The sequence below is a fragment of the Hibiscus syriacus genome, unplaced genomic scaffold (assembly GCF_006381635.1).
Source record: "Hibiscus syriacus cultivar Baekdansim isolate YM2019G1 unplaced genomic scaffold, ASM638163v2 tig00116997_pilon, whole genome shotgun sequence".
Lineage (NCBI taxonomy): Eukaryota > Viridiplantae > Streptophyta > Magnoliopsida > Malvales > Malvaceae > Hibiscus > Hibiscus syriacus.
Window position 1 is genome coordinate 6,220,812 of NW_024063513.1, and position 54,371 is coordinate 6,275,182.

Genomic DNA, 54,371 nt, shown 5'->3' on the forward strand with positions numbered 1-54,371 from the left:
TTTGTAGTAGGGAATATCTTTTTACCTTTTTCCAATTAGAAGAAGTTGAATTTTCATGTCTTAACAAAGGAATGAAGAAAAGGAAAAGGGAAAGGGAAAGGGGAAGGTAATGGAGGAAAGATCTCTCTCTCCTCCTTTTAATGTAACTATCTTAAAGTGTTTTTTGTTTAAAATGAGCTTTTCTTTTTTAGTGATGAGAAATTACAACAGCCCATGCAAGTCTAAAATTTCGAAATGGAAACCCTCTCTTTTGGACCCACGGCTAAAGGGGGCATTAGTCGTGAAAGAAGCTGCTTTTTTTCTTTAAGATGACCCAAAATAAATACCACTTTTGCATGGGAGCCTAATAAGCCCTCCATTCATCAATCCACGAAAATTACGATAACTTTCTCAGTTTTCACTTCAACCTTTGGTCACTGTCAGGGTACATTCTGGATTCCACAAATGCCATTTGAAACGCATTCAACATGATCAAATAAACATTAAAGCTTCCAAAAATATAAACATTTATCATGAAACTTTATCTTTGGAGAGAACACAAGATAGTTACGTTGTTTGGCGAGTTCTTGTTTTGTGGGAAAACGGAAACCACGATGGACCATCATAAGCACTCGATTTTTTTATTTAAAAAAGCAACATTCTAAGAATTTGGAGAAGATAATTCACTTGAAAGAAACAGAATCATTCAATATAAATTACTAGTATATAGTTGTGCTGCGCATTACCTAAAAGTTTAGAAAAACTAATAATTAAACAGAATACTCTGTCAAACAATAAAAAGTTTATGATAAATATCGGTTTTTAAAACAATAAAATTCTATGAAATAAATTTTTTTTCTTTAAAAAATTCACCTAATACAAACTGTTCAGTAACATTACCTGACCTGTGATAAAAAAAATTAAATACACAACTTTTTTGAGCAACATACTTTATAAATGGCCAAGTTAATGAAAGATGTAGTTCTCTTTCTTTTTCCTCGTAAATTTGGTATCCCAGTAAGAGTATCAAATTGTTGGCCACGCTTGTACAGTAGACAAACACACCTGCCTTCAGGTTTGCACTAACAACACGGTTCCCCATCTTGTTTTCTCTGAATTTATATCTCTCTGCCATTCCCCGTGACATTTCAATCCCTGCCCTCGCCTATTTTACACTTGTACATGTTTTGAGTTCAACATATATTTAAAGATTTGCTACTGTTTTCTTTGAATGTATAAATAAACCATTATAACAATAACAGGTAGTGATATACTTGTACCAGTAAAATTAGAGCATTTATAATTCGAATGTGCAAATTGGCAAATGGGGTTTGTCTTCTACGTCTCTCTCTCTCCCTCGCTTCTGCTGAGGAGAAGAGACAGTGAAAGAGACAAAAGAGAGTACAAGAAGAGACAGAAGAAGAACCTCGTAGCTTGTCCTTGTCGTATAGAATACAGATTTTGATTCTTTTCCTTTTCTTCACTTTTAGAAATAGAAAAACAAGTTTTGGAAGAAGAAGATCAAATATAATAACACCCTCTATCCCCTAAGCTTTATTTATCCCCATAAAATAACAAGAGTTATAGCAGTAGGGTTTGATATCGTATTCGCTCTGTGTTTTAACTGTCCCTCATTGAAATTCCCATATTCATTCAAACCCACTTTTTAAGATCGTAAACCTGCTGTATTATACATATTATTGCAGTATTTGGAAGAGAGAGAGAGAGAGATTTTGGAGGTGATAATGGTGGGCTCGATAGGATCTGTGTCTAAGTTGCTGACAACTTGTATTGAAGAGAAGAAAGTGAAAAAGATGAGCTTTTCCTCTCTACATTTCCCATACTATTCATTTCATGGGACCCTACTCCCACACTTGTCTATGATGAATGTCTTAATGCTAACAAATTTTGATTTCATTCCCAGTTTTCACCTTATTTTACATCATCATTTATTCCCCCCAAAAAAAATTATTTCCTTCGGTCTGTTCCTTGTCCCAAAACACTGCTCATTTTCATCAATGGGAGAGAGGACCCTTTTCTTTTACATCTCACATTCCGGAGTTCCCCACCATGGATTGATTACATGATTAGGTTAATCAAAGGAGATACTTCTTTTACTTAATTTTGAACTAATTATGTCTGCAAACTTTAAAGGATAAGGTGACTGTAGCAGAGAGACCAAAGTCTGTAAACAGTTTCCAGAAATGCGTATGAAATATGAAGAGTGGTGGTATTTTATGATATCTAGGAAAAGAAAAAACAGGAATCACGACAATGGCAACACCATGCAAAGAAGTTCATCAACAACAATAAACCAAACGAAAAACGAAAAAAAGTGTGGGCATGTCAGGAGCAGACAAAGAAAAATGTAGAGGGTTGCAGTTGCAGAAAGCCACCTGGGGTTTGTGAGGGTATGAACAATTGAGGTAAGAATTAAGAAAGTTCAAAGAGAAGGCAATTGCATTAAAAATTGATTATCGGGACTTGAAGCTCACAAATTGATTCTTCCTTCCATTGTTTTTGCAATATATTTCTTATTTAATTTCTTGTCGATATATTTACTTATATTTATTTCGATAATTCTTCTACGTTGGACGAGTATGTTGAACACACTAACGACGAATAATATTAATTTAATTTATAAAGTTTAAAATATTAAAGTGTCAACGTATAATTATAAATTAGTTTAAAAATTAAAGATAAATTATTTAAAATAATGGGTAAACTATACCATTGACCATCAAACTATTACCCTTTTCATTTTGCCCACTATTTTTTAAATTTTATCTACAAGGTCACTAAACTATTTAAATGCATTCAATTAAGCCACTTGTCATTAATATTTAATGGAGAAGTTCATGTGACAGTTAAAATATTTGGTATAATTACATATTTGGTCGTTGTTACTTATATATTATATCAATTTGGTCCTGATTTTAATAAATTAAAATGAAAAATAATTGATTTTATTCTATCATATAATAATGATATTTACATGGAGTATTTAGCCATCAACTCCGCCTTTGCCGTTATCAATTCAAGCATTATATCTTTCAACATATAAATCTGACAACTTTTATTTACGTTAATGTAATGTACATTATATACTTTATTAAATTATTATAAACTATACCATCAAAAACATAAATTATGATGATGATAATAATATAATAATAATAATAATAATAATAATAAATAATAATAATAATAATAATAAATAAAAGAGGAATATATAATAATAATAAAATCATTATAAATCATTTAATTTTCTAGATTCTGGGATGCAGTCAAATGATTGAGAGTTATCTTATAACATATATCATCTTGTAATACTCCAAATTAATATGAATTTTAAAAGTTTTTTTTATCAAATGCAGAGAAAGTTTCTCAACTAAAAAAGATTAATTATGTATTTAATCACTTAACTATCTCTCTGGTTTTATTAAGTTATTTATTATTTGTTATTCAAAATCTTCATTAATGTAAGGTTTCAATTTCATTTTGATCATCTATTGTTAAAAATTAAGAGAACTATTGACTTGATATTTTTTTATTTTTTCAATGATGATGCGACATTACATTGTGGTGACATATTAATATCACCATATTTTTTTTAATGATTGTTGATTAAAATAAAACAAAAAACGTAATGTTAATGATGATTTTGAAAAAAAAAACAAATAGTTTGGTGGCTAAAACAAAACCACACGAATAATTAGTTGACTAAATATCTAATTCCCTATATTTTATTCAACTTAAATTTTTACTGCAATTCTTTTTGTAAATTATATCCTAAAATCATTTCTTTATTTTTTTATGCTTTAATAAATATTTTATTCTCAAAATAATTTTATAAAAAATAAAATTATAAATATATCTAATAATTTTATATCATATTTAATTTTAATAATTAAATTAGGACTAAATTGATAGGATATATAAGTGACAATGACCAAATGTGTAATTATAGAAAATTTTAACTGTCACATCAGTTTTTTCTGTTAAATATTAACGGTAAGTGGCTTAATTAAATGCATTTAAATAGTTGTGACCTGATTGACAACATTTAAAAAATGGTGGTCAAAATGAAAAGGGGCAATAATTAGGTGGTCACTAGTATAATTTACCCTTTATTTTAAATAAATTAAACTAATTTATAATTATTCACTGAGGCATTTAAAATTTATATTTTTATAAATTAAATTAATGATGTTCATTATTAACGTCGTAGATATACTTAGAGTGTTATAGAATTTTCCCATTTATTAAGTGGGAACTGATACTGAGGAGGTAGGAAACAATCCAAAAAAGGGATAAAAATCTAGTCTATAGTACGGGATTTACTTTGCACCGACTAATTATGGTCTTTAGAAAGTAAATTTTAAAAAGAAAAAAATTAAATATCCATAAAAATTATTGAAAAGGGCTTACTTTCTAAATGTTGTTCAAAATTGTTAAAATGTGTTGTTATGGTTTTATACGCATGATATAGCATGAAATTTGTTTTATGTTTTTAAAATTTTCACTTTACCTTTTAAATTGAAAAATATAAATCGATTATAAGAGTAACTCTTCTTAACCTTCATCTTATTTTAAAGCTTGAATATCTCATCTCATTAGATGAATTAGTTGTTAATAAATCATATATTTTAATTAAATTGATTTAAACCATAACTAAACTATAATGTTATAATTAGAACAATCGTGTTTCACCTATGAGATAACTTTCTTTTTATATCAAATTAGGTTGAATCTAATTATCATGGAACCGAATCATTTGACCGTCCGTAGTATTATAAGTTAGGATTAAGTGGAGGGAAAATCTCCTTTATTGAGAGTGGAAAGCAGACTCTTCTTCCATAAAGGAAATGTAAAGAGAGTAGTGGTGGAGGTATGGCAGATTTTTACTGTGTTTTTCCATTAATGAGAATCATTGGCATTATCTACGTGAAATAATTAGTATATTTGTCACTTTGAAGTTGTTACTTTCCTTCACTCTTCACTCATCACAAACTGAATCCATTCCTCACTTTTATAGGACCCCTCACTCTCCACTCATTGCTGATATGGTTTTCATGCAATCTTTGCCCTAGACCACCCTTTTCCTTTTTATTTTTTAATTTTATAAGTAATTTATATTCATCCAAAGAAAACAGCAAAAGCTGCTACAAAACAACAGTAAACACTATATGAGTTCCCAATTCATATACAAGTGTCTATTTACATCATCTCTTTTATGTATTTATACAATTTGTATTGAACAGTTTCTTTGATCAATGTAACAATCGCTTCTACCGAACGCGAGTACCTCCTAACAATCCCTTTTTTTTTCCATTTTTCTACTTTTCCATATGGTAATAAACGAAGTATATTTTATCAGAGAATCAATAAACATTCCACGATACTGAATGTTTCTAAGCATGATGTTTCCAAATGTAAGCATATAAACAAATATTTATTGGAAGATTACAAGGAAGAAAAGGAAAACTGTGATGTTTTCAGTCATTCAATGTAAACGTTTAGAGCCAATAATTCAATCACCTGAAAGAAACATCAGCAAAGAAAGTTGGAGGCTCAATGGGAAGAAACATCAGCCTGGCTGTAGTTTGTACAGTTGAGAGTTAATTGGTCAGTAAAAGTAAAAAAAAGGAAAAGAAAGAATAGTAGCTGGCTAGCGGCTACATCCAGAGGGCATGTTTACCTTTTTGATGTTGAAGTTTGGAATATTAAGAAAGCAGCGAAGAGAAACAAAAGAGCAATGCTAGAGAGCCCTATATCGTATAGGAAAAATCATGGGATTCTAAATACGACTGTGTCTTTTGCTTTGTTGATAATAAACAGCAAACGCAAAGAAACAAAACGGGAAAGAGGACCCTCGTTTTGACATGAGGTGAGACCACCTTTCCCTTGACCATATTACCCAACGCGAAAGACACCAAAGACGATGCTTCTGGGCTATTGAGGACCTGTTGACTATTTCATGATACGGTTATTGCTATTTGCTGCGTTAAAGGGAAGGGTTTCATTGTCAATTCCCAACGACGCAACCATCTTCCCTGTGCCTGATTTTAAGAGAGAAGGAGAGTCACGGGTTTGTCTTGGAAGGCCCTTATTTAATTGTCCTAGACAGACATAAGACACATATTCTCCCTCACTACTACATAACCGAGGAGGGAAACAAAAAAAAAAGAACACACACACATTAAATATTGCAAAGAAAAGATTTTAATACAGCCAAAAAACAACAACCGCTTCTTTACAGTAACCCCCGCTTTTCCAAACATTTTATCCCACCCAAGGATCTACCCTTCCACTATCTGTCCTGACGACTCTCATAATCAGTGCCGGCACCCTTCCTCACTAAACCTACCAACTAGTCGATGATCCCACCACCGACCACATAGTTTCTTGGGTGAAGATGATACTACTTTTGTTGTTTGGAGACCTCCTGAGTTGCTCGTGATCTTCTTCCCAATTACTTCAAGCACAACAATTTCTCTAGCTTTGTCAGACAGCTCAATACTTATGTATAAAAGCTCAATCTTTATCTCTTTTTTTTTTATTTCTAAAATCTTTGGCTTTTTAGTTATTTTACTGATCTGGGTTTTGCTTCTTCTTCTTTTCCCTATCTTTTTTTTGTTAATGAAAACTAGGGTTTTAGGAATTGTACCGGACAGATGGAGTTTGCCAATGAGTTCTTTAAGAAAGGTGAAAAACACTTGCTTTGTGAGATCCATAGAAGAAGACTGCGCAACCGCAAGTGGGGATAAACCATCATCACCATCACCCGCCACATTCTCAATTGCTTAATGCCCCGAGTTTCTTTCCATTTCCTAGCCGAGTCAGCATTCCCCCAGACTCGGATGAACAAGCCAACTGGTGTGACTCGCCCTGGAGGAGGCACTGGAATCTCAGTTTTCGGTGGCGGCGGGGTTGGGCTATAACAGCTGCTCGGTCACAGCTTTATCAGAGGACAATGAAGGCTGAAAAAAAGAAACAGTGTGCTGGTGTCTGAACTTGCCCATATGAAAAAGCTCTATAGTGATATTATCTATTTTGTTCAAAACCATGTTAAGCCGTCACTCCTAGCAATTCATACTCCCTTCCATGCTTCTTTATGGCCCTCCTTCATCCTATCCTCCTCCAGCATTAATACCACAATAATAGTTCATTATTGCAAAAGCTTCGAATCATCATCTTGGCCATTATTATACAAATCGTCCCATGCCCAATGCTTTTGAACTCCAACTGCTACCTCACAAGCTCCTTGACGATTCTTGAAGAGCAATGCAGTAGCAGTTGCAAACCAAGCTCTTTGGTGTACCCTTACAGTCCAGGAAGAGGGTGCACCCGAGTATGGTGCAACTAACATGGAGACTACCAAAGCACGTCTGGTGTCGGAAAAAGATGATTACGGCTGAACCTTATGCCTCCTACATGTTAGTTTCACATATCCATTCAAGAATATTCTAGCTTCCATTTTCCAATTTTTTTTAGTTTTTTATATATTAATTGTCTTTGTTTATCTTTAGAGTCCGATGATTGTTGAAGGCTATTTTGCGTGTGTATGGGTGTTTGTGACGGTGTATATAAATCTAGTGCCGGTAATATGTTGTTCCCCCCCTACATAAATGCAGGAGGGTTATGGTTAGAGTGAAGATGAAAGTTCAAACCTCAACACCAATCTTTTCTCTTTGATGTTTCTTCAGTTTTCCATTGGTGCAATTTATTGCTCATACTCTTTTTCTTCTCCCTTTATTCATGATTCTGACGTCTGTATGTTCCAGTTACATATGTGCTTGCATTAATGCAGGAGAGAGATGGACAGTGTCCTCGTAACTTTCTTTCAGTTCCGATTAGAAGAAAAGAAAACTGAGAGCCTGTGTAAATCCCTGGCTATAGCTGCCTCGTTGCCAACTTCTCAAGGGCTTTCTCTGGTTACTTCATTAATGACTGATACGTACAACCATGCTTTTGGTGCCATTTACTATAAAAATGAGGTGGCGGTAAAAAATGCAACTAACATTGGTTTCGCATCAGTGTAATTATGATTAGTATTATTATTGTCAAAAAAGAAGGTTATCATATCGTTCCATGAAGTTCATAACCATAATCAGCTCCATTATCATTTCTAGTTGTTCCTCTGAACTGTCAGTCAATCGAAGAAAATAAAGAAAACCCGAATTACAGAGCATTAAATTGAGAATCAGATAGGAGCCAAGAGGAAAAAAATCCAAAAGAATGAGTAATTCGATGAAAGCGAAATAATAGAGAAAACACATATAAATGCTGGTTTGAAATGTTTCAATCAAGGCTTCTATACCTCTTCTGAGAACCAGAAAACCTTTGCCTTTTCCTACTTAAAGTATCTGATCAACGTCTATAAAATCCATCTTTGGGTCCCTCTTTCTTTTTCACTAATTCCAATTTTCCTTTCCACTTTTTCCACACCAGAAAAGCCCATAGAAAATATCAGAGAGGAACACATAGAGCTATAGACCTTAAGATATAACCCAAAAATAGTAGCTAAACAACGAAACCCTTCTTCTCTTTAAGTCTTCTAGTTTTTGTCTCTTTGTCTCTATGTCAGCAGGCTCTTCGCTTTTCTTTTCTTTTTCTCCCTTGAATCTGGTTCTTTCTGTACAGTTTTCATGCAGCTATTAATGACCTAAGACAGAGAAAATGTATCAATATTTTAAACAACACCCAAACCCTAATTAATAACCTAGTTTGGCGCTATATATGTCTTTTGAAGTTGTTGGAGGTTTTGCACGTGACCCCAGGAACGAAATGCACATGTGATGTAAAAGAATGGCATGGGAGAAAATAAATACTAGAAAAAATGTATTAACATAGTAATTTATCGTTTATACATACAAATTTGCAAATTAAGATGAAGTTGTGTGTTTGAGGTTTGAATTAATTAATGTGTGTTATATATATTTAAGATAAGTCTAAGGTTAATTAAATTAAAAAGAAGCTGTCGTGTTGAACCAAATAAAAATCTTCTTTGATTTTGTTTCTTTTTCTCGAAAGATCAAAGAAAGGGTGAGGGAAAACGTGATTTACAAAGAGACATAGGTTTCCACTTCTTGTTTGCACTTTCGAAATCCACTTTGTTTTTGCATTTCTTTTGGCTCAACACTTTACGAAAAACGACTACGTATTCATAAAAAGGGGGAAAAATAAATGCAAAAGGCTGCAAATGTCCATTTGTTTGATTTCGATCTTAGCTAACTTTTCTGTTCCGTTCGGTTTGTTGAGCAAAGTACAATAGGATTGGTGATGAATTTGAAGTATCATGTTAATCATTTTTTATAGGATAAATTAGTCACAGAATCATATGTATGATAACAAGATGAATTAATTTATAGTTTTATTTCTAAATTTGAAAATTAAGTTAATCATAAATGTAGAACAAACACCGGCTTGAGGTGGACAAATCTGTAGAGAGACCATTGATAGAACAGTAGCAGCCTTGAACTCAAAAATAGTTTTAGGCATTGCAAATTCTGGGCTGCAGCAGTCAGGAAAAGAGCATTAGAGCTTCCCGGCAGAGTGACATTGGACGATGTACGGGTAATGCATAAGTCAAAGACCCAAAGCTACTAATGCAACGAGTAACCAAAGATGTCCTCAAGTTTAAACGGCGGTTAAAGCGATAATAGTATAGGTTAAAAGACTGGTGAAATAATTTTAGTTAAGAATATAAAAATATAAAATTAAATAGATATTTTGTAAAGCTTATGTATCAAAATAATAATTAGAGAAAATAACTTCAGTGACCAAAAAATCCCAGATAATATACGATTTTGACCAATTTTTTTTGGATTTGCGAAAATGACCAACAAAATCGCAATGCGATCTCTAATTCGCATTGCGATCTCCACTATCGCAAATTCGCGTTGCATTTCGCGTTGCGATAGTTGAAAATCGCGTTGCGATTTTCCATTTCGCGTTGCTATAGTTGAAAATCGCGTTGCGATTTTCCATTTTGCGTTGCGATAGTTGAAAATCGCGTTGCGATAGTTAAAAAAAAGATTTTTTTTCTTAAGAATTTTCTCTAAAAAGATAGTATCCGTGTGGACGTGTCGAAGACACGTACGACCACGACCACAACCCGAGACGAGACGAACGGCGGCTGCGGCGCGCGAGAGTCCCCCTTGTTCTCTATCACTCAACAAGGAAGTGGGAAAGCCAAACCTTAAATACCATTCCCAATAGTATTTCCAATACTATGTGGGATTTGAACATACCAACCTTGTTCTCAATACTATGTGGGATTGAGCCTTAATAGTGATATTTTTGAATGTTTTGCTTAAAATTGCAATAATCGCGATTGATTGTAGATTGACTTTTAATTATGACATATTTAATCGTATAATACTAATGCAATTGGTTGCTGATTCAGTTGTTTTAAGGTGCATGATTGTTAATTGTTTCCCGAATAATCACATTGTATTGGAAACGAGTGTTGATAATGCTCAATCCCACATAGTATTGGAAACACTATTGAGAATGGTATTTAAGGCTTGGCTTTCCCACTTCCTTGTTGAGTGATAGAGAACAAGGGGGACTCTCGCGCGCCGCCGCCGCCGTCCATCTCGTCTCGGGTCGGGTCGGGTCGTGGTCGTGGTCGTGTCGTGGTAATACGTGTCTTCGACACGTCCGCGTGGATATTATTAGATAAAATTCTTAAGAAACAAAATCTTTTTTTTTAACTATCACAATGCGATTTTCGCAACGAATTTGGAAAATCGCAACGACAACTGTAGACTATCGCAACGCGAAATGAAAAATCGCAACGCGAAATGCGAAAATCGCAACGCGAAATGCGTAAATCGCAAAGAATTTGGAAAATCGCAACGACAACTGTAGACTATCGCAACGCGAACTGGAAAATCGCAACGCGTTTTTCAACTATCGCAACGCGATTTTCAACTATCGCAACGCGAACTGGAAAATCGCAACGCGAAACGGAAAATCGCAACGCGAAATACAACGCGAATTTGCGATAGTGGAGATCGCAATGCGATTTTGTTGGTCATTTTCGTAAATCCAAAAAAAGTTGATCAAAATCGTTTATTATCTGGGATTTTTGGTCACTGAGGTTATTTTCTCTAATAATTAACGTTCTATTAAATAATCTTTTTAATCCCTACAATAATTAAACAAGTTTGCCGGGGTGATCATGTATATCGAGAGAGAGAAATCGACATTGAGGCCCGTTTGAAGCCTAACTCACAGTCTCGCACACCTTAACCTTATTATCCAGTAAAGCTCTCGTTCAAAGCCCAGCATTCTCCTGTCCTCTTAAACCCTAACAACCCCCCACCCACCCCAAGTCGATATCATAAAAACCCAATTCGAACAAAAACCAGTCCGACTCGAATAATGTACGTACTAACAGGTGCGGAGCAACTACGTCCACGGCCTCGCCTCCGTAGGATTCCCTTTTTTTTCTTATTCCTTTCAACTTCGCAACCCATCCGCCACCCCCCGATCACGTCCTTTATTGGTCTTAGTCCAACGTTTACTCTAATATCTATCCTAATTCTTCGACTCTTTGCCCGAACTTGTGGTTACATTTTTTTTTGTTCCACAGCCGCGGGAAGAAGTTAAAAGTTTTCCCGCGCATCTCGCTGCTAATATCGAAGTTAAATTTCTTCCCTGCTGTGGTGATACATACCTTTGGGAGGTAAGATTCTATTGCTTTATTCATTTATTTGCCAGTGTTTTTTTGGTTAAAGCCAAGGCTTTTAGGTGTTACTTTTTTTATTATTATTTTTACAATTTAGGTTGCAACGGGAAGATATTAAAGAAATGCCACGCTTATTATATGGCAATTGCATTCATTGTTTTCTCCACTTCTCATTTCTGGATCAGAGGATGGATGTGTTAGAGTTTTGTCGCTTTTCATGTACATGTTCCTTATTCTAACCCTTATTATATTCTGTTAGGATTGCAAAAATTAATTTGATAATTGTGGTCACCGATGGTACCTAGTTTGTGTTTTTGGTTGTTTATTGTGTATAGGATATTTGATGATGTTAGAAGGCAGCAGCTCTATGAGTGCAGTTTTACTCTTTATGAAATGACATCGTTATGGGTTATAGACAATGTAGTTATAGTGTCGGCTTCTGAGGAACGTGCATCTGAGGTTTGTTCTACTTAGGATGGCAACTCAACCCGAATCCGACGGGTTTCGACCCGACCCGATCGGGTCGGATTTTTTTTTAAAAAAATCGGGTTCGGGTCGGGTCGGGTTTTTTTTTAAATGTACTGTTCGGGTCGGGTTTAAGGTGAAAAAAATCCGATCCGACCCGACCCGAAAAATATATATAATTTTATTCTATATATTTAGGGATAATTACAATAATGTCCTTCCATATATAATTTTTTTCAATTAAGTCACTGTTTTCATTGAATAAAATTTTTTTTATTATTATTTCGGGTCGGGTCGGGTTTCTAAGTCATATATTCGGGTCGGGTCGGGTCGGGTGAAACCTTAATTTCGTCGGGTCGGGTCGGGTCACGGGTGAAAAACCCTTTCTTCTCGGGTCGGGTCGGGTGGCCCAAAAACTCGACCCGACCCGACCCATTGCCATCCCTAGTTCTACTTTTACTTAAAGCTCAAATGCATGTAATGTCTATCATGCCGGTTATAGAACCCTATTTCACGGAAGATCTTTCGGTTTCCATCCTGTAATTACCTGTTGCATTTCTGATGCCTATTTTGCTAATATATGACGTTGTCCTTTTTTCCTTTTATTCTTTTTTTAAAGGTTTCTTTATATATTGTGCATTGATGATAGGTATGGAGCTTATCCAGGGGAAGATTAAGAAACATTGTATTTCCTTCCATCATTGATGCGATTGCTTTAGACCCTGGTTAACATGTTCTCTGCTGGTAACCAAGATGGTATTACTTTGTTATTGGTTCACCATCTGATCAAAGGTGTTGTTTTGTTATTTGTTTTTTGTCTTTCCCATCTTTACGATATTAAGTAAGTATGGCAGGGTTAGTCTATGATGTTGGTCTTGTATCATTTTACATTTTAGTTTAGTCCTCAAAATGGCGGCTTCTCATTCTATAACCCACCACCTAGATTGAAGGAGGAGTTTAGAAATACTTCGGATTGTTACGCATCAAGAAGAAAAGTAAAACTAAATTGAAGGTTGCAAACACACCACATGAAGTGGCTTCATGCTTGTATGTCATAATTTTTATCATATATGGACTAATAACATTGGTGAAACAGAGTAAATATTGTCCATCCCTTATTAAAACTTCAGAAGGCTTCTTGTTATATCCCTCTTAATTGCCCTTTTTACTAACAGTTTTTCTATTTACATTGGAACAGTAAGTCTTTCTTGACATATATTGCAGAAGGAATTCTACTACTTCCTGGATCCGAGGATGTCATGGTTTGAGTTTGGAATTATTGAGAATTCATATAAATTATTGTGGTTTCAAATTCAATTATTATCGCCAGCAAGCGAACCTTCTTTGTAGTTTTCTTAGCTTTAATGTCTTCTAAATATTTACCATATGTATTTTATATTTCAACAAATCAACACCTTTGTCTAAACTCTTGTTCCCCCTTTGTTCTCAGCAACAGGCTCTTATTCTGCAACTGAAATAGAAGTGAAGAGGTTGAGGCTTGATGGCAAAAGAACTAAGCAGAGGTTCAGCAATTGAAAAACGTTTATGACAACCTGCATCAATGAGCTCTTAGATGGAGAACAAATGGGAGGGTCTGAAGAGAACCAACTCTGAGACTGTACAAACAACCACCGGTTTTCCTATTATGATCCTAAGAGAGGTATTAACCCCCTTCAAGGCTTTTGTTCTTCGACTTATTTTCCCCACCCTCTTTTCTAATTTTCATTTGAGAATTAGTTTCATCTAGTAACATCTTGCTAGCTTATGATAAACTCGAGTAAAATTTCCATTTGTATCAATTACAAACAAGAAATCCGTGGCAATTTTTTGTGCCATAATTTTGGAACATATTCTAGAAAGATTATGAAGATTCATGAAAGATGTAAATTGTTCACATTAATGAGTGATGTTTCTGCTATGCAATCATATCTGAGGCAACCATGCAGGCCTGCGTCATAAATAATCAAATGCTAGATCTAATAAGATAAACTATAAAAGCATTAATTTATATATCCTGGAATCTATTTTGGGTGTAATATATAATTTTTTTTCCTCAATAATTTTTTGAATTCCATATTCAAGTTCTGTAACGTGTGCATGATGCAAGTTGATAATGTAAATAATGTTATCAAATAAATTTTTTAAAAACTTATAATCAGATGTATATATTCAAATGAAGTTGGATTTCAGCATGGCAAGATTTAGTTAGCCCCTCGAGAATTATTAATTCATGTAACCTGTTCTGAGAAGAAATCCTGTAATTGCAGATTTGCTTGTTCCTATTTGGTTGTATCAGATTCAAGTGGTAGGCCTGTGGGAATCAAACCCAGCATTTTGATGGGTCCGGCAGTGGTGGCATACATCATTAGAAGTTGCCAATATTATACTTAAGATAATTCCATAGCTTTTTGTCCCTTAATAATGGAAGGGTACCATCAACTACTACTCAATAATGTTTTGAGGCTTTCTAGACCCTTTAATTCACTTGTTGAAAACAAATTCTGAAGTGAAATTAAAGCTCACTCTTCTCAGTTCTTCCACTACTGCCTATCTTCCTTTGGCTCCCAAAGGGACAAACTTTTACCCCTATTTCTTTTACAATAAGTTATGAAAAATGGTTGGAACTTGGAACAATAAGTTGGAGAAAAATAGAACAGTCGTATAGATGCTTACTTACCGTCCGTTTTGTGCAATTGGGCAACTAGAAAACGATCCCCAATTGAAAATGTTGAAAATCATGCAGAGAGAGAGAGAGAGAGAAGGGGTGGGACCATTTCCCCCCATTGAATAAAGTAATGCTATATTTTCTTTCATCGGTTATCTCTGAGCCTGCTAACCCCTGCGGTTCCCGAAGAGGGTGAAGGAAGTGGCAAGAAGCAAGAACTGTTACGAATATAATAATAGTCATAATGTTTTTGTTTGTTATATCCGATTGATATATTATATAAACTTTAACTTAAAATTAAGGGTATGAATTATTACATTTAGGGGAGTTTAATTTATGGAAAAGATTATTATTAAGAAAAATATTTTTTCCCGAAATAACATTTTCACGTTTGGTTTATAGATAATCTTTTTCTAATAATAACATTTTTTGGGTTAAAATTGTAAGAATGTCATCATTTTAAATTCTTAGGTATTAGATAATTCTTATCACTTTGGATAAAAATACTTCTAGACTAATAAATTATTTTTATAATGATCCTTCTTAATTTTTTTATGCTTTACTCAAAATTATAAATATAATAATAATAATATACAAAGAGTTTAATTTCATAAAATATTAATGAATTTGAGTATTTAAAATTATTTTTAATATTTAATATTTAATATATTAATTATTTTATAATTTTATGTTGTGAAAAATATATTATTGTAAAAATATAAATATTTAAAATGATATCTAAGTTTTTTTATTAAAAAAATAGATATTGTATATTAAAAATAATATATTTGTCCACTCGAGATCCTAATTTTTTTCATATTATATTATATATATAATATACTTATGAAAATTATTTAAAAATATACGTTCAATATATTAATTATATATTAAATGTATTTTTTCTCAAAAGTTAGATAATATAACGATTAAAATATTTCTATGAATTCTCAATCAAATATTTATAATTTAATATTAAAGTTTAAATTTTAAAAAAACATATATCAAAAGGATAATTTAATAAAATGTGCATCCAAGTAATCTTTAATCTTCCAACCAAATACTGTAATTTACATTACTGCTAAATAAACCAAACAATGTAATACACATTCTCATAATAATGTCACATTCCAATATGTTATTCCTAAATATAATATTACATTCCGTGAACCAAACGTTCCCTTAATTATTTTATTAAAGACAAATTTTCATATTTTATTTTGCTATGATTTTTAAGTTAAATCATCAACTACATTATACGTAAAAGATTATCATCAAAATTATTATTTGATATGTGATTTTTATTTTAATTATTAAAAGAATATAAAAATTATAATTTTTAAAGGAATTAAATCCCTAATTTATCATAAAAATTATTAAAATCGTTATTTTTTTAAAATCCCCTCTTTTGAACCACGTATTCTCCATTTTAAAAAACGCGGCGTTGATAAACTCTTTTTACACCCCATCATTTGCGAACCCCTCTTCCGTCGAACCGCTACGCTAACCCATGTTTGTATAATCCCTTGCACCCCAGGATCAGTCGGTCCTCCCTAAATCAAAGTCAGCCATTGTCGTCCTTTTCTTTTCTTTGCACTACCGATTGTCATTCGGCTTCACAGAAAGGATAACAGTGTACGGTGGTTGATTTCTATGACGATAAATGGGATTTGAATGTTTGAAAATTAGAGATTTAAAAGATTTTAGAGACTGTGATAAAGCATTAACATAAATGGGACGTGGGGATGAGAAGATAAGGTGGTGCAGCTGTGATAATACAAAGTAAAAGAAACCAACCCAACAAACAACAATATCTTGCTTCTTTGTATCCTATCGATCCTCTTCTTGCAGGGAACGTCTCTTTGCTCTCACATCCTTCTCAATTATAACAATATTTCAACAAACACATCCTTCTATAATCATTACAATAAAGTTTACTAACAGAGAGAAACTTGTGCTTTTTACTTTCTCTTCCTTCTGGTTAATCTGTCAATCTCCACAGTTGCTTTGGAATCAGGATGATCGAAGGGCCTTTTCTGTGTTGCACCAGGCAAAAGAACAATAGGCAAAACCTCGCTTTTCTCTTTTTCTCTTCACATGAGGCTGTCTCAAACCTCAATTCTGGGATTTTGAAATCATCAATGTATTGAACTGTCTAAGGCAAAGCTAAATCCTAAGAATGTAATGCTGAGAGAGATATAATCACAGCAAAAAGCGCTTAGCTCTGAAAATATCAAATATTTTTTCAGTATCTGCACAGTACGTGCATGGGATAGCTGTCAATGACCACTGTTCAGAATTTATGTCCTTTGCCATGCAGAAAATTAACTAAGCTGCGCAATTAATGTACTGTGTTCGTCTCTTGCAAAAATGGCAAAATCAAAGCTTCGTCGTTTGTTGGAGGGCTAATCACTCCTTATCGATGTCTATATCATGTTTGTGTGTTCGCTGATCAGAATTTGAAAACTAAAATACAATAAAAAAATGAAATTCTCCCTATGTTAAATTTGAAAAGAATTTTACACTAGTCCGTAGCCTGTAAGCAGCCAGAAGCCCTGCAACATTAAATTCAAGAGGGTGTAAACTTAAATTTTCTTGTCTGCAATTTCCACATCATTGTCTTTCCATTTATTTCAAATAACTATATTAGATCTCTTTATTGTATCGTTTCGGTAGAATAAAAACCAACTTTCGGAGATATGATCGAGTGGTTGATATTAACACAAAGAATTCATCATCAACTAAAATATCTCGTAATCATATATTACAACTCTTGGTCCAAGTAGTTCAGATTTGGTGGTGCTTCACAAGATGTAACCTGAAATTTCTGAATTGAAAAATATTGCGACTGTTTCACGATTAGTCACGCAAAGAAATGTTGGAAATAAAACACTCACACAAACAACTTTTATTGAAACTCAAACAAATATTACAAGAGTACTCTCACTCAAAAACAAGAACTACAACTCACTCTTATAAGACTTTGCTTCTTCACTCTTAGCTCTTAATTTTTCTTGATTAAACTAAAACTAAGGGAAGGGGTATTTATACTACTCAAGAACAATCCTACACACACACAAATAAACTAAAAACCATTACAAATTCAACAAATATCTAACTCTCACCTAACTAAATGATTAAGCAATGACATCATTAATTAAATGATGTAAGCAATGACATCTTTAATTAAATGATGTAAGTAATGACATCAATTTAGTTTGGGTTTGGGTTTAGGCTCCCATAATGGACAAGTTTATGATCCAACACCCTCCCTTAAACTTGATCTCGTGACCCCTAGTAGGTTCCTTAATCTTAAGAAGTCTTCGCTGGTCAGTGGCTTGGTAAAAATATCTTGCAACATATTCACTCCCTTTCTTGCATATATAGTGGTAGCGAATATCAATGTGCTTGCTTCGATCATGGAATACTGGATTCTTTGCTAAGGCAATGGATGACTTGTTGTCGACACAAACCTTGGTAGGCTCTTCTTGTATCAAACCAATCTCCTTCAATAGATTTCTAAGCCAAATTGCATGACAAACACATGAGGTAGCAGCAACATATTCCGCTTCACAAGTGGATAATGTGACAATCGGTTGTTTTTGACATCCATGTGAATGCAATATCCCCATGAAAAATACGAATCCAGTAGTGCTCCTTCGATTATCTATGTCTCCACCCCAATCACTGTCGCTATATCCAACAAGCTTGTAATCATTAGAAACTGAATAGAACAAGCCAAAGTCAATTGTACCTTTCAGATAGCGAAGAATTCTCTTTGCGGCTTTAAAATGGGTGGTTGTTGGGATTCCATGTAGCGACTAACCAATCCAACTGCGTGAAGAATATCGGGTCTCGTGCAAGTTAGATAGCGTAGACTTCCTACCAAACTTTTGAAGAATGTTGGATCTACACTTTCGCCTTCTTCATGTTTGGTCATCTTGATCCCGTATTCTGCCGGTGTGCTTATTGGCTTACAGTTCTCCATCTTGAACTTCTTCAGTATCTCCTTTGCATAGCTTTCCTGTGAAATGAAAATTCCATCATTTTGTTGCTTAACTTCAATGCCAAGGTAGTACGCCATGAGCCCCATGTCTGTCATCTCGAATTCTTTCATCATCACATCCTTGAATTCATTAAACATGCTTGGGTTGCTTCCAGTGAAGATCAAATCGTCCACGTAGAGGCACACGATCAAAATATCTTCATCTTTGATCTTTATATAGAGCATGCTCGTAGGGACATTTGTTGAAGCCATTCTTTGGAAGTACTTGTCGATTCGGCTATTCCATGCCTTGGTGCTTGTTTTAGCCCGTAAAGAGTCTTCTTCAACTTCAACACCTTGTCTTCATGCCCTTTGACTTCATAGCTTGATGGTTGCTGAATGTAAAGTTCTTCTTCAAGAACTCCATTTAGGAAGGCGGACTTTACATCCATCTGTTGTATCTTCCACTTGTTTTGAGCTGCCAAAGAAATGATTAGTCTGATAGTCTCCAATCGAGCAACAGGAGCAAATACCTCATCATAGTCAATTCCAGCCTTTTGACTATAGCCTTTAGCAACTAGCCTCGCCTTGTGCCTTTCAATCTCTCCTTTGGCGTTTTGCTTTGTTTTGTACACCCATTTGACCCTATCGCCTTATGTCCCTTGGGAAGTGAGGTAAGTTCCCATGTGTCATTCTTCTCGATGGCCTTGATTTCTTCGTCCATCGCATCTCTCCATTTTTTCTTGTACCGCTCTTGAAAGCTCACTGGTTCACAATCGGCAAACAGACAAAATAATGTAAGATTATCTTGTCGTTCAGTTACCTCATAGAGATCTCTAAGGCTTCTTGTGCGTTGCACAACTCTTTCACTTTGACTCCCACTTGACGATGATGAAGGTGATGAGTCTCTTGAGTGGTTGATGTTGGTGAAGTGGGTGGAGTTGCAAGCTCTTGTTGAGATTCATCTAGTTGCTCCCTCATTGTCTGCTCATCTTCTTCAAACTGAGGAAAGAAATTGAAGTCATGTATGAGAGTTAAAATCCCATTCTCCTTCTTCGTTGAAGACCACATCTCGACTAATCACAAACTTCTTATTGTCTGGATTGTACAACTTGTAGCCCTTCGAATTAGCATCATAGCCGATGAAGATAAAACTCTCGCTTTTATCATCAAGCTTCGTTCTTCTCTCGTCTGGTACGTGAACATGGGCTATACTTCCAAAGGTTCTCAAGTGGGAAAATGCCAGGCTTTCTTCCACTCCATGCCTCTTGCGGTGTCTTTCCCCATACACTTCTTGTTGGAGATCGATTTGACAAGTAGACTGCACACGATACTGCTTCCGCCCAAAATTCTTTGGGTAGTTTCTTGCTTTTGAGCATGCTTCGTGCCATGTCGAGGATTGTTCTATTCTTTCTTTCTGCCACACCATTTTGCTGGGGGGATCTAGGAACTGTCATTGGTCGACGAATTCCATTTGCTTCACAGAACTCTTGAAACTCCCTGGAAGTAAATTCTCCACCTCGATCGGATCTCATGGCTTTGATCTTTCTACCGCTTTCTCTCTCCACTGCTGCTTTGAACTTCTTGAAGACTTCAAAAACTTCTGACTTCTGTTTTAAGAAATATACCCAGGTTTTTCTTGAAAAATCATCAATGAAGAGAAGAAAATAGTTATTGTTACCGAGAGAGCTTGGCTTGATCGGTCCACACACATCGGTATGGATGAGCTCAAGTGGCTTCTTAGCTCTTGTCTCTGACTCCTTTGGAAAGCTTTTCCTGAATTGTTTCCCGACTAGACACCCTTCACAGAGTTGGTCAGGATGGTTGATGTGAGGTAGTCCTTTCACCATCTCCTTCTTAGATAATAGCTCTAGACCTCCAAATTGAGATGCCCAAATCGAAGATGCCAAAGCCATGATGCATCTTTGTAGCAAGCTTTCAGGCACTTTGCAACATCATTTTGTATGTTGATCAAGAACATTCTATTCTTTGACATCGGCACTTTAGCAATGAAGTTATTCTTATCATCTTTATAGAAAGATTATAATTATTCATATGAATATCATAACCTTTCTCTACAGTTGCCCTAAACTTAAAATGTTACTTTTCATATGGGCACATAGTAGACATTTGAAATAAATTGATGTCTCCCATCTTTCAAACGGATAAGAATGTTACCTCTCCCTTTCACTGCTATTGTGGAATCATCTCCAAACGAAACATTTCCACTTACTGACTCGTCTAGCTCCACAAACATGTCTTTCCTTCCACACATGTGATTGCTTGCACCACTGTCAAGATACCAGGAATTTGCTTGGACACCATCAGTTTCCTTTCGTGCTAGAAGAAGAGTTTCTTTACCATCTGTCTTTTCCTCCACGTAATTGGCCTTCTCCTCAATTTGTTGTTGGGAGCTCTACATTCTGAAGCATAATGCCCAAATTTTTGACAATTATAACATCGAATTTGAGATTTGTCATACTTTGAGTTTGGATTAATTCTTCCACGGCCTCGTGTTGAGCTTTCTCCTTTCTCATAGTTGTTGTTGGAATTGTTATTGTTGTAATTCCAGCCTCGTCCACACCTCGACTTCCACCTCGTCCATGGCCTCTACCTCTGCCTTGGCCACGTTGGTTCTATCATTGCGTTGGCTCTCATGCATATCCTTGAGTTGCAGCTTGAGGAGTTGCTCAGTAAACTCATGCTTCTTTTTATGCTTCTCTTCGTATGCTTGCAACGATCCTTGGAGCTGTTCGATCTTCATTTCTTCCAAGTCTTTAGTTTCTTCAATCGTCACGACGATGTGCTCAAATTTGGGATCCAACGAACGGAGTATCTTCTCTATTATCCTCACATCGTCTAACTTTTCACCATTTCTTTTTAATTGATTAGAAACAGCTACTACTCTTGAGAAATAATCTGAAATAGACTCAGATGCTTTCATGTTTAAGGATTCGAATTCACCTCTTAATGTTTGGAGACGAACCTTCTTCACTTGCTCGGATCCTTTGTAAGAGGTTTGCAGCTTCTCCCACGCTTCCTTGCTAGAGCTTGCACTTGAAATCTTTTCAAAACCATCATCATCTAATGCTTGATAGATGAGGTAGAGAGCCTTCTTGTCTCTCTTTCTTGAATCCTTCAAAGTTGTCTTTTGATCTGGTGTAAGAGTAGCAAAAACATCATCATCCGCAGGCTCATTATAGCCTTTCTCTATGATATCCCACACATCTTGTGATCCAAGAAGTGCCTTCATTTTGATACTCCAATTGTCGTAGTTGTTGTTGTTGAGTGTCGGAACTTGGAATGGTGCCATACCATTTGCCATATCTCTCAATATAATGAGATTTGTAAAATCCGATTGCACGGATGAATCCGAAACGATGAAAAAAAAAACTTTGGAGGGACTTGGACAACTCGGTCAAGGGCTCCAACTCGGCTGAATCGGCTCAACTCGGTGAGTCAACTCGATTTTCTGGCAGCAGTCTTCCGGCGGTGCGTGGCGGTGCGTCAGAACTCAGATTGAGAAAATTCTGGCGGCGTCGTATTCCTCTCGTCGAGACCTTCGATCTTTCCAACTCTCTCTGATACCACTTTGTTGGAAATAAAACACTCACACAAACAACTTTTATTGAAACTCAAATAAATATTACAAGAGTACTTTCACTCAAAAACAAGAACTACAACTCACTCTTATAAGACTTTGCTTCTTCACTCACTTAGAAGCTCTTAATTTTTCTTGATGCTTAAAACTAAAATGGGAAGGGGTATTTATACTACTCAAGAACAATCCTACACCACACAAATAAACTAATTTAAACCATTACAAATTCAACAAATATCTAACTCTCACCTAACTAAATTGATGTAAGCAATGACATCATTAATTAAATGATGTAAGCAATGACATCTTTAATTAAATGATGTAAGTAATGACATCAATTTAGTTTGGGTTTGGGTTTAGGCTCCCATAATGGATCAAGTTTATGATCCAACAAGAAATACATCACAAATTCAAAGTAAGATTTATCAGACCAAGACCTTTTAGCATGCACTGATTATATCCAGATTTTTGCATGAAAATGACAACAAATAGTTTTAAAATGTGCAGATATAAATGCTTCGTGTTCATCAGTAGAAAAGAGCCCTCCATCTCCACCTGCAATCATATTGTTCCAAATTAAATGAAAACAAACAAAAACCCTCCCAGCAACTTTGTGAAATTTCTTTAGAATAAATAACAGATTTTAGAGTAAAAAACTATTTTTATATATAATATTCGACCACTTCATGCTATATATACTCGTCGATCCCAACTATAGATTGATAGCCTGATCCAGATATATTACTATTTTATTATTTATTTTTCCCTTCCATTTCTTCTCTCGTTACTGCAGTTTCACATTCTTCTCATCCCTTCACTGAAGATTCAGATAAACTCCTAGTCTTCTCCATCACTCTGTTAATCAGATTCCACACAGTCACAGCTCTGTAACAACAGCCATAGAAGCTGACCAGTTAAAGCCTGCAACAGAAGATCAGATGGACATGGTGATGATGATGCAGATGGAAAAGTTCCCTCAACTCTACGGGGTCTATAACGACGTCGTTGAATTCCCTCAAACTGAGCTTGCTGATCACTCTAGCAATAGTAGTTGTAGTAATAGCATCACTGGCATGCCGCATTTTGTTGAGAACCCACAGGTCGGTTGTTCACCCGGCCAATTCATAACCCTGCCGACTACAGCCATTATTTCATTCAATGGTCCAACCCCAGGAGGTTCAAGTTTCTCGTTTACCCCAGCAGAGCAACCCTTGTCTGGTTCAGGTGCAAATGCTTATTCCACAATATCTCACCAAAAGAAGAACTCAGTGGCTACAATGAGGGAGATGATATTCCGGATAGCAGCTATGCAACCGATCCATATAGACCCTGAATCAGTGAAGCCACCTAAGAGGAGGAACGTGAAGATATCAAAGGATCCTCAGAGTGTGGCGGCGAGGCACCGACGGGAGAGGATAAGCGAGAGGATAAGGATACTTCAGAGACTTGTCCCCGGAGGAACCAAAATGGACACTGCGTCTATGTTAGATGAGGCTATTCACTATGTCAAGTTTTTGAAGACTCAGGTGCAGTCACTGGAAAGAGCTGGCACTAGCAGGTCAACAGGTTTAGGGTTCCCTGTTGGGAGTTTTCATCCAATGGGAAAACCATATCAGCCCACTGATCAAAACCATCAGCAATTGGGAGAAGCTTGGCTAAGCTAGTAGCTTAACAAAAGAGGATTATAATATTAGACTTAATTGTATGTATAAAAAACAATGGCTAAATGAAACGGAGTGATATTCATGATGATGAGCATGGAGAAGTAATTTAATTGACTCCATGCTGTATTGTTGTATCAGATAGGCCAAGTGTTGAAAGAATTAATCAAAAGTTGGTAATAGATGAATAGAGTTTTCATTTTGCCTTCATGGTCACCCGGTTTTAGCTATAAGCGCATGAGAGGTGTGGATTGAAGGAGGCAGAAATAGGGTGGGAATGAAGGTGAAGTTGGAAGTCATTTTGGGAGAGAGAAATGCATGTGGCAATTCGATGACGTCGTTTTCCTTGAGCAAACTGTTCACGTGAACATGCTCAACTCTCTCTCCCCTTAATTTGCTTACATACTCTGCACAAAGCAAACCTAAAACCAAACAAACAGGATTGAGTAAATAAAGCTAAATGGTTGAACAAAATGAAGGATCAGCTTTTAATTACATGGAGGTTATAAAGTTTCACTGCGACTATTTCGTCGATCTGTCCAAGGATTCTTCTTCCTTGAATATTGGAGATTTCCCACAATTCTCAAAACCTGCCTCTGAATTTAGCATAGTCCAGCCAATACTAATTGTCATTGCAGAAGACGTCATCTTTACTCACCCTTACCAAGCCATAGCATGGCATGGCATCCAAGCTATCATCAGGCTCAGCCGAAACCATACCAGCTTATACCCCTCGGCTTTAGGCCTAATTATAGATCCCAGATCAAATAAAAACAACCACCAAATTGCCAATTAGCACATCACTATTAGTATACTTGAATATAGCTGCATCCAATTACGGCAGCCGTTATTATTGTCATAGTTTTCATCCTCTCATCACCTACTTTTTTTTTTCTCTACATTTCATATTCAGCTGTTGTTTGTAGAATTTATATCTATATTTTTATAATCAATCATATCTAATTTATTAATAAATTAATTTAAATTGAGTATTGTAAATGTAACTCTCTTCATCTATTCTTTTTCTATTCACGATTTTATTATTCAAACCATAATCTTAATTAATAGACTTGATATTTTATCTCACTAAATAAATTGATAATTAATAAAATCTAGTTTCACTTTCAACCATTATTTCTAAAGATAAATTCGTAACTATATTTCAAGGATAAAAGTTTTAGAAAGTGACTATTTATATATTAAAAACCGGGAAAACAAAGCATTTTTATGGTAGGGTAGACATCTTTTCACGTCCATTATGATAGATTGATACAAAATGGAAAGGTTCGAAGGACTAAAACGTCATTTTATTGATGTGAGCCCTTAGTAACAATCAAAGAGAGAGGATGTTAACTCTGTCCTGGATTGGGCTTCTCTTCCCCCCATAAATACAAATATATTTAAGAGCTTAAATGAACATTATCTAGAATTTTGGACCACCAGCCCCTCTCCCATTCTCCACGCACTCACAAATCTTTTATTATTATTTTTTTCAAAAGAGAATTCCATTCAATAACATGAAAAATACCCAAATTCTAAACGACTGAAATGGAGAAATGCATCTCATTCTTACACCCAAAAGTCATTTATTCCTCCTTACCCCAAAAACCAAATAAAAAAATAATAGTAATAAATGGTCAAAGATGTTATCAGAGAACCCATGTGAGGTATCCCACAAAGGGTCCAACATGAGCACACGGGGGGACGAGTGGGTTTGAGCAAAAGGGAGCCCCCTTGTCCTCTCCATTTATGGCGCAACCAATCCATCCCTCGCTGCACACTATTTCTCAAGACATGCTTTTAATATCCTCAAAATCTTATGGTACGACGACTGAACCGATGCATCAAGAAAGGTACTAGCATATGAATGAATTTAAGACTAGTTAAATGGGATATTTTAAATGCGTTAAACATTCAACTCTTCAACGAATTAAGCGAACTATATTCTAAGTTCTAACATGGAGCTCACATTGTTCAAGAATTATTAAAAAAAAAATCTTACAATGAAGCATGTTATGCAATTCGTAGATGTTGCTTATTGTTTTACAAATTTTATTTCAGTTCTTTTAAATAAATCAATCCTTGGGAAAAATATTTAATTAAAAATAGTATTTTCCATGGAAAGAGATTCAGACAAGAGCAATTCAAATTCTTAAAGAAAAGTTTCAAGAATTATCTTCAACACTAGTTTCTTCATGTGAAATATGTATTATCCAACTGATGTCAGTTATAAATATTGAGGAGCGATTCTCTATGAAAAGAAAAGATGGTAAAAGACACTTATGTAGTTATAAAAATGAAAGATTTATTGATGCATAAATTAATTATTATTCCATTTTAAAGGCATCTTAAGAGCTAAGAAGAGAATTTTAAATTCTAAATTTTGTCTTATTGGATATTGTTTTTCAATTCAGATTAATGTTTTCTTTTTCATAAAGTCAAATGTAGTGTTTTATCTAATTCTTTAAATAATCAAAATAATTTTAAAGAGAAAGTTCGGAATGTAAATATGTATTTTAATTAAGTCCGTGTATGAATTATTGACCGGGGGATAGATGCCCCACCGCGTTAGGCTGGCACTTTTAGATGCAAAATCCTAAGTTTGAGTGTGGAGTCCTAAAAACGTTTGAGAAAATGTGATCGGCTAATTTATATGGGATGTGAACATCCAATCACGGACGTACACATTTGATACTAAAGGACATAAATTTCAAGAGATGAAAACAAATTTTTAACAAACAAACAAAAAATACATAATAAAAACGTAAAATTTATGACAAATTTAAAATTTTAAAAGATAACTACCTATTGTCCTATCGATCCATCTCTACTTCCAACAAAGAAAAGTACAATCTCTCGTTATGACCAACTCTATGTTACTAAACTCTGATGCAAAATCACCCGCGTCGGCTTTGTCTCTACATAATTCTTACACCAAACATGAAAACGTGAACATAACTATCTATATAACCTTGATAGAAAATGACACAGAAAATAGAAAACGAGTATGGTTAAATACCCAGGCGCCCAAGGAGATATAAAATGAATTTTGCAAGTGTAATATACCCAAAAAGAGATAATTTGATTGTTGTGCTACAAAAACAAAACATTAAAATATGTTGGTTGGTCGGGTTAGATTTTACTATTTTAGTGGAGAAAGAAAGAGGTCCCCCCGACCCAGTGGAACAAGGACATAAATCTAATCTATTGGGACAGTGTTGTTTTCTCCTGTTTGTCATTTTTTGAGGGGTGGGATGTATTCACGGAAAAATATCGTTCCGATTCTATTTTACAGAAATGTGAAAGCAAAATTCCAATGCTTGGAGGGATTTTATTCAAATGATGCTGAGGCTTTGACACCTTGAAAAATCAAGGACCGACCACCAGAAAAGAACGTGCGTCAACTACACTGGAACACCTACATACTTGGTGTTTATCGACTCCACAATGTGGTCCAAAGATTATACACATCCATTGTATTTAATTCCCATTATATTGATCATTTTGATATATGATAAATAACAAGAAATTAATCTTTTAAGAATTTATATGCGATGCATGTACTGTTATTTGCTAAACTATGTGATCCAGTTTTTCCCACTAGCAGAAGTTACATATGATAAATGTCAGATATTTCTATGCACAGAAAATAGTAGAAAGGGGTACAGAACTTTGTAACTGAAACAGATTCGACTCCCATTTGTCATTTGGGCCCCAAATTACCCATTATGTGAACATGGCCTCTGGCCCAACATCAAGAAACCCAAATCTATAATAACTATCAGTCCATTGCTCCCACAAGATCATGCCATTGTTACTCAACCGGACATTCAGCTTCAAGAGTCAAGACCCAGTACACAGACACGAACTTGAGAGAGACTGGAAAAGATGATCGACACTCGCATAGCAGAAATCAAATCATATAGATCTAAAGAGAATGGTAATTCAGAACTTCTAATGACAAACTTTCAAAGCTTTGAATCTATCTCACCTCGTCAGTACTAGTGAGATAAAAAAGTAAAAACTTAAATGATATCTCCATTTCCATGGCAAACTGTCATATTAAGAAATACAAGATAAACACTTAAACGGTTGATTTACATACACACGTGTATATATGATTTTCTTGGTCAAACGATCAGGAAACCGTGCAAGTCCCAGGACATGGCAATTGGAGTCTTGCACTGATTGGGAGTTCTGAGGGAGGTAGCAGTGCTTCATTCAATCAAAAATGTAGACACACAAAATGGTGTCAGAGTAATAGTTGCTTCCTGTACAATATTCATCATCTCCGGTGAACTTTGTTCATCAAACTGGTAAGAGAAAAGAAACATCCCTTAACCATTCACTGAATCTATTTGTCAGAATCCCATGTTTTTGTTATTATTATTATTTTAAAAAAAAGACGGTGAAAATGAAAACAAATCACACTTGCAAGTAGAAATTACCAGACATTTCCGGTCTGATTGAACCAGTAACAGATAGCTAAGGCATTAAAAGGCATGGCAGGTGAAACAACCACTCAACGAACCCATCCGGTGGGTTCTCCGGAAAGATAAAGCCATATGAGAGGTCTTTGCTTGTTGGGCCTGGTTGGCCAGCATCGAACTTCTCATTTCTTGTGCCCTCTTCTGAGCTGATCTTAGCTTATTCATTATCTTATCCATCGATGACGATCTCTTCTTTTCTAGCTTCATCTGAAATACATTGTCACATCAGTAATAATGAAGAAAATAAAGATTTTGGCCAAGCAAGAGCTTTCATATTTTCACCACAAATTATCAAATTTTAAAATCACGATCGTCTCTTTTTTAACTAGTTTTTTTTTTATATTTTATTAAAGAGAAAAAACCAAAGGTTCTGCCAATGGGAGAACAACACTTTCTACTCGGTTCAAATTCATCAAGATGTCACATGATACCGCTAACATCTAAATAAGCAAGCTAGACAACAAAGGTACGGAAAGAAATATAAAATCGTACAGCTAGAGATGATTTTAGTTTTTCCCTATCAAGGTTAAGCATTTACTTAATATCTATTTATATAACTTCAGTTATTAATGCAGAAGTATTCAGGAGAAAAGAAACCTCTAGTTTCCTTATGGCTGCCTCGGCTTTTGCCTTCTGCAGATTTTCCCAGGTAGTGATTTTGGCTTCTTCTCTTTTGATCCTGCAAAAGAGGAAGAAAGAAATTGACGTGAATATGATTATACTTGTGTTAAAAAAATCAGTGTCCTCTCATATTAATCACTTGAAGACTGAAGATGACATACATTTCAGAAAAACTTTACACCCAACTAGGTTAGTATTTACTTGTTTAAAGTGGCAAGTTCAATGAAGTTTCGTAGGCAAGATCTATCAAATCTATAATCATAGGAAAGAAATAGAAGCAATGCAGTAAATAGACATACTGGGAAATGCTCTGTCCTGTCTCAGTCACATCCCATGTCGATGTACAAGTATCAACAGCTTTCTTTCTCCAATCATCAACAATTTCTGAGCTCTTACTAGTGTTTCGAGCTCCTCTATGCTTCTTTGACCACCTAGTCATGGTGACTCTTTCATCTACCGGCACATCTCTCAGTTCTGATTTAGAGGAATGGACGTTCGGCAGTTCCGTGATAGGCAGAACCGATAGGGAGGAGGTAGAGAAAGGAGGCATTCCTTTGGGAGATGAGTAGGTACTACTCTGTGGGCTCATTTGGGTCGCCATGTCTCTTCTTGAAACAGTTCGAGAAATATCAGTGGCTGCATCCTTGACGACATCAAGATTTTTTTCTGTGTCTTTGGTGGAGAAAAACAATTGGAAAGATGACTTATGAAGTACAAAAGTCATAGTAAACACCATGATGATGAAAACCTATCTCTTGATATTACATCGAGGTTAGATTTAGCAAATGTTAATATTGATATTTCGTGGATTATGATATTAAAAAAAAAATACATCAGTTTCATAAATTTGGCCAATCTAGAGAAATAAAAACCTACTTTGTTCATGTCCACCAGCCTTTACTTCTAAATTAAGTGATATTTAAACAGGTTCCTATACCAAGAAGTGTAGTAAGTAATGATATACAAATTTAAGATGTATTAACAAGGACTTTAAATTGTTGACCAAATGACAATTTCCAATTTATACATGATGCATCAAATATAGTCTTAATATTAATAGTACCAATTTGGAGGACAAGACAATAAAAATGGAGAGAAACATTCATAGTGGATGTCATAAAATTAAAAGGGCACTCGTCATATGGGGATAATTGAAGTAGGCCAAAGCTCATAATAACGTCTAACCCAGAAATTTCACTTGATAACGATCGGGATTTACCTTGAGAAGATAACAATGGTGGGCTTGCTACCTCAGAGCATCCATGCATGCTAACAGAACGGGCCATGCAAGGCTCGGTCCGAGCAGTAAATTCTCCACCATGGTTACGAGAATGTGTTGTCAAATCATCAGCTGCAATTACTCCAGCACAAAAAGGAGAACCACCCATGAAATTTCCCATATGTCCCCCATCAAACATTTGCAACGCAGGAGAGTACAGCGAATAGTAAGCAATCCCTGGAGGACCAAGTGGACCACTCTTTGATTTTGGTCTTCTCTGTGGAGCCACAATAGATTGTCTTGCACCATTTTCCCCAGAAACAGGACTAAAAATCCACCTTTCAGCATCTTCCCATTTTGAAGGCAAAGTTCTCCCATTGTTAAAAGCCAACAACCCGGAAGCATTCCCCTGCCTCCTTCCACCATTGTTGTGCAATGGCACACGCTCAGAACTCCAACCCTTCTGCATCCCAACACTCGAGTAATGATGATAATTGGGTGTCCCAGGACTGGGAAATGCACCCAGTTTCCGTGTCACAACAGATGTTCTCTTCACAGCCCCCAACCGTGGAGACAAACCAGAGACATTATTTAGATCTAATGAAGCTGGCCTTCGCCTATCAGGATTCTTCAGCAAAGCGTCAGATCTAGTCCTCCTATCCTGGCACTCTAATGTATACAATGCCCAATTATTACTTTTCGAAACATAGTAACTTATAACAATCAATACTTTAAAAAATAACTAAAGGCCACCTTTAAGAGCTAGGGAGAAAGAGTTTCTTGTTGAATCTCTGAGTTGAGTTTCGTCCTTTGTATGAGCTGCATCTTTTTCTTCCTGTTTTACTGCGTATTATCGCGTAAGGGAAAAAAGGAAGAGGGGAAAGGGGCGGACAACGACAATGAGTACGAGTGAATTTGAATTTTGTTTTTTAGCTTATTCATTTTTTTTGATGTAATTCCAGTTTTAACTTTTTCAAAAGAACTAATAGCGAAAGAAAACATTGAAAGTACCTTTCACTTTTTCTCCTTTTCTGGAGAGACGAATGTGCTTATTGACTGTTATAGCTTTGTTTGGATCGTGTCCACTCGAACTCTCATTCTGATCTCCACTTTCTTCTCCTGCCAAATGCTGCAAAAGACATTCACATTTCAATTTCAAAAAAATATTTCCTTCTTTCTCCTTTTCAGAAAACTGAAAGAAAAAAAACTTAAATCAGGCTAGGAAAAAAAAAGCATGCAAGTTTATCAACAATGATCGATCACAATTACACTGTTACAGCTTGTCATGCTTATTGCACGGAAAATCAGCGATGATAAAAGTTAAAAAGATAGAGAAGTTACAAAAGATATTTCAGAAGCGCGAGAATCGTGGTCATGAGCATCAGAAGCAAAAGAGCAACGATCGACACTAGCGGAAGCCGAAGAGAAGAGGCTGAAATTCGCTTCCAGGGTGCATATAACAGAGTCAGGGCTTGCAGCTCCGGCTCTGTAACCTGATCTCGCTGAGCTTTGTTCTCGAAACCCTAGCTCCGCCATATTTCTTCAAAGGTCCACTTCTTCTTCTACAAATGTCGGCCGGCCATTTTTCTTTTGTTTATTATTCCATTTTTTTCACTAATTTTTGTTTTCGGTTGTCATACATGGCGGGTTCAAAGACGAAGGCCTTCTTAAAGCCCTTTTCTATTAGTGGTTTTGATGCCTTTGATGTTACGGGTAATAATAACTTTAGACCTGGGATTTTGACCGTTTTGAAATGACTGTAAAACCCTTAGGCGTATGATAATTTAGGTTTAATCATGAGGGTAATTAGGGATTCTTCATAAACAAGATGCTTGATTTTACTATGAATTATTCTTTTCGTGCAAGACAAATTATGGGAACTAAATGATGGTGCCTAGCAGGAGAGAACCATTTTTTTAAAATTTGAATGGAAAAAAACGATGCCGTTACGATAGAATTGGATTTTTAAATATAATATTAATATTATATAATTCAATTTGAATCTTTTATAATTAAATATATATTGTAGGGGGGAAACTCTACGTATGGTCTCCATCGTATTCTAACTTTGTATAATATAATTATATGTATTAATCTAAATTTGTTTTTGGTTAATACCGATTCCTTTTAAAGAAAAATAATAAAAAAGAAGGTTAATGATGACATTTAATAAAATGGGTTGAAATTTACAGTAACATCGAGGAGGAGTTGGCGACTTGGGCAGAAGTAGCTGGTGGCAGATAGCAACTTTGGATAATCTAAACAAAACAAAACACCCAAATTTCAGAAATTAAAAAGTTAGACAAACCAAATTGAATCGTTTTAAGGATAAATAATTATGTTTATCTGAAATTAATGATCATAATGGACATATGGAAATGGAATAGATGAGATCAAGATAAAGTTGAAATTGACCTCTACCAGATTAGATTTCTTGTTGGGTAAGGGTCAATTTCATGATGCTAATAATAATTACACCCCCACAAAGATATAAATTGTTTCCCAAGTTACCTGAATCATCCTAACCATAAAAAAAAGTTCAGCGCAATCAGCTCCTTTGCTCTTTGCTTTTGCTACATAAATGATGTAAATTTGTCAGACAAAATCATGATTTCGCCGGATTAATCGTCCTTAATCTCTAATCTTATCATACACGGTGGCAAATCCACCCTTAGTCTAGGGTGGGCATTGAAATCATAATTTTTTTCAGTTAATTATTTAATTTTAGTGATTGTATCCATCTTAAGATTTTATTTATGTCCACCGTATACGAAAAATTTATGTTATTATTAAAGTTTCTCCACCTTTAAAAGTATTTATAAATTAGCCATTGTAGTATTTATAAATCAGCCACTGCTTATACAGTGTGATAAATAGCTGCCGAATCATTATCGTTTTCCTTTGAGACGCCGCTATTACAAATATGCAGAGGTGTTTTGATAATGATTAAGGCTTAATCTTGGGTATTAAGAGGTGGAGGATGGGGAAATATGTTGCATGATGGAAATGTGTTTTACTTACATCCTCATTCCGCATGCAACAGCAAAGGGACGAATAGGATGTTTATCCCCGCCAGAAGTGCCGCATCACGTGGAGCTACCATTTCCTTTGTTTCCACGATGCTCAACATAATAAATTTTAACGATTTTCTTCATTTGCTTCAGCCTAGACCCTACATTTTATTTTATTTTTTTGGTTCAACGAAGCTTAGCTTCCTCCTGCATGTTACCTTTCATGGGGTATATATATATATATATAGGTCGTGGCTAGGTTGTTGGAGGTCCTATGCAAATTCTTGTAAAGGGGCCCTTAAATCTCGAAATTATTTTTCTAAAATAATAAATGACTAATTTCATTAACTTAAAAAACTTCACTTAAATAGTAATTTCAAATCATCAATTACATCATATCCATAAAAATATACAACTTACAAATTCACTTAAAATGTGATACTCGTGTTACATTCTTTGAAACAAAATCATCTATAAAAGTTTCAATATCAACGTCTTCCAAAATATCACTCTCAATTGTCCTTAAGTATGACTTGAGCAACTTTAACTTTGAAAAACTCCTCTCTGCAGAAACAACAATAACAGGTATAATCAATAAAATTATGTATACAATTGTGACATTTGGAAAGCAATTGAAGTGTTTCAAGAACCTTAATATATCCATTGCTCCATCTTTTCCTTAGGTAACATCTCTTTAAGCAATTTTAACTCAGTAAAAAAATCATTTCCATGACAATAAGAAAACACACCTCTCCTAAGAGAATTTTCAAAGTGACTACAACAAGATTGGAGTTTAATGTCATCCATTGATTGCAAATTTTTAGAAGTGAACAAAAATCTAAAAACACTCTCATATAATTCATATTGTTCAAACCTCTTTTCCAATGATGAAATAGCTTGATCAACAATGTAGATAAAATATTAAATTCTAAATGATTCCTCTGGAGATAATGATGTCTCCTTACTATCAACCTCATCAAATTGTTTTTTTACGTATTATACGCCTTTGAGGAAAGATAGGGTTGACTCCAATTTCAATGGCTAATTTTTTTTGCAAGGTCCATGACATTTGAAAATCCAACATCTCTATAATTTCTGAAAAAATGAAATCAATCCTTTTATCTCACACATAGCAATATCAATCACCATATCTTCTGACTGTAGATATTTGCTAACATTGGTCACAACAGATAAAATATCATACCAAATGATTGTAGGTAGTAAAAACTCAAAACTACCAAACTCATTAGTGGCTAAAGATTTTGCTTCACTCTGAGTTTTAGAATCAATATCAACAGTAGCTACTTCAAGTAAGGAATCCCTTAATTCAACAATTTGAAATCTTATTGTTGTGATATTATCAATTCGACTTTCCCAACGTGTGGCTGACAGTGATTTGGGAGTATACTCTTTCACATAATGTTTTAAAATATCCCGCCTCTTTGTTGAACTAGCAAATATAGTATATATGCGTTGAACTAATCCAAAAAAGTCCCTTGCTTTATTTGAAGTGTTTGCAATGTCACACAAAACCAAATTAAGACTATGACAACCACATGGAGTATAAAAAGCTCTAGGATTCAAATCTAATAGTCTTTTTTGCACACCTTGATATTTACCTTTCATATTAGACCCATTATCATATCCTTGACCTCTGATATTATCTATATCAAAATCATGAGATTTAAGCACATCTTCTAACACTTTAAAAAGTCCTTGGCCAATTGCATCATTAACTTGTAAAAACTCGATAAAAAATTCTTCAATTTTAAAAGTATTAGAAGAGCCATCAACACACCTTATAATTAGAGTCATTTGTTCCTGGTGACTAGCATCTAGTGTGCAATCCAACATCACAGAAAAATATCTAGCTTCTTTTATTCTTTTGATAATAATAGATCTAATCTTGGAGGAAAGCAAAAGTATCAACTCATTTTGAATGTCATTACTCATATAATGGTGATGAATCTTACCACTAGTAATACGTTAAACATGTTCGATCATTACATGATCAAACTCAACCAACATTTCTATCAAACCCAAAAAATTTCCATTGCTCTTTTGATATAATCTTCCATTTTCCCCCGAAATGCTAAGTTATTTTTTACAAGATACTTCACAATAACAATAATTCTAATAATTACATTTTTCAAATACTCTTTTTCTTTTTTGAATTGTTCTTGAGCAACTTTATCAATTGTTTCATTTTGTTGCAGCCTATGCCTAAGTTCACACCAAGTTTCCACGTTTGGTACATGGTCAGTACTTGTTTCATGTTCTTTAAGTATGTACTAAGATGCATCCAATCACTATATCATTCATTTACTAAATGACCTTTCCATGACCCTTTTAAAAAATCTTACAACAAAAACAAAACACTTTGTCGAGCTCTTTCGAATAAACAAGCCATTCCCTATCACAAGTTTCACCATTCGACAAATATCTTGTATAAAAGGTTGAAGAAAATTTATGAGAAAATTTGTCTTTGGGGCCTTTCACAATGCTCAAGTCTCTTTTGAGGCCATTTACAGCCAAAATGTCAATCAATTTATACAAGAGAATCTCATTTTCTTGGATCATATATGTCAACATAAACAGATTCATTTTGTTCAACATTGCGGTTAGTATGATCAAAATTATGGTCCACATTTTGTTCATAATTATGAGAAATATTGGCATTCTCCTTATTAACAACACCATCCACAATTTCCTATTGTTCAACATTCTCACCATCAACATTAGTTCCATTTAATTCCTAAGAATTAACATCATTTTCCTCTACTTAGGTATCCTTTAAAAAAACTTATCCAAATCACATTTTTGAGATTGAATTAATTGTTCTACTCGTTTAGTTTTTTAACGCTTTTCATATCCAGATTGATATTTTCGAATCATATTGAACAAAATCAACACAAAGCAAAAACAAATCAGAGTGAGATAAGATAGCACCAGAGTCCTGAGTTCAACTTTCAATTTGGCATATCATCTACTCCAACTCGGCAACTCTCCTCAAATTAACATAATCAAATCTGCAATTTATATACAATAATAAGAACTAAGAAGTACAAAATTTAATCAGTTACAATTACAAGTACAACTATTCGCATAAAAAAAGGTTGAATCGTTAAATTGAAAAGAAGTAATACCCATCTCTTTAATTTCTCCTGGAAATGAGATATTCAATTTCTCAAAATTTATTTTTGCATAAAAAAAGGTGTAATTGATGGAAAATTGAAATTATTAAAGAGATTGAATTTGGGAAAATGTGTAGGAATTTGGAAAGGTGAATATTAATGCCTATGGAGGAAATTTGGGGATTGATAAGTGAATAAGAAGAATCGAAGTGTGTGGAATAAGAAGGAAACATGTGTATTTTCTGTATTACAGTTGTATTACACTGAGCAGTATTATTGTGTAGCCTATATTAATCATTAATGGTGTGGTTCCCCACTGACTATTAATGAGCAGTATTAATACAAATGTATTACACCAAATCTATTAAAAAGGTTGACGTTTTCGAGTTCCCCAAGGGTCTGGTTCATTTCTAGAAGAACAATGGTTACCAGCCGGCATCAGTCATTGTCGGATTCAATAGTCAGTTGCCTATCATTACAGTTGTAAATAGGGGCCCTGCGTCGTCGTGCACTATGCGTGGGCTCAGCCACACCCCTGTATATATATAAACTATAGGATTATATCACAAATAAGTACGTAAAATATATTATCTTTTTATTTGAATATTTAAAGTGTTTTTATTGTCAAATTAAGTATCTAAAGTTATCTTTTTGGTCACTTAAAATATTTTATGTCAAATTAGGTATCTAAACTATTTAATCTTTTTCATCTAAGTTCTAAACAAGTTGACATGTAACATTAATTAAAGAATACTTTTGATACTTAGATGAAAATTGAATACTTTAAGTTTCTATTTTTACCAAAAATATAACTTTAGATATTTGTTTTGATCAAAATATACATTAAATATTTAAAAGAAAAAGATGAAACATCTTAAGTACTTATTTGTTATACAAGCCAAAACTATAAAGCTTTGTTATTAGACTTATATGTATAGATAAATTTTTAATTTGAGTTATTAAAAATAATGTTTAACTAATTTAATAAAAATTATAAATTATAATAACGGTTGATCAAACACGATATATAATTATGCACTTTATCAAATTATATTCAAATTTAATTATATAATTTGTTGTCTTTGATCTTATCTCACCTTTATTTTGATCAAAATGACTTGTTCTTTTAACTATATATCATAATTTTTTATTAAATTAAAGTGATTATAAAATAATATATATTTTAAATATTCTAAACCATTCAATCATCTTATTACATTGGTTCGTGATCGAACATTGACCTTTAAGAACAATAACAATTAACCACTGAGGTAAGTTGGTTCATGCTAATCAAATATCATATTATATTCTTTACAATATGTTTAAATATATACTTTTTATATTAGCGTCATGTGTAGCTTTCTTTTCTTTTATTATAATGTTATCTATAACAATAATTTGTTGGGTAAACTATACTTTGACCATTTAATTATTTAGTCCTTTTATTTTTATCTCCAGTCTTTCAATTTTGTCAATCATACCACCTAATTATTTAATTGTATTCAATTAAACCACTAGCCGTTAGTATTTGACGGAGATACTGACGTGACAGTTAATAAAATTCACATAATTATACATTCTATCAATTTGATCCTAATTATAATTTAATTTAATAAATTTAATCTTTTAATCGTTTTACAACATAATTGGATGTTGTTTTCTTAAATTTAATTATTTTATTTTTCCTACTAATTAGATGATGACACTTGTAATCATCTGATTGGATAGAAATAAACAAAAACACGTGTAATCATTTGATTGGATAGAAATTAACAAAAGAAGAAGACTTAGGGTGAGGACGGTGATACTTGAACAAGATTCTCTTGGAATATACAAAAGCACTTAAACCACTGAGATAAGCCCATTGATATTGAAACGCCTGATTTAAAATATAACATATTTTAACAAAATGACATAAAATCCTTTTTTTTTAAAAAGAAGAAGAAGAAGAAAATAATCTCTTCAGGGGTAACCATTAAGATGGAACCTAGATTTTGATAACAGAAGGGTCAGCCTCAGCTCCTTTAGCAAACTCAACATTCCCAAGATGTAAAATGGCAGCCACAACACGAAAAATTGCCTCACGAAAGAATCATTCATCGTGAAACTATGAATGCAACTACAAAGTGCCCTGTTTTCTGAAACTAGCAGAATAAATGACTGGCCTGCTCGTCGTCGCTGGTTCCAACTACATCCATGGCCCTTATAGTTGTAATGAACTCCTTTGCACCATCTACTCCATCCAATGCATAGCAGTCCGATTGATTAAGGTAATGGAAAGATCTAGGGTCGCCCAGCTTAAACTTTTCTTTAACCTGAAATTGTCAAGAGAACATTATCTCTCATTGCTTATTATTATCAGCATATATAAGTCTAAAAGCAAGGTCTTATTGCCTCTGGCGGTGCTGCACAAAGAAGGTAAAAGCAGCGGTAATTTCTTTCGGGACTTGAAATTTGGCAAACTCGAGACCGTTCCAGTAAATATGTACGAACAGCCGTCCCAGAAATCCTCCCATTCTTGTCAAATTGAAGCTCAACAAATTTATCAAAACGACTGCATAGCACCAAGAGGCAGGAAAACTTAGAAAAACTCAGACTAATTCAAAGAAATGATAAATCAAACAATTAATTGGAGAAGAATTTTTGTATTAAAATAGTCCAACCAGCTCCAATGGCTGAAACATGAACTGGCCTTTGATATTACAAGCGAGGAGCAGAGTAAGCTATCATGTTTGAAGAAGGTGGTGACTTTTCGGATCCCAAAGCAAACATACACTCACCTTGAGTTGTTATTCCTAACAGTTTTTGCTTTTCCAAAAGCTTCAAGGACAGGATTTCGAAAGCTTCAAGCAATTGATTGGAGTTCTTGATATTTATGGGTTCGAGAGCTTTAAGTTTAATAGGATAAGACATTTTCCTTTACATGCAATTAAATTGAATATTTACTATTGTAACTAACAAGGTTTTGTATGTTTTCTTTCATCAGTTTTACATCAATTTTACAAATGAAAATCTGCAGCAACATTTCAATCAGTTTTGGTAAATTCTATACTATTTTTTTTCCTGCCATTTGTTAAAATATGTTATAGTTTAAATGATGCATTCCAACACCATGTCGTGGGTTTACCTCAGTGACTTAAGTGTTGATATGTATTCCAAGAGACCTTTGTTTCAGTCTTACCGTTCTCACCCGTTTAATATTTTTTCTTCTACTAATTTTCTATCCAATCCGATGGTGACACGTGTCAGTATTTGTTTGAGTAAAAAATAAAATAAAATAATTAAAACTAAGAAAACATCGTCCAATTATGTTGTGACATGTATCGCAATATAATTAGAGGATTAAATTTATTAAATTATATTAAAAATAGGAATAAATTAATAGAATGTATAAATATTAAGAACTAAATATATAATTATACCAATTTATTAACTGTCACTTTAACATCTCCTCAAATACTAATGGCTAGTGACTTGATTGAATACAATTAAATAGTTAAGTGGTCTAATTGATAAAATTGAAAGGTTGATGGTAAAAATAAAAAGACTAAATAGTTAGATGGTCAATAATATAATTTACCTTAAATTTTTTCTTTTGAATAAAATAAATAAGACCTACCCATAAATTATTTAAATGACACTTCAAATAAGATTAGAAGCCTAATTCTTAAGAGTGAATTTACATTAATCTTGCCAGTATAATTGTGGGTTTATGACTTAAAAAATAAATAGTAAAATATAAGTAGAATTTGACCCCATATCATCTACAATTTTATCTTAGAAAATAAGATTAATATAAAAACATTTGTGTAATCTATACTTAAAATTGATTTTTTGGTGCCTAAATAATTTTTTGTTAAAAATAACCTAATGTTTTTCTGTTGTACTTTTAGGTGCATACCATTAAAAAAAATCGTTAAGTGACACGTGTTACGTTTAATTTTTTTTTAAATATTTTATTTTTTAAAAAAAAATAAAAAATATGAATGCAATTAGTGTCACTTAAATTTTTTTAACGGTAAATACCTAAAAATGTAATAAAAAAACATTAAACACCTATTTATAACAAAAATTATTTGAACACCAAAAAATAATTTTAAATATAATTTAAACACTTATCTTTGTATTAAGTATAGAAAATATCATTCGCAGTTTATACTTGGTTAGTTATATATATATGGATATACTGTGAGGTGAAAGCAACCATGTTTGTGGGTTCCATGGTAAGAAGTTAGAGGGCAGGGCTTTGTACCAGTGGTGTTGCTATTATTGCTGTTTAGTGCAGGTTAGGTCTGTTTGACTGGTTGGACTATATCGAATGGCACTTTACCCAATTTTAATTATTTTTCTGATGCACTTCACAGATACTGATATTTTTCTTCTGCATCATCATTGGTTGTATCCCAAGGCATTGACCCCAGTTTGATTTGCCTCTTAAGATGATATTTGTCTTCTTTTCATGATCTGACATTTCGATAAACCAAGCCATGAGCCATCCACGACGACCACCATCTGTTTTTCTATTGGAACCAACCTTCGGATAAACTCAAAAGCCACCATTTTCATATCGTAATTGCTTTCCTCTCATGGCAGAAATAATGCTAATAGTTTCCAGGAAATTGCTAAATTGTTTAATAACGGGATTGTCTAGTAATTGCAAATTCGTTCTCGGATCTCTGTTTTCCTTAAACATTAAATAATGCTCCCCCCACCCCCCTTTTTCGTGGAGATCACTAACATCTTCATACAACTTAATTTACTGCTATCTTTGCTCAATACGTAAACTTGCATATAAAGCACAAAGAGACCGCCATTTAAAAAAAGTAACAATTTAACATTATTTAATTTAGATTTAAAAGCGATTGTACAATAAATTCTATCTATTAATATTTCATAAAAAAGATTGCATGTGAAATGGTCGGAAAGGCAGAATGACGTCGTAGATTTTCATCCACGTTGACGTTGTTTGTTAGTAATTTACACCAAGACTCCATATACCACCTAGATTTCATAGGAGTTAGACTGTCTCAAAAGATAGGTAGTTTATGTGTTATTTTCTAAAATGAGATTTTTAAAATATTTTATAATAAAATAAAATTGTAAAATATTAAAATTTAGTAAAATTAAAACTAAGATGGACATTAAAAAAATTGTCCATCAAAAACCATAAATTTAGTGATTTTTTTTTAGAAATAATTGATTATAATTGAATTCTTGAGATAATAAGGGAGAAAATTAGATTATTTTTTTGTTAAATTTTGTTATGAGAAAATAATTATTTTTGGGTTAAAAGATTATTTTTTAAAGTATGTTCTCAAATTTTGGGTTATGACTACGTTGTCAATAGGTGAGCCGAGTGATCTATGACAAGTTTTTGGAAGACAAGGAGATATTGTGAATCTTTTATTGCTAACAAATTGGATAAAAAAAAAGTTTGATTTTGTTAGATTTACAAACAGACGAGATGCAGATAGAGCCATTCAGAGACTAAACGGATTTTAACTGTACGGATATAGAAATAGAATTAATGTTGGCTTGGCAAGGTTCAATGGGAAAATCATTCAAACTAGAGCAAGGTTAACTAGGCGTTGGAGGAGCCTAAGAAGACACCAGTCGAGTTGAAGGGATCTGGGGAATTGAGGAAGGATGAGAAAGATTCAAGAGAAAATAGTAGTCAGAGAGAACAATACATTAAGAGAGTACAAAGCTTCGTGGAGGACGAATTGCTGTAAAAACTTAAAAAAAGAGTGGTTGACACAATGACAACTGATTGTAGCATTGAAGAGGTGAAGTCAAGGCTTCATAGCTGGGCCTTGAAGGATTTGATATTAAAGGGGTGGGTGGCAGAAGGTTCATTATAGACATTATAGATGATGAACTCGAAGAGATGATGAAGAACCGACAATGGTCCTTGTTGAAAGAAGTATTCCTGGAGATAAGAAATCAAATAGGAGTGAATTCCACTGGGTGTTTACGATATTCCTATTTTTTGTTTTTAGTAAAAAATTCTCTCTGCAACTTCTGTGTTGGAATATATTTGTTTTTTTTCCCTGTTGAATTGCTCTTAGCTTGTTCTGTCTTCAGTATGGTAAGCTTTTTGTTGAAAATCTGGATTTCTTTCATTGAATTACAGGAACAGCTTGATTCACTTATGAAGCTTAAATGGCCTGCTCTGAATTGTAAAAGTGTTCCATGGGCCTTGCATATTTCCTTGTGCAGTTTGCATAGTTGGTCATTTGTAGGATCCAAAGTCAATGAGGATTCATCATCTCAACCTATTAGTGATACAGAACCAGTTCAAGAACCGGTGGGTGACATGGATGGAAGATCTGGTATCACAAAGGGAGAGCTGGAGGGTTTTAGGGAAGATGGGGAGCTTCCATCTTTGCTTTCAGTCCCATCTTCCTCAATTGATGCTGAACTTACTCCCCTAAAGGAATCTAGTCTTAAACATTCCAAGCAGTTGGCTTTGATTTCGTAGAGCATTTTGTCCCCAGATGGTAAGGGAATATTACCGAGTTTCAAAAAACATGAGGATTCTGTCTTAATGCTAGAAACGGATAGTGAACTGGACGAGACTCTAGAGACAGACTGAAAACTCTTCTACTCAATGCTATGAAATAGTTGAAAAATCATGGGTTGACTATGGTAAAAGGAATTTATTCTTCTTTTAACAAGGAAAACGGACAGAAGTGGGCAGAATATGACACGAGAAGCCAAGGTATCGATAATTTATTTTTCTTTTCTTTTTATTATGTTCATTAAAGATGGAAACCTGACGCCAAATCGAACAGTTGCAGATTAAGATCAGTACGGAGTACCCTCTTGGGCCTCCTCGGCTTACAGTGAATCTTTACGCCTCTCCTGGACAAAAATCTTCTGAGAATGACATTACGGATGTCACAATGAAGTCCGTGCTGTGGAAGCCGAGGTAAGGAAGTAGTATTTCTGAATTAGCAATCTCACAATTATGGATGGTGATTTGTTGTATTTTCTCCAGGGATATACATGGTATGACATTACATGAAGCATAGAATAATGGGAAGTGAAAAAAAGTTCAATAAATGTAGAGTATTTTTAGCCCTTTTGTTCTAGTGGTAGAAGTGGTGAGCTTGATGGTCGAGTTCCACCAATTTCTTAGTATTCTCTAAACTTCTTTAAATTGCATATCTGAAGAGCCTACTGTTACTACTATCTTTCCCAATCATGTTCAAACAAATTCTTACTCTGGTTGCATGGTGTAGGTAAATCTTCATATGTTAAAGATGGTACCTCCAGATGATGAAAACTATATCACATCAAGTACACTGTCTTGCTATGTTGTTTGACTATTACATGGACGTAGGGAGTCCATCTTCTGAGAAGAGGAAGACTAGTTCTGTGATTGATGTTGGATTGTGTAAACCTGTTAGAGGTAGACTTCTTGCCAGATAATTCAGGGGGAGAGATCGTCCGAAAATGATATCCTGGAAGGACATGGAATGCTCTACTGGCTACCCTTTCTAAGAATGAAGTTTCTGATATTCTTTTGCTGCACTGCCAGAGAAAGAAAAGGTGGAGGTGAATCTTTGACCATAAAGGGAACCAGAACGTACATTTTCTGTAACTATAACAGTGATTCTACTCATAAAGATAACTAAAGGTTGCCGTAGATCTGATTCCCTATATTGATAAACTAAAAAAGGAAATGAAGAGGCAAGGAGTACAGGTATTGATTCAGTAGTTGCATTGATATCGGGTGACGGCCTTGGGAGCAGAGGCTCCTGCTGTTTTCATTGGTTTCCGTAGACAACAAAAAATTGAACGGGAATGTTACCTAAGCTGTATGCTGATTTGCGTTTTCCTTTTAATTTCGTGGTATGTATCCCTCTTCGTTGAGCCAATCAACGGCTTAACAATGCATTTTGTTGGTTATGTTTACCGAGAGACCGATGGTTGAGTGGGTAAAAGTGCATAAGCATTGCGCTATCTTCTGACTAAAAACATTCAAAATATCATTTTACTTGAGAATCGCATTGTCTGAATGTGTCCATGGTAAAAGAAACACAACAAATAGTTCAATTAATGGTGATGATGGGCAAACTCTTGAGACGCTCGGAAATTTACATATATGGTGCAACTTAATGAGCCATTATCTTCATAAGAAAAACAGAAGCAAATTACAAATATTAGAAGATTCTTATCCTACATCGCGCTAATCCATTTCTCCAAATCTCAAAGAGCAAACAACTGTCATTAACACCTATCTAACCATGTACAAAACCACCTACCACGCATGATTTAAACCACCCTTCCACTTTCACCATGGACCAGTCTGAGTTCTAGGCAAGCATCGTTTCTTAGCTCCTTGTGGCGTTTTCATCGTCTCAATGACCTGCGGCAAACAACCAATTGAAACTTGATTTAGAATATTGAACATTCTAATATAAATAAAGGTTATACTTCACAGCTCATGCCAGCTGAAATTTCTTTCCAATTTTGTTCTAATTTGATTGGATTGTGCACTTAAGAATGCTTGTAAACAAAGTAGTCAACTAGTGAGTACATAGTGTAAGAATATAATGATGTTCCAGGAGGAAAACAGAGACAACTTCTCTTTACCTCCTTTTTCTGCATTTCCATGAGTTCTGCCTGCAGCAACCAAAAGTACAGACAATGAGACTGTAAGCATCTGTTTGCCATAAGCCAACGATAAGTAATATGATGTACAAATGAAGAAGATGCAGAACATACGAGCTTCTTCCTCAATTCTTGGTTTTCCTCTTTTAGGTTTGCCACTACTGCTTCCAATTCCATTGTATAAGCCTAGTGGATAAGCCAAATAAGAAAGATCCAACCCATATTTGGGACCAAACCAACCATAAATTTACTGGTTAGAAGTTACCATGGGATAGAACAGAACTGTTTTAATTGATAATGTTATAACAAACTTAAACAGAATGATGAAGTAAAAGGTATGAAGAAGGAAGATTAAACAAATTTGAGTAAATCAAAAGTTGGTTCATTCACCTGCTTGCGAGCTCGTGACCTGGCAGCTGATTCTCTGTTCTTTATTTTTCTCCTTTGTCTCCTCTCTGCAACCTTTTCCACCCCACTGTATTTCCTACCCCTAAAGTTCCCATTAAACACATAAGGAACTGGGGAAACTGAGGAGGTATCTTCACTGTTCTTTCCAATCCCGTCCGATGAAACCTGGTTCGCAGGCGATCCAGTTGCAACTGCCAGTGGCCCTCCTAAACCGACCAACCCCATCAGGCCGTTACTTATTCCCTGAGGCTGATTCCCAATCCCATGAATTCCGGGACTCCCCAACTGACCACCGCTTTGTAAAGGCAACTGTGCTCCATATCCCACACCAGTTTGCTTAGGAAAAATTGGTTGTTGTTGTTGCTGAGCCAACTGGTGCTGGTTCGATCTAACACCCTTAACGTTGGAAGGCAAATTGGAAGCCTGGATACCAATATGATTACCACCTTCAGGAATCCTATTCCCTATCAAATTTGGACCTTGTTGAAACCCGATTTCAAAACTGGTATTATTCAAACCAAAGAATCCTCCATTGTTAACCTTCCCGGCCAATTGAGTATCTTCTCTTACCACACCAGCCCTCACCAAAAACTCCTCCAAAGTAATCTCTCCTAAGGTCTGCTGCCTTTGTGGCATATTATTAGTGCCTCCGGTTCCAATACCGTCTTTCCCAAAGGAATACTCCCTTGAAATATCTTTCCAGACTTGGTCAACAGTTTTCTGGCTAAGTGTTCTTGGTAAAGTCAAGGACCCTTGCCTTTGTAACCCTCCATTTCCCTCTAGGGCGCCACCAGAAGAAGCCATTGTTTGAGTGTCTTCAGCACTTCAAATGTTCCTCAACAGCTCATCCATGTTCATCGACCCGAAATCTTTTCCTATTCCACCCATAGTGCTTTGAAACTCATCGAAGGTTAGAGAATAGATTGATGACTGTCTAGCTAACGGGTTATTCCCCAGCGGTTTATTCTCCCCGCCGTCACCCGACAGCCGGTGGTTACTTCCAAAGTTCTTGAAGTTCATGTTAGTCCCCATTAAAATACGTATAAGACAGTGTCAAAATTATAATGTGCAGATAGTCCTTTGCTACAACTTCCATGCAAGCAAAACTGATAAAATCCCACAAATTTGAAGTTTATATATTTCTCTATAATTGTGAAGTTCACATTTGCAAAGGAAAAAAAACCCTAAATTCAAGATCTATACAAGAGTTTTTCAACAAAGAAAAACAATAAAAAACATAAACATAGGAGAAAAGAAAAATGGAATGTAAAAATCAACTCTTTTCTGTTTTGCTCTTTTAAGAGTTAGCAACACCTAACGTTTCAATGTGCTCAAGAAAATACAAGTTTTCAATAATCAGAAATTTGAAAATCTGAGCGAAGGAAAACATAAGCTTTTTCTCGTAGGCAAACAATTTAACAGGCCAGATAATTGAAGGGAGAACAAAAAAGTCAAAACAAAAAGAATATTTAAAAAAAACAATTTTTAAACAAATGAAAACCTACAAAAAAAAAATTAAAAAAGTTGATCACAGCAAAGAGAAGAATGGGCTACAGAGGTAAACAAGCAGGGAAAGAGAGATTTTTTTATATATATATATTTTTTTATGTATTTTCACTTTCTATTTTGTTGGTTTAATATTTTTGTGCTTCTGGCTGCGTCTTCGGACAGCGTTTAGTTCCGTCTTCCGTTTCGAGACCAATGGCTTTCGCAGAAGCGCCAGGTGTCCCTTTTACCTCTTTTCTTTTTAAACTTTAAATAATTATTGCAGGCCGGCTGATTTGGGAGACGTGGACCAATAGGAAAGGAGTAGGAGGATTGTGACGTCGATATCTGGCCAGTAAGAAATTGAAAAATGGGACGACATGAACCGTCCACGTTGCTTTTTTTTTTTTATGGTTTTGGATAGCGCCGACAATGGATAAATGCTAATGAAGTTCAATTAGCAGGCTTTGAATTAGGGGTACTTTGGTCTAAACGTGATGTTTATCGATTTTTCACTGGCCTGTCTGATCATTTGTTTTTAAAATTTGAATTTTAAAAAATATAATATACTTTATTATTACTATCATTATCCAGAATGCTTGTTACATATTAGACCTGCAATATATTTCATCACTCCACCTAACCAACATTTCTTTTATCAGTACAGATTTGGCTGCCTTTTTCATACATGTGATAAAGCCTTGAATTTCATGAAGATACAAAGAATTGGTTAAGATTTTATTTAATAAAGTAAAAAAACTATTATTTTTAAAAATGCTTTAAATCAAAACTAATATAAAAAATGATTGAAGTATTATACTATTTAATAAAGTAGAAAATGAAGTTTGATGTGAAATATTAGTTGCTATGGCGGACAATAATCATAATTTTGTTTCTAAAAGTAAAAAAAAAAAAAGTATTAGCTTTGTTTCCTGAGTTGTGTGCCGCCAGCGGAAGATCCATATTGTATTTGATAGATTCAAAGATAAGGCAAACAAACTCGTGTGTGCGTTAATAATGACAACATTAACCTAAAACAGAAAGATTTTGATAGGGAGAAAAACAATGAGAGTACAGTGTGGGCGTTAATTAAGGATGACAATCCATTCAGCAGAAACTACAATATTTTCGGTTTTTGCTTTTCTACAACTTGCATCCACATGTTAATTGCGTTTAAGTTCAAATGTTATCTGAGCTCCACTTTACAAACAGTATGAAGAAAAAACAGTAAAACCATTGTGAAAACAACATGGCATTTACAGATGAAAATACCACGAGCACTTGAAAACGAATGCATAAACTGTTTTATGATTATCCCACAAGAGAAAACAGAAGCCAACATTAAGATTTAGAAAAATCTTAATCTCATTTGATTTAGGAAGTCGGGCTCTTTCTGGAATAAACTCGTGCATTTTATTGGGAATGTGACACAAACCCAAAGATCAAGTTTAAATTGTTATCTTTACTTTCTTCTTCTTTTTCTTCAAGGTTGAACATGTTCGATCCGATAGAAATTTACTTGCCGAGGTTGATAGCCGGTGCATTGTAAAGATGTTCTATTATTTTCAAGATTCTGATTTCTTGTACCTTATTATGGAGTATTTGCCTGGAGGTGACATCATGAGTTAGGGCTGTAAACGAGCCGATTCGAGCTCGACTTAAACTCGAAAAGTTTAAAATTAGGTTCGACTCGAAAACTCACGAGCTAAAAATTATCAAGCTCAGCTCGAACTTGAAATATAATATTGAAACTCGACTCGAACTCAAAAAAAATTTAAGAGCTCAATTGAAGCTCGAGACTCGAGCTCGATTTTGAGCTCGATTCAAGCTCGAACTCAAACTCGAATTTGAACCTACAAAAATTTTATATTACATTTAAAAATATTTTTTAAAAAAATTTATAATTATCAATAATGCATTTTTAATAATGTAATTTTAAAAAATCTAAAATTATAATATAACGTTTTTTCGAGTAGCTCGCGAGCTTTTCGAGTCGAGTATTAAGTAGCTCGTTTTAGCTTGGTAAAAATTCGAGTCGAGTTCATTCGATTCGAGTGTTGATCAAGCTTTGACTGAGTCGATCTCGAGTAGCTCGTGATCTGTCTCGTATCATTTACAACCCTAATCATTACACTATTGATGAGAGAAGATATTCTTCCCGAAGATGTTGCACGTTTCTATGTAGCAGAGAGCATTTTGGCTATTCATTCAATTCACCAACACAACTATATCCATAGGTATTGCATTTTGTTAACATGTTTGTAAAATTATTACTAAGTGGAGTGTTTCGATGTGGGTGGCTCAGTAGCAGGACTTCGATTTTCCTGAACGTATGTGCATTTTAATCGATGAGAAACGATTACCTTGGCTATAGCCCCAAGGTTTTTTATACGTTGTTCTTGTGCTGGAGGAAAAACGTGGGGATAATTAGATGCTTAAAATACTTTAAACTGGAATAGTCTCTTTCATGTATTTATGCCCTATGATGTTTTGTAGGGACATTAAACCAGATAACCTGATACTAGATAGGAATGGGCATTTGAAGCTTTCAGATTTTGGCTTATGTAAACCCCTAGATGAAAAGTATTCATCAATTCTGTTGAAGATGAAAATTTAACTTCCACGGAATCTGCCAATGAAGCTGCAATCCAGTCAGACTCTGGAAGAGCCCCTTGGTTGATGCCAAAAGAACAACTACAACAGTGGAAACGGAATCGCCGTGCACTGGTATTATCTTTATCTATCTGCAGTTACTTGCATACAATCCTTAATTTGAATGTCTTTCTATTTTTCTGATTTTACGTACATTAATCAGATACGTTACTTTCATTCAGTAACAGCTAATTTCTGGCTTTTGCAGGCTTATTACACAGTCGGGACTCTTGATTACATGGCTCCTGAAGTTCTAATAAAGAAGGGTTATGAAATGGAGTGTGATTGGTGGTCTCTGGGTGCAATCATGTATGAGATGCTCGTCGGCTATCCTCCATTTTGTTCTGATGATCCTCGGATAACATGCCGAAAGGTGGCACCAAGTTTTTATTATAAGTTATTCTGTTAGCCTCCTTTGTTCACTAGATGATAATCTTTCTATATTTGCACAGATAATCAATTGGAATGCTGCCATAGAAGAGTACTTGAAAATCAGAAAACCAGAAACACATACTTTATCTATGAAGGTAAAGCAAAAACGCAGCGCGACAATTTGTAGCCGCCGACCAAGCTCTGTGGGAAAGCTTCTACAGCCTCTTTTGTCCGATCCGAAGCAATGAAACTTTATTCGAAGGTGTTGGAATTCAAATTTCCCAAGATTCAACCATAGGTATAACTGTTTCCATCATTGAAAATCTCGGAGTAATCATGAGGATTGTACTTGCAAGTTTGTGGGAGCCCAACTTTATGATCAGATCCCACGAGTTTTCTGATCTCACTTTGTAAAAGATATGCCTCCAGCTTCCTTTGTTATGGCACCCAAGGATCCTGGTTTTTTTTTCGTTCATCGTCATGTCATTAGCGAACATGTGTTTTTTTTGGAAAGGATCCAAAACAACCACAGTCCCAACATTTTCTAACGAGCTACCGACGTATTCTCCCATGGAAGACAAAGATTTTGATATGCGGAATGTCCAGGATTTCTCCATTGAAGAGGTGGGTTGTAATTTGATGTATAGAGCGAAGAGCCCCTTCGTAGCTGTCCTCGGGCATTGGAGGCTGCTGGGACGTTATCTTTGGATTCGATTTGCGTGACCGGGAGTGACGTGTTTTTTCGGAAGCTTTGAATGATTGAGCTCATGATTGCTGGCCTATGGCGATAAACTAGATGGCTAAAAAAATTTGGCGATGCCCGGTACTGGTGGCATTGCTGCCAGGAGAAAGAAGAGATGGAAAAAGAAATGAAAGAGGTGAAATTTTAGTGGTCACAGCTCCATTACAGCCTGTTTTTATTCCCATTTCTTTCATTGAGCTATCAAAGCTTACAATACTGGAACTCTGAAACCTCGAACAATCCATTGTGATGATTTTGGAGGAGGAGGAGGAGAAGAAGAAGAAGAAAAAGAAAGGACGTAGTTTTTTAAGGGTAAGGGTGTTAATGAGAATGGTTGTGGGATTTTTTTAACGGTAAGAGTGTTGATGAGAATGGATGGAAGGAGGGTGTTGGTGAGAATGGGTTGTGGGGAAAGAAGAAGAAAAAGAAGAAAATAGTCAACGTTTGAAGACACATGATTTTTTTTGTAATTGCAAACTCAAAATTTTATTAATGATTTAACTAAAATTAACGGTTAAAGATCTGAACTTGACCCTAATAGCGTTAGAGATTAAATGTATTTAATTAAAAAAATCAGTAACTAAAATCAATTAGATCAAAAAAAGAGACTGCTGAGATTGTTTATCCAAACAAATAAAGGAGAAATCAATAATAATAACAATAATAATATAGAAATTTATCACCGAACGACCCAACCTTTAAATTGGAAGTTGAAACAGAAGGAATACCCAGGAACCTCGCACCATTGTCCCCAAACAAATTTCTCTTGTTAACTCGTCCTCGTTCTTTTGAAGGACGTCTCTTTTCTGTCCCTCTTTCCCTGTCAACCTAGGGTTTTCGATTTTCCAATTTTTTGTTTTAGAAAAAAAAGAATTTGTCTAACCTTCTTGATATTAGTTTTCATCATTCATTCTCCCCAATCATTTCGTGTCTAATTCATTAAATTTGCAAAGCCGCCGTTTTTTTGGACCTCGAAGGCTGTCGGGTCGGGAATATCCCGTAGAAATGGGACCAGTTTGTTAGGCGCGCCAAGAACGGTGAGCGGTCTGGGAACATCGATCAAATCCGATGGGTTACTAGCATTTGACCGCCGTCGGTCCACTCGTCACTCTGTTCACGCAAGGAGGCTTCTATTGTTCCATTAAACAATTTTTTAATCATTACATTTTCCAAAGGAGACAATTTTTAGGATGTGGAGACGGCGAAGAAGGCGGCGTTTTATCAAAAGTTGACGAGGAAAAGGTCGTCATGAGGAAAGGATTTAAGCTGTCAAATTGGCATCAGTACAAGATTTCTTATTGGATTAAGATGTTTTTATTGATTATTAGGTATTCGCCGGAACAATTATTTGATGTGGTAGCAGCTGTTGATTTGTATCATGAATTTGTTCCTTGGTGTCGTCGGTCTGACATAATTAAACGGTATCCAGATGGATCGTTTGATGCTGAATTAGAGATTGGTTTCAACTTTCTTGTCGAGAGTTATGTTTCTCATGTAGAACTAAGCAGACCCAAGTTCGTAAAGGTAATAGCAGGGAATTTTACCCTTTTATTTCAAACAGCTGCTTTTCCTTAGTTTGGCTTTAATATTTTTTATGTAAGCTGCTTATATCTACTTAGCTATGTTTATTGTATTAACTATTAAGATATCCGCATATTTGATGCTTGGAATTATTGCATTATGCTAAATGTAGGACCTTTTATCTGGCAGTTGCTTCGGGAATGAAGTTGAATATCAATTAGCTGTTTAACTGTAGGCCTTTTTGAATGCTTTGCCATTTCATGAAACTGATGAGTGAGAACATTTATATTAACGGGCTATTTCCTGGATATGCTACTTGCATATTGCTAAATCCTTCGTTGTCCTAATATTTAGGAAACAGAGTAGTTGTAAACGTAGATTTGTTGCTAACCAAGGATGTGAGAACTATAAACCATTGACTTAACTGTCTGAGCATGCTTTCGGGCAACTTATGTGAATTCTATAAAATGCATTTAGGGGGACTCAGATATCAATTTATCAAATTGAATCAGGTTGAGCTGGACATGATTGAGATGTAGTATTTCGTGTTTTAAACGTAAAATTAACTAAAACGGGAATGAAGCAATTGGAGAGCAGCACATGTTTTTGTCTCTCTCCCTTCTTCCAAAATATTGAATTAGAACCCAGTGTCACGTAGCCTCAATCAGAAAGTAATCATCTTATTTCAGGTCAAAACAAACTCAAACTTGAAAGTTTGCCTGAATATTTGGGGCAGCGACATTTACCATTTCGCTTAATCTTATAGCGAGTTTTTATTTGTTTCTTGGAGAATGTATGTTATCTCTTTTGCTCCTTATGATTGTAATGACTATGCTTCTCAATGTTGATTATATTTAACCAGGGTTTACTCTTGAGGTTACTCTTGGCTGGATAAACAAAAAAAAAACTTTTCTCTGTCTGTCTATGCCATCTGTGGGCTACTACATTCTACTTGTGAATTGCTAAAAGGATATTGATTGGCTTGCCTCTGCATAGATAATTTTTATTTTGTCCATGGATTTAATTTTTAACCTTAACTCTTACTGATGATCTGACCCTATATCATGTCCTTGCAGTCAACTGCGTCAGAAAGTAGCATTTTCGATCATTTGATAAACATTTGGGAATTCAATCCCGGAACAGTTCCAGGAACTTGCAACCTTTACTTTCTTGTGGACTTTAAGTTCCAGTCACCACTCTACCGGAAGGTAATGACCCTAAGAACATAGGGAGTTTGTAGATCTTTAGATTCTTTACCAATACCTTACTTTCCCTCTCCTTGTATGCATGTAACAATTGCTCTGCCGTTTATCATTTAATGAAATGTGTGCCTGGTTCTTTGCTTTTATGTTTTTGTTCATCAATTGATCCTTATATCCTTTTGTTCTTTTTCATGTAACCGCTATCCATAATGTCAGCGAAAATGTCTTTTTAAAGCATTTTATTGCCTTACTTTTTTGAATGAAGGCATTTTGTATGCTGCTTTAGAAAATGAGAACCTTTTGCTTACATTTTTTGGGGGTTTAAAATGAAAATTTGTTTGAGGTGTAGCTTGAATCATCCTAATCTTGGTTGTGTGAAACAGGTTGCATCCATGTTCTTTATGGAAGTAGTATCCCGAATGATCAGCTCATTTAGTGAACGTTGCCGATTGATATATGGTCCTGGGGTTGCAGTCCTTGAGAACTCTTATGGAGAAAGGACATGAACATGTTTCTGGAAGCGACGCTTGCTGTGTAATGTATTTTTGTGCAGCAGCTGGAATTATTATCATAAAGATACTCTCACAAATCAAAACGCCTACCGGGTAGCGTTTGTTTTCAGTACTGCCCAGGCATTAAAGATTCGCCTTAACCATGTTAGGTATTCGTGCATCCAATTTTCACAAATACTAATGATGTCATCCAACTAATTTCAGCTTTTGCCAGTTTTTGTAGTTTTTCTTACACTAGTAGCTATGTCTATATTTTACAGACTTTCAATTATGGGCCATGCATTTTTGGTTTTGTTGGAACACACAACGATCTTATAATAGCATGATAT

General features: G+C 34.8%; 4 protein-coding genes, 1 long non-coding RNA gene and 1 pseudogene across 7 annotated transcripts; 4 read left to right on the plus strand and 2 right to left on the minus strand.

Moving 5' to 3' along the window:
- Positions 1–2,322: 2,322 nt before the first annotated feature.
- Positions 2,323–7,493, plus strand: LOC120194517 (annotated as a pseudogene).
- Positions 7,494–7,546: 53 nt separating this feature from the next.
- Positions 7,547–24,224, plus strand: LOC120194518. The gene is made up of 7 exons (XM_039196795.1): positions 7,547–7,626; positions 7,793–8,020; positions 11,585–11,677; positions 12,016–12,139; positions 12,795–12,870; positions 13,596–13,668; positions 23,235–24,224. Exons 1-7 carry the CDS (start codon positions 7,547–7,549, stop codon positions 24,055–24,057), a joined length of 1,497 nt encoding a protein of 498 aa, XP_039052726.1. The 3' UTR covers positions 24,058–24,224.
- Positions 24,225–28,130: 3,906 nt separating this feature from the next.
- Positions 28,131–32,032, minus strand: LOC120194358. 2 transcript variants are annotated; one of them, XM_039196680.1, is made up of 8 exons: positions 31,726–32,032; positions 31,396–31,513; positions 31,138–31,227; positions 30,385–31,053; positions 29,465–29,831; positions 29,142–29,223; positions 28,503–28,751; positions 28,131–28,367 (listed from the first exon to the last, which is right to left on the minus strand). In XM_039196680.1, exons 1-7 carry the CDS (start codon positions 31,918–31,920, stop codon positions 28,548–28,550), a joined length of 1,725 nt encoding a protein of 574 aa, XP_039052611.1. In that variant the 5' UTR covers positions 31,921–32,032; the 3' UTR covers positions 28,131–28,367; positions 28,503–28,547. The 2 variants fall into 2 exon arrangements, with proteins under 2 accessions (XP_039052611.1, XP_039052610.1); XM_039196679.1 differs by having other exon boundaries at positions 28,132–28,367; positions 29,465–29,837.
- A 12,589-nt stretch (positions 32,033–44,621) lies between these two features.
- Positions 44,622–46,593, minus strand: LOC120194360 (ABSCISIC ACID-INSENSITIVE 5-like protein 5). Its single transcript, XM_039196683.1, has 4 exons — positions 45,539–46,593; positions 45,263–45,334; positions 45,131–45,160; positions 44,622–44,903 (listed from the first exon to the last, which is right to left on the minus strand). The coding sequence occupies exons 1-4, from the start codon at positions 46,358–46,360 to the stop codon at positions 44,829–44,831; spliced, it is 999 nt and encodes a 332-aa protein (XP_039052614.1). The 5' UTR covers positions 46,361–46,593; the 3' UTR covers positions 44,622–44,828.
- Positions 46,594–49,188: 2,595 nt separating this feature from the next.
- On the plus strand, positions 49,189–50,158 carry LOC120194361. Its single transcript, XR_005522962.1, has 4 exons — positions 49,189–49,278; positions 49,538–49,768; positions 49,902–50,066; positions 50,146–50,158. It is a non-coding gene; the product is annotated as an uncharacterized LOC120194361 (long non-coding RNA).
- Positions 50,159–51,517: 1,359 nt separating this feature from the next.
- On the plus strand, positions 51,518–54,153 carry LOC120194359 (coenzyme Q-binding protein COQ10 homolog, mitochondrial-like). 2 transcript variants are annotated; one of them, XM_039196681.1, is made up of 4 exons: positions 51,547–52,061; positions 52,137–52,331; positions 53,405–53,536; positions 53,914–54,135. In XM_039196681.1, the coding sequence occupies exons 1-4, from the start codon at positions 52,056–52,058 to the stop codon at positions 54,034–54,036; spliced, it is 456 nt and encodes a 151-aa protein (XP_039052612.1). In that variant the 5' UTR covers positions 51,547–52,055; the 3' UTR covers positions 54,037–54,135. The 2 variants fall into 2 exon arrangements, with proteins under 2 accessions (XP_039052613.1, XP_039052612.1); XM_039196682.1 differs by lacking the exon at positions 53,405–53,536 and having other exon boundaries at positions 51,518–52,331; positions 53,914–54,153.
- Positions 54,154–54,371: the final 218 nt, after the last annotated feature.

Bases quoted from the DNA above. Each gene is read 5' to 3' on its own strand.
- LOC120194359 (XM_039196681.1), top strand. The intron at 52,332-53,404 runs GTAATAGCAGGG...ATGTCCTTGCAG, and splicing joins GCAGACCCAAGTTCGTAAAG to TCAACTGCGTCAGAAAGTAG. The intron at 53,537-53,913 runs GTAATGACCCTA...TGTGTGAAACAG, and splicing joins AGTCACCACTCTACCGGAAG to GTTGCATCCATGTTCTTTAT.
- LOC120194518 (XM_039196795.1), top strand. From the start codon at position 7,547: ATGGGTGTTTGTGACGGTGTATATAAATCTAGTGCCGGTAATATGTTG. The intron at 12,140-12,794 runs GTTTGTTCTACT...CATTGATGATAG, and splicing joins CTGAGGAACGTGCATCTGAG to GTATGGAGCTTATCCAGGGG. The intron at 12,871-13,595 runs GTTAACATGTTC...CTTTGTTCTCAG, and splicing joins TGCGATTGCTTTAGACCCTG to CAACAGGCTCTTATTCTGCA.
- LOC120194358 (XM_039196679.1), bottom strand. From the start codon at position 31,920: ATGGCGGAGCTAGGGTTTCGAGAACAAAGCTCAGCGAGATCAGGTTAC. The intron at 31,514-31,725 runs GTAACTTCTCTA...TGTCTTTTGCAG, and splicing joins GCGCTTCTGAAATATCTTTT to CATTTGGCAGGAGAAGAAAG. The intron at 31,054-31,137 runs GTGGCCTTTAGT...TGTATACATTAG, and splicing joins TTTCTCCCTAGCTCTTAAAG to AGTGCCAGGATAGGAGGACT.
- LOC120194360 (XM_039196683.1), bottom strand. From the start codon at position 46,360: ATGGCTTCTTCTGGTGGCGCCCTAGAGGGAAATGGAGGGTTACAAAGG. The intron at 45,335-45,538 runs GTGAATGAACCA...CTTATCCACTAG, and splicing joins GGTCACGAGCTCGCAAGCAG to GCTTATACAATGGAATTGGA. The intron at 45,161-45,262 runs GTATGTTCTGCA...TGGTTGCTGCAG, and splicing joins AAGAATTGAGGAAGAAGCTC to GCAGAACTCATGGAAATGCA.